Source organism: Epinephelus lanceolatus, chromosome 23, assembly GCF_041903045.1.
Source record: "Epinephelus lanceolatus isolate andai-2023 chromosome 23, ASM4190304v1, whole genome shotgun sequence".
Taxonomy (NCBI): domain Eukaryota; kingdom Metazoa; phylum Chordata; class Actinopteri; order Perciformes; family Serranidae; genus Epinephelus; species Epinephelus lanceolatus.
In genome coordinates, this window is record NC_135756.1 from 8,364,139 (window position 1) to 8,436,227 (window position 72,089).

The 72,089-nt window shown below is 41.0% G+C and overlaps 1 protein-coding gene across 2 annotated transcripts; it reads right to left on the reverse strand.

Moving 5' to 3' along the window:
* Positions 1-374: 374 nt before the first annotated feature.
* Positions 375-26,138, reverse strand: syt10 (synaptotagmin X). 2 transcript variants are annotated; one of them, XM_078165297.1, is made up of 7 exons: positions 25,648-26,138; positions 24,575-24,968; positions 19,855-20,416; positions 13,558-13,678; positions 13,042-13,213; positions 9,313-9,442; positions 375-5,502 (listed from the first exon to the last, which is right to left on the reverse strand). In XM_078165297.1, exons 1-7 carry the CDS (start codon positions 25,847-25,849, stop codon positions 5,431-5,433), a joined length of 1,653 nt encoding a protein of 550 aa, XP_078021423.1. In that variant the 5' UTR covers positions 25,850-26,138; the 3' UTR covers positions 375-5,430. The 2 variants fall into 2 exon arrangements, with proteins under 2 accessions (XP_078021423.1, XP_078021424.1); XM_078165298.1 differs by having other exon boundaries at positions 25,663-26,137.
* Between the last annotated feature and the right edge of the window lie 45,951 nt (positions 26,139-72,089).

Here is a 72,089-nt window from a genome sequence, read left to right on the forward strand (position 1 = left end):
GTTACCTTTGTTAAATGTTGCTGTTGTCCCTGGCTTCATATGAGTAGAGGAAAAGTCTGCTAGCTGCTAGGCTAATTTATACAATGTAAAATGCCATAGGCTTGTGCTAATTATGTTAGCATGTTGTATTTGTGGGGAAAATGTGTCCAGATAAAGACAAGTGTTTGTCTGTGAATGCTGCGAGTTATAGTGAAGCTGATTTGTGTACTTGTGTTTGTGTTTTGGGTGTGTTTTGAATCAACTAAACCTTACAGCACTTCACAGAAAACCCAACGCCGACTTGTGGTTTGGAGGTGTAACTGCAGAGTGACACAGAGCCAAAACAAATTAATGAAAATGTTGATTCTCCAACACAAAGCCAGACATGCTGTGACTCTTCATTTTTTATTTATTTTGTTAAAATACATATGAAACATACAATAAATCATATTCCAAATGTTTACTTTAAAGTTTTACAAAAGTTATCACAAACTGTACACATCATGACAGCAGTTGCAGTTGTTCTTGCTCAATATAGATTCAACCAAATATGCAAACAATTACAGCTCAAAGCTCTAAACTCCTAAACATAGAATAGCTCGATAAGGTAGAGTCGGCTTCACTGGGTTTCCAGTTTGACTAATTGTTCACAACTATTACAGAACGTGTATAAATTTCACTCAATTACAGGTCTGAGCTTTTCAAATTATCACCAAACAATAGAAATACATTGTGATGTCTCTATCTCCATAAGTTCACGACAGCTTCTTAAATTTCACTTTTTAATATAATCAAACAGTGCCATTGACAAGTATATATACAAATGTAAACACAAAGTTTGAAATTTGAAATACTAATAATATTCATTTCTTACATTTTCCCTCAATAGGTTTGTTCATAAAGTGGTGCGAGGCATGCTACAAGTAAAAATATTTCTTTTTAATATAAGTAAGGGCAGTGCAGGGGGGAAAAAGCATCATTATATGCATGTGCAAGTAAGATAACAGTACATAGCCTTCTTCTATTTCCTATGTTTGTTTCTTATTAGTTTCTTATTACTCACATATGAGGAGAAGCTGAGTCAATGTTCTGTGTTAGTTGCACTGAACTTAATTTTATATGGCTTAATGTAAAAAAATAAACATGTTTGATGAATTATAATTCCCTGAACTGGTATCTGGTGAGGAAAAGATGTTGGCTTTCTTTTGTCTTCCTAGTTTTTAAATTGAGATGACTGTTTGTGTTACTCTCATTGGCTGCGTCTGAAATTCTATTTTAACATGCCATTTAGTACACTAAACCAGTATGCGAGATCTTTTTTAGTAAGCATTAGCATTAGCAATTCAAATTAAGTGTAATTATAACATTTAACATTTCTGGGCACAATATATTTTTAGAATAGTTTTTTAAATCGTAGGTAGAGCTGAGGTTCGCACGAGTTACCGTGGTTGGACGTCACCAACTAGTCAGGAGGCTCTCGGGAAGTGACACAGTAATTACCATAGTTATAGAAACATCGGTGCCTCATTGGCCACTGGATCTTGTAAACATTGTCACCATATTGGAAATGTCAAGACGTGCTTGTAAACACATGCAAGTAAACAAGGGGGTTGTGGTTTTTCTTGCATCTGTTGACGGTGTTGCCCTCGCTAATATAATGGTGATGGTTGACATATCACCGTAATGGGCTGACACAATCAATGTGGCGTCTACGCATAAGCATCCGACAAGATACATACTACTGTTTGTTCACGCAAAAGTATGTTGAATGATAGTAAGAACATTGTGTGTGTAGTGCATAGTATGCGATTCTGGGCACAGCGTACATTCTTAGTGTTGCTTGGCCAATTGATCATTCGCTAAGCTCCACCCTCCGTTGTTACCATTGCTATGCCTGTCAAGCGTTCAGTTCTCACATGGCACATCATGCAGTTTACAGTGAATAGTGGAAATACCTGGTAATTTTCAAAACAATGGTTCCTTTATTTCAGTCCGAGGTTGACAAAAGCAGCCTCTTATTTATGGCTGCTGACCTTTAATTTTGACAGCTATGATGACAACTGTCACTTGCAGGTTTTATCAGCTAGCTAACTAATTAGGCTCACATTAGCTTCATGAGTTGGTTGAAAATGATGTCTCTCTTTGTGACACTGACTTGTTTCAACCTGAGAACCTGATACGTGATATGCTAAAAGATTGTGGGGGGTCTCTGTTCCCAGGATCCTGTGTTCTTAATATAAACTAGCATTGTTAGAGATTGGTAAGGGCTGATGGATGAATGGATGAATGAATGATGGGAGATGGAGGTGTGCATTGCAGTTTAAATAATAAAAATCCTTTCTGCCATTTTGGGGATATCACTGTCTAAAGCAATAAAGGCAAAATCTGTCTTACCAGGAAATTTGAGGGCATAGGCTTCAAGGTGTATAACATCAGTAGGCTATAAGGTGTAGGTGGGTGATTTTGACATTTCACAGAGAGAAACATACACCGCTGATGACATAAAACCTTCTGAAAGGTCTTGTTAATGTGTCATATTGAGAAGATACCGACTTGGGGAGCATAATAAAACACTGAGACATGGATATGCTCCCAACTGAAGCTAAAGAAGCATGTCCCAGGCAAAATGTCACCGTCCTCACCAGCTGACGGTCCATGTGAAAGACAATGTTCTTGTATGTCAGTGCAGTCAGTTAGTCCTAGTATTATTAGTACAATAAGGAAAATGTAAGATCAGACGGTTTCATTCTAACATCACCCTGATTAGATCATATACCTGCACTTGGATTAGCAAGACAGAGTGTAGATTCATGCTTCATTGTTTGGAATTTCAAACTTCCATCTTTAACTTTGTAAGACAAAATGCTCTTAGGATGAGGTCTAAGCAGTGTGTTTGCTGAACGTTACACTATCTCAAGCAACAAATTTAAAACTCCCCAGATCCATTACAATAGGAAAGAGCTCAGGCTCTGACATAGTAGCATCCAGGACCTCAGCTTTCACACATACCCCTTTTCCACCAACGTGGAACAGGTACTGCACCTAATTTTGAACTCTTCACAGCGTTTTAATCAAAAATTAAAGCTGCATGCAGCAATGAACAGGCCCTCGCACCTTTCTGCAACTTGGGGTTGCTGGCAAGATGCAGGCTAATGCCACTGTTCATTTCTGTTGGCGAGATGGTATATCCTTCATAGAGTGTGGCCGTTGGAATGACCTATTTCACATTTTGTACCACTTTCTGTTACTGCTATGTGGTGCTGGAGAATACACCATGTAAATTTCGAAAAGTCAACCTTTGAGCAGCTTTTGATGTCAAAGGTCTTGAGATGGCACAGACAAAATATGAAGTCAATCGGATCTAATCTGTAGGGGGAGTTCGTTAAAGTACGACCCTTGAAAATAGCCAAAATTGCACAAAAATTACACATATAATTCAAAATGGCTGACTTCCTGTTGGGTTTAGGATATGGCTCCAACAGACTTTTTTTTGGTACATCCTGGGGTGTTACGTGTGCCTACCAAGTTTCGCACATGTCGGTGAAACCAGCTTCGGGGGGTGCTTTGTAGACGTTTAATTGGAGGCGCTACTGAGCCATTTTGTGACACCTGTTCACCAGACCCATATCAGATGTAAATTTTCACCAGTTCTGATGTGTGCGCAAAGTTTGACAAGTTTTCGAGCACCTTAAGGCCCTCAAAAATGTGATTTTTTACGGAGAAAAATAATAATTCCTTCAGTGTCAAGAGGACCTTAGCGACTGGTGCTTGGGCCCTAATAAATTGGTTTGGACCTGAAAAGCTGGTTACCAGCTGGAGCCAAAAAATAGGTTTTTCCTAACCTGAAGTGTGAACTGTGACGACATCATGAGTGTGTCATAGTCTACAGGTTAGAAAAAGAAGATGGAGGAGGAAACAATAAGTAAGAGGTAATTTGGGGAAAAAAAGAGCGTGAAGTGATCTCATGAATACTTGGTCCATGCCTTTTTTTTGGATAAAACAAATACCTGTAATAACAAAACAAAAGCTTGTAGGTCATCAATGCAATCTGCCATATTGCTCTTTATTTAGTTGTGTACTGTGCAGCACCCTGCAGTGATGACACATCCATGATAGCAATGGTTCAGATCAAAACTGGTGGAAATACAGGCTGGTTTGCTTGATCGTACCACGGTTCCAAGAGTCCTGAATAGAACCAGTTCAAGAACCAGAGCTAATTTGGTGGAAAGGGGGTAACAGTGCTTCACTGTCGGTGTGCTAATTGTGTCTTTTATCATCTGTGACCTCATAAAATAGCTCCTGGCTCTGTATGTAAGGCTGGGTTACTGTGGGTATAGGCTAGATAGCCGGACATATTAACCTTAAGTTTGCTTTTTAGAGCAGATAAACACACTGTTAAATCCATTCCTTACATTTCAGTCTTGTACTTTTCTTTGTTTTGAGGAGGGTAAAAAAAGAAGAAACCAAAGCTTGACAAGCCTGCTGTGCCTAGTTACAGTTGCTGAGCTATGATTGGACACTATTCTCTGAATCACTGGCACATACATTCCCATGAGGGACATTTGCAGTGTCAACAACAGTTTAATTAATATTTATTAAAGTTATAGGAGTAATAAGAGGTTGAGTCTGACTAATATGTTTATGCTGCTATTTCAATTTGCAATTATGTGCTGAAATCAATCTGATTTGTATAAAAATAAATAGGACAAATAAAGCAAACACTTTGATTTGACTGTTGTTGATACATTTTGCTACATGTATCTGCTACACTTTCTCTTAAATCTCAGAGTGTTGCTGACTTTTCTAATGTCTGCAGGTAACAATGATTGGTTAATGGCTGCTTTAGACACATCTGCAACAGCTGTGACTGATGAACTTTAAGAGAGAGATCTACCCAGCCCTTGTAGATGCTCAATTACCTGCGTTCTTCAGCTAAACCTGGATCAAAACTGTACTGACTGTATTTTATCAAGCAAATGTTTTCATGGCAATGAGCAGTGTAGCCCTTTCACTTTGTGCCATTTCAAAGTAAAATGCTAACTCACTACAGAGCTCTAGGGTTTTTGCTCAAATTTTGAAAACACTGCGAGTGAATCAGCGAGGACTTCTTGCAGTGAGGCCTACCATTCATGTGGTCTGTGGTAAGTGTTTGGCACATAAAGCCTTTCTGAGACTGAAAGCGGATGTATGAAAAACAAACTCTTGAACTGAGTGACAGTTAGTGCTGTGCATAGCCAGCTCTGTAGAGCACTTGAAGGACCCGAGTTCAAATGAATCAATAAGAACAGTTTCGATTCAACCTTGCTTTTTTATAAACATGTAAGAGACGCATCAGAGTAAATTTTCATACAACATGCTCACAAGAGACTCATAGGCAACACAACTTCTCAGTATCTCTGCAAAATCTTCTGCTTCGTTACAGAGGTGGTGTTATCACTCTATCTGCGATCATCAGGGCGTCTGCGGAGGTTTGGGGGAAGGACACGAACCCTGACTCTCAAAGCTTGCTGCTCTTCCAGGCCACTGCAAGGTAAAATATCACAAAACGCAACACATTACAGAGGCTTTGTCATCAATTTGCGGTAACTAAGCAGGTTATTTCTCTATTCCTCAGGACGTACTGTGATCATAGGCAAATAACAGTTGTATTGACCCAGCTGGGTCAGGTCACATTAAGCCGCAGAGCCAGATGATTGCTTTTAAGAGAGGACGTTTGTGTCAGCCAGGGGAACTATCACAGTGATTTGCTGTATATTTCCTTAACTTTTTTGGACAAAGTGTGGCATGCATTCAACCTTGTCGCCAAAATAAAATGTTGGCATTGAATGCCAATGCAGCAATGTCTAGCTCGAACCATCCAGTTTTGGTGTCATGGTTGCGGCTGATAAAACTGCATGGTCTAACTGAAAACCTGAATTTGGTGCCATTATTATGGTTGGAAATGCCCTCATGTCTCAGTAAAAAACATCTGGTTTTGGCACCAGTATCACAGCAGGAATTGCTCCAATGTCTCGCTAAAAAATGAGCAGTTTTGGTGCCACATTCGCAGCCGGAAGCACCTGATGTCTTGCTAAATAACACCCAGTTTTGGTGCCACAATCGCAGCTGGAAATGCCCCAATGTCTTGCTAAAAACATCTGGATTTAGTGCCACAACGACTGCTGGATATGCTGCAATATTTCTGTAAATAACAGCCGGTTGTGGTGCCACAATTGTGGCCAAAAATGACGCTAAAAAATGACTGTTTTAAGTGCCACAATGGCAGCTGGAAATCTTCTGATATTTTGATTACAAAAAACAATTTTGGTTCTACAATCATGGCAGTGACATTTAACTAAAAAATGCCGCTTTTGGCACCACAATCACAGCTGAAGCAGATGTCTCACTAAAAAACACCTGGTATTGTTGTTTGTTGGATTCAGTGGTTTGCAGCATGGCAGCTGTCTTGCCTAGGGGTCATGTCATTCAGTGTAGAGCTTTGATCAGGCCCAAAAAATCCAGCCTGACCCCACCCGAGCCCGTGCATATTCTGTCCGAGCCCAGCCCGGCCCGTACCTTTAACTGTAATTATGAGCACAAGCCAGGTTTAAACCCAATTGAACCCATTGAAATGTTGATACGCTATGTATGAAATGTACAAATGTTACACGTATTGGTGGTTTGCAAAATTGTACAATGCCAACATTTTCTTCTGGCGACTGGCCTGATGCATTTCCACACCATCCACATCGGTTTTAAACACCACACTTTAAGTATTGACAGTTTCTTCTTTTGTGTGCATCTGTGCATTTGTTGATGATTTAACTTAATGTACAGTTACCTTAGGATGTTTGTCAATGTACTCTGTCCTCATACTGAGGTATGCAACGACTTTGACTTCAACATTTTGTTGAATCATGGTGATGAAACAATTTCTAAGGTATAAAAGAGCTTACCTCTGTAACAGGTAGGAGTTGTATGTCTGCGAGTTGGCTGTAAAAAGTTTGCTCCCTCTTAGAGCACAGTGGCTGTGAGGCAATTACAGTGGATTTGCATCGATCCACAAGTGGGATTATCACCTATCAAAACAGTGTTAGACACCAGTTAAACTGCTCTTACAACAAAATCCCCTTCTCTGTTTGCACACTTTGTACGTCTCGAACACTTAAACTTTCGCCCAATCGTAACCAAGCACACAGCTTCCATTTTAAACCTCACACAATATTCAGATGGTGAGCAAGCGTTAAAGCCTCCTGCTCTTCTGCTGCTCTGGGTAACTGCCCTGTCCAGCAGTAGCCGTCCTACTTGCTGTACCTGGTGTTTTGTAGGATTGTTTACAATGCACATTACTGTTGTTGACTGTGTTCCCATCTTCTAACACAAAACTGTAAGTGTTTATTACAGAACAATGTTTTGATGAGCTACGGAGGATGTAGTTTTTGCATATGATCACAGTTTTATTTATACTAAAGCTTATATAGTAGATTTACCACTGAAAACGGGTAATCACCTGAGTTTTCCTATTCGTCAGATGGAGAGTGGATGTAGCAAAAGAGGAAGAAACATTGATAACATGTAAAATATGAAATTACAATAAAGTGGGGGGACACAGTTAGCCTTCAAGCATCTGTTAAACTGTTGTATAGTGATTACACATTTTATTAGCTAGCACACTAAACACCAAAAACATCATCAACTGGGTTTTGTTTGCAGTTTGCAAAACTGGCAACTTCACTGCGAGCACATGACTTCTGAGGGTGCCTTCACACCTGCCCTGTTTGGTTTGGTTCAACTGAACTCAAGTTAATTTGTCCCCTCAGTGCGGTTCGTTTGGGCAGGTGTGAACACAGCAATCACACTCAGGTGCGCACCAAAACAACCGGACTGAGACCACTTCTTCTAGAACAAACTCTGGTGCGGTTCGTTTGTGGTGAGAACATGTTCCGACCTGGAACTGCAGTCTCGTGACACATTGTTTGGGTTAAACATGAGCATGTTACAGTCCTGGAGGATTATTTATGTGCACCTCCTCCTGTACTGCCTTAATATGCACATTCAGCACATCCAATGCATCAAAACATTGTTTTCTAGTTGGAGCCGCGCCTCGTTTTCAAACTGTATGGTTTGACTAAAATGAACAATGACAGCAATATAGTCCACGATGAGCAGCGCTAAAATCAACCTACGTAGTTGTCCCTCCATTGTGACATTAGAAAGTGTCACATTTATCTTGCAAGTGTACTCTTCTTCAACGTTTGCTTTACTTCCTGGATTTTTCCCACATGGAAATTCTGACCAATCAAGAGCAGCTTTCTCACACAAGGCATTTGATCTGGTCCGCCTGTAAATGCTGTCGTGAGAACACGAACCAACTCTAGGCAATTACACAACTTTGTAACAAAATAGAGAGAAAGACAGCTCTAGGTCTGAAAGCACCCTGAGATGCTGGTTTTAGGTACTTAGTCCTGCTGCAGTGTTCCAGAAACAGCTACATCGTTCTCATACAACCACTGTGTAGCTCTTGTTTTTTCTACATGAGTTAAATAAACACATGAAACATGTCGGTGAGGCACTATCGGAGTTCTTGGGAGACTAAATAATGTTGAGCTTCTCATCTGACTCTTGGCAGGACAGTTACATTTCCCCAAATCTCAAACAATCCCTTTAAGCTCATTGCTTAGGTTTGTTTTTGTGATTTTCACAGAAAAAACAACCAAAAATAACACTCAACAAAAATAGAAATGCAATACATATTTGTTATGTATTGTATATTTTTATTTTCGTGTAGGAGGTGTAGACTGAATTAAAATATGTTTGTCCCCATGAACGAAATATTTGTTCTTCCTGCTGTTATTGAAGGTGAACTGTCCAGAATATGCTTTCATCAACAGTTAGTCAAGACAACAGCTACTGATGATGTTGCAGGTCTGTCAAGGTATCTCAAAATTGAGAAATATATATTTTTTTAAAAAAAGTAAATAAATGTAACTGTGAAAGAATTTTGGCACAGCAAATTGCATTTTTACTATTTGCTTTTCACCTCAACTGTCGCGTCATTCGTGTTTTTTCATTAGATTTTGAAGTATTTTCTATTATTCAAAAAAATACTGCTACATTGACAGATTTTGTCCTTTAAATAAAGAAACCAAAGAAAAAAAAAAGTAATTTCCATAAATTAAACGAAGGAAGAAGCTCAACTCGACAGAGCTTGTACCACCTTCAAAAAAACCTGACAATCTGATGTGTTGTTTCCAGCATCTGTTCTGGTCAATGTCACATTCAGGAGCTTCTAGAAAGCTCTGTAAATATGAGTTCTTTGAGAATGGGCAGGGGGGATAAAATTAGTGTCTGTACCTCTCCCAGAGCGTGCCAGTGTGTGATGGGCTTCCGTGGGTAAGCCAACATTTCGTTCCAGTGATCTCGTCCAAGACCCTCGGCATCTGGCCCGGTGCGACACACGCCAATCACTTCATTGTGTCCAACCCTGTTAATAGTAAAAAACACATTAAGGCACATTTGGATGCACAATGTTAAGCTTCTGTTAGTTGTGGAACAGACACTAAACTCATGACTAATCTGAAAAATAACAGTTTTTTAATTGAATCAGTGGATCAAAAGAAGCTGGAAGTTCATCAAGGTCAGGTCTGAACCAAGAAATACATCTTCCAAAAGCAGTCTGATTAGTTTAATTGAGTCGTGTCTGTGTTTTAGAGCTTTAGTTGATCAAATTGACATGTTTTCTTCTCATCTGTGAACTGTGTTGACTTGTAGTTAGTAGTGGTTGTGGAAAAAGACAGCAATTCCTGGATGCATGGCAATTCTCCCTTGAAAGAGTATGTCTTGATGCAGATAATCAGAAATTTAAAACCCAACTCTGGACATTATGGTGCCCTCTAACATTTATGTAAGATTGAGCTCTACGGTCCTTACGAATGAACCAATAGAGTGGTGCAGGGATCACCTCGCCCTGGTTCCCTCAACAAAAAGCCAATGGGATAGCGTATTGGATTATACACACAATAATCTTTTACAATTTTTGAAGCGTAAATGCAGTCGCGACGAGTAAAAAGCCAACGTTAGGGTATAAACAAACTACACCACAGTTGGTAGCCAAGTTTGGTGACAACCTCTGCAGTCTCATTTAGCTACTTGTTAGCAACCCCCTTATTTACAGACATATAAAAGCCTAACGATTCATGAGTGGGGTATCTTACTATATAATGACGAAAACTCTGGGCTCTAGTTTCGCAGACTGGGCGAGGCGGGGGCGCAGCGCACCTGCGCTTCGCCAACTGGGTGTGGCCAGGCGGATTTTGCAAGTTTGGTACACCGTGCGTGCTGGCGCAGCTACTCCCTCCGTCCCTCCTACCTGCGCAAGTCGGAAAGAGGGAAGAGAGGAGGCGTGGAGTGGGTTTTACACACATCACACCAATCAAATGAGCCCCTCTCCTCGCCCTTAAATGCGCCGCGCGAAGGCGTAATGTGAGTTTACTCAATTCACCATGGCAGAAGAGAGCAGCAGCGTCAGACGGCCAAACTTCTCCCTGGAGGAAACTGATGTTTTGGTCCGGGAGGTCCAAGCTCGCAGTGTCCGAATATATGGAACTGCGAGCAGACCTCCACGGGCTGATGATGCAAAGGTAGCCTGGGAGGAGGTCACCACAACTGTAAATCAATGTTGCGTTTCTCTCGTGCGCGCGCTCTCTCTTTCTCTCTCTCACAGTCTCACTCTGTTTCTTTTCTTTTGACTTTTCTAAGATGACAGATGCTGAATATATACTCCCTATCTGATGCTGTGGCTGTTTGTGGTTGGCTGAGAGGGATGTGAACTCATTGGTTTGCAGCTGTGTTAATCAAATCAGGTTGGGTTTCCATTACGCATGCCAAATGTGCCAAACGGTGCCAATCCCCTTTGATCTGACATCAGATGTGACGGGACAGTCGATACAGAGATACATTTATGTGCTGATTGCAGATAGTTACATTGAATAGTGGTTTTTTGGGTATTTATTACATTATTAATGTGCCTGATATTCTGGAAACCTGCCTGTGAGGTTTTGGTGACGTGTGCGCACTGTCCGCCGGTCAGCCAAACTTTGGCTTACACCGGCTGCGCTCCCACTGCGCTGACAGTAGACCTGGTTTCAGCTGGTGAAGCACACCTTCGGCGAAGCCTTTTGGCGCGAAACTGTCACTGCGCCAAGCTGGATCTGTCAACACCTCCCACCAAACTACCAAACTAAGCGCGCCTCGGGTTGCGCTGCTTGAAACTAGCTCTGCGCGGGGTTCGCCACCCTGCACCACCCTGCTCCGTGCCGGGAAACTAGAGCCCTCTGTCTGTGTGTGTGTGTGTCTGGTCCACATTTTTCTCCTCACTGACTTGGTCAATCCATGTGAAATTTGGCACAGTGGTAGAGGGTCATGGGAGGATACGAATGAAGCAATATTACATCAATTGGCCAAAGGGGGGCGCTATAGCAACCGATTGAAATTGCAAACTTTGAATGGGCATATCTCATGCCCTGTATGTTGTAGAGACATGAAACTTTGCAGAGATGCCTCTCCTCATGAGGAACAAATTTGCCTCAAGAACCCATAACTTCCAGCTATATAGATTTTCCGCCACTTTGAATTTTTTGAAAAACACTTAAAATCGATCTCTTCCTAGGAAGTTTGAGCGATCTGCATGAAACTGGGTGAACATAATCTAGGGACCAATATCTAAAGTTCCCTCTTGGCAAAAGTTGGAAAACTTACTAAAACTGAGCTTCTATAAGGCAATGAATATTGCGGAGGGCGTGGCTCATCACATAAAGGTGTATAACATCTCAAGGGTTTCACCCATCACCACGCAACTTTGTAGGCATATGACCACACATAATCTGAGGGGACTCCTCCATTATTGACCCCATCAAACAAATGGGGGCGCTAGAGAGCTAACTTCTTATCTAGGCCTAACTGCCATATTGATTTTTACTAAACTTGGTAGATATGTAGAACAGAGAAATTTAACTCTAATTGGCAACTGGGTGGCGCTATAACAACAGAAAAATGAACAAAGGCCGGATTCCAACCCCCACCGCTGCAACAAGTGCTAGCCGCACCTTTCCCATGTGAACTACCAGTGTGCCCCACTTTTAAGTCAATACAACATATAAACACTTTAACTATCTGCCTTTCAACGTGCTACCTCAACTACTAATGAACAGTTTTAGCCCACTAACTATCCCACTATTGACAATGGTACTACTGTACTTTCAATACAGCAATCGTACTATCAAATTCACAAAAACTCTGTCTGAATACATTGCTTTTCTTAATGGGTTCACTTGACTATTTAATCTGCAACTTCCTATGACCTGTATCCCAAACACACACCATGTAAAACTGTACGTGGGCAACTGTGCACTCAATGGGTATGGACTAGTTTACTGACATATTTTATGTTGGAGAACGAATGTGGAAGTCTCCTCAGCTGTATTTCAGGCATCTAACCAAAATTCCATTAAGAAAATCCTTGGACCTTGAGACGAGGGAACCAGGAGTGCTAAAATGCTAACTCAATCCCAATTTTTAGGACTCTTGCACCATTCTATTGGATGGTAAAAGGAAACGTACATTAAACATGTGCGTCACTGCATCATGTTTACATTCCTTACAGCTGAACCGACTGGATTGTGAAATGTAAAAAAAAATAAAACATGTTTGTTGTATTTACATCCTTTTGGTGAGGAAGTGAGTGTGAGCAACTGCAGACGGATACAATCCATTCATCATCCCCTGGTTTAAAAGCTAGCGTATGCAAGCATTTCAGCTTCTATGAAGTCTCCTCTATTTGTTGCTACGATTGCACTGATTAAAGATAATGGAAGTAAATTTGTTTATTGTAACTATGGATCATGTTTTAAAAATAACAAGTAGTCACACAGAAAAAAAGTCAGACGCATGAGGATACATTAATAATTGTTTTATATTTGCCTCATATCCCTTTGAACAACTACAGACGCCCAGAGATTGCCACCCCTTGAACTTATCACATTAGCATGTATTGCACATACAGGATCTAATGACTGCTTGACTCACCGATCATAATCCATCACCATGATGGACAGACTGACTTGTTCCACGTTCTCTGGAGGAATGTCGAAGATGATGGCCTCGTTGTACACTGGATTGAGCGTGCTTTTCTTAGTGGTTGTTTTTCGCTTCTTTAACCTCCGTCCATCACATATGAGGTAAACCTTCACATAAGGGTCTGGGAGACATGTTTACTGTCATATGATGATAATATCAACAAAACTAACGATGCACATGTGAAGAGAAATGATGCAGAATGTTCTCTGCAGCTGCCTGGTAACATTCAGGTGTTCAGGAGCTCTACAAAATCATGTAATTTTTCACAGTTAAAAGTACAGCTAAGACACGTATTCTGACAGACTGTAATAAGACAGATTCAATAATTTGTTCCCACTGTCCTCCCTATATCTCCTCCTCATTTCCATTCTAAGTGGACACCTGCTGTCTCGTTTCGTCTAAGTTTGATTTATGGCTCAGTGTGTGCTTCTGATGTGAGCCACATCTTATTTGCTGTCAGGTTACCTGAGGAGCCTGTGATGTCCATGGCTTTGAGGTTTCTGCATTTGATGACTGTTAGGGTCATTCTCCCCGCTGTGGGGAGGTAGCACAGCGAGTACATGATCTCTCCCAGGTCAACACTCTCCTAGAGGGCAGAAAAAGGAGAAGGCATGCATTTTAAAGGCTTTGACCACATTCTCTGAATCAAAATGTCAAAGCAAAGGAGTAAACAGCTCAGTAAACAAAGGTGGTTGTAGTTTGTCAGCTGGTACCTAACATTAGCAGCATAGCATGGCAGTGTTGTGATTTTTTTCTCTCTAGTTTCTTAATAGCTCTAAGGAATTATTTGCTTTTTAGGCTTTAGTGATGGCAGTGTCAGCTGGTCCAATGCTTTTGTCCAAACAGAAATATCCATGAAATTTTGTATGGACGTTCATGGATGAATCCTACTATGTTTGATAACCTCCTGAACTTTCCTCTAGTGCCACAATCCAATTTAGTAAGTAGTACAATTTTGAATTTTAATGAAATATCTCGACAAATATTTGATGGATTGCCATTAAGATTTGGTTCTGATATCCATAGCCTCCTCAGGGTGAATGCTAATCTCTTGCAAAATCCACAGTGCTCAGCTGTACTTTGTGTTTAATACTAATTAGCGAATTTTAGCATGCTTAAATGCTAGACTAACATCAACATGCTAACATTTGCTGTGTCTCAAATTGCGTACTTCTGCACTTCTGTACTCTGTACACTTAATATTTTAAGTGCATAAGTGCATTCACACTAAGAAGTATGGAAAAATGCAGTGCACTATGAGTACTCGGATGGTGCACTCAAAACAGTCAAAGACCTGGAACTATGGACACTTCTCGCCCTCAATGGTCACCATCTTGGCTATGTAGCAGAAGGGGAGGGACCACTTTTCAAACTGGAAATAGCGGCCGAGGACTGTGCGACGGTGAACATGACTGCATTGTACAAATACATGTGTTTTTTGCACGAAGCACCAACATACTGTTGTCGGGTATAAGCCAGCAGTATGTTTGTTGGGTAATTTAGCAGTCTGTAATGATTTGGTACCACAAACGATAACGCGAATGCTAATGCTAGTTTGCTAACTAGCTAATTTGCGGTTGTCATTTCCGGTGAGTGCACAATGGCCGTGTTTGGTTTGAGACAACACTACCCTGTCGAAATTTACGCGCTACGCCAATGAGTACATAGTGCACATAGTATACTACATGGAAGTGTACTAAAGAAAGTATGTGATTTGAGACACACCAATTGTCATTGTTAACTTGTAGGGTTGAGCTGAATACTCTGATAAAACAAGTATCCAGTATAAATAATATACTTTTTACAATCACAAGTGCCATCCTGGTAAAATGTGTCAATATCCATACATATAATGAAGGAAAATTCTCATTTGAGTAGCTTCCAGTTTAAAACCCACCCACTTTACATACAGATACAGATAATGGTGTGCTTATCCTACTAGCATCAGGCTACCAGGAAGCGTGCCAGGCTTTGAAGTGGCAAAATAGTGGTACCACAATTTCCGGGGTCCGTTGCATGATGCCACAGGCCCAAAAAGACTTTTCCCCATAGACTTACATTGGGAAAGAGATATCTATAAATTAGTGCCTAATTTTTTTTTGAGCATCACAACTCTTCTGGGAACAATTCATTGCACTATCAAGGTTTAATCCATTCAGTCTGAAAACATTTGAAAAAAAACGGTAAGGGCTGCAAGATTTAATTATTTTGACCACATTTAAGCTAGCGGATCACTAAACCGGAAGTTGGCTGGTCAGCTACACTCAGCAGTGCTCGGTGGCCAAAAGTCTCTAGTGCGCATGCTCTATGGGCCCAGTAATGCAGAAGCAGCACTGGTCATCCGGGTAATTTTATACCATGGAAATAGAGCAATGTGCCACTGAGCAACTTCCATAGGAATTAGTGGAGCCCTGTCGCTAATGCTGTATCCAGGTCTCTTAATACATCTGTATCATGTTAGCATGCTAATGTCAGTATAGTATTTCAACGTCTCAGAGCTACTAGTATGACTGTAGACTCTTGGTCTTGTTACATGTTTGAGTCAGCTTCACTTGTGTTAGGCTTTCTTTGCTAGCTAGCAAAGTAAATATTAGCATTACCATGTGTCTGCTGACACTAGAAAGTACTTGCTATTGTCCCAATCAGACTCAAATGATGAGTGAGCAAATGTAACTATAACTTTTTATTCTAGTGATGTAGAAAACTTCTGTACCGACCGACCAAGGCCAATGAAGAAAGTGTGTTCAACAGAGTGTGTTTAACAAAATTAAACATGACATATCTTAGTGTTGGATCAGCATTGGGGTTTAGTTTGTGAATTGAGCTCTTGAGAAACTAAACGCCTCTAAAAAAATATAAAAGTAGCTGTAATGGCTATTTTCCTTTTTAGCAATTGAGCAAAGTTTTATCTGAGACGACTTCAAATGTCAATCAAATGTATCACTGAATAGGAAGATTTTATTCCTGTAAAATCAGTGCAGCAGTGGAGTTATCTGCCCACAAACCTTTGGAAAAGCTACATATGCCTTAAAGCTCTCTTTCTCTCTCTCTCTCACACACACACACACACCCACCCACACACACACACACACACACACATAAGCTACACACTTTAAGATGATACATCCAGCACCTCAATCCCACCTTTGTAGAAGTTCTCAAAGTAGCTAAAGCTGCCCTCAGGTGTATCGACACAGGAGGAAGCTTTCAGGTTAATCTATGGTCTGCAGTTTGAGGAGGTAAATTTAATCCTCATACTAGACTAAACAAGCGAGGCAAAGGAATGGCACGAATTATACTCTGTTGATTAATTTAAGTACTCTAGAAAACAAAACTTACTTAAATGCAACAGCACTGAGAATGAATATATCCTTATTTTGCTCTTTAGGCTATCTGGAAGACTAACCAAAAAAGTTAAACTTTCCTATCCATGCTAATGCTGTTTACATTCTCGTTACTGTAGATTAGCATTTATCACATAAAATAGCAGCTGTCTATTGTCGTTCTTGAATGCAGCAAACACCCAGAAAGCCTACTGCGCCACCATGGGGCCTTGACATTTTATATCTTAATTCCAAAAGAAAATGTTTAGTATTCTTCAGTCTCAATTCTGATTTGTGTCTATGTTTAGATCAGCATTATCTAGATGCAGATTACATTGCATCATATGCACCACATTTTGCAGTAATTCAGCAGAAAAGTAACGGAGATGTTCAAAAATGCCCTTTAGCGTTACGTTATAAAATCCTTGAAAAAGTCCTTGGTGTGGATCTGCATTAATAACTAATTACTTTGGTGAATGACCTCACTCTACACAAGTGGCAACTGGTGGGTTGCTGTCCAAAAGTGGGTTGTGGGTCCATTCTGAATGGACCGCAAGTGACTCGCAAACTTGTCAAGTTTGTTAGAGTGAACTTCCGACGCAGAGCTTTCATTTTTAAGTGCTGTTTCCTGTTGTAGAGTGAGTGACAAAGGGACAAATACTTGACAGAGATGGCAAACTAGCTCAACGACATGGCCAAACGCAAGTGTGATGCTGAATGTATTAAACTGTGTGGACCTTGAACATATGACTAAGAGGAAATCTGGACCCTGTGGCTGGACCAGGTGGGAACCACTGCTCTACACCAAATACTAAATTTTCAGTTTTAGAGATATCCTGCTAACTTATTACAAACTGGAATGAAAACATTTGGCCCATTTCCACTGAAGAAGTTCCTGGTATTATTTAGGGGGCAGGAACTTTACAGGAACATCCTCTCGCTCGGCCCTCTCAACCGCCGTGTCTCCACTGTGCGGCAGAGTAGGAAGAAGGTTCCTGTAAAATTACCGGCTCTGGATGTGACACAATTGTTGCGCGACCATTTTGACTGGGGCGACGCGGCAAAGAAACAAACAAAGAAGAACAACAACAAAGAAGAAGAAGAAGAAGAAGGAGCAGAAGTACGAAGCAGAAGTAAGAAGAAGAAAGCAGACATAAGAAAGATGATTATCAGCATGGAAGGAGCTGAGGTGGTTGCTGGGTTTCTGGCGTGTCTCTTCGTTTACGTGGCGGTGGAAGCTATGCATGAGAGCTGCTGAGTTTTAAAAATGCCGGCTATTTTGTCGCTTTCCATTGACGTCACATCCCACCTTGAGTATATCCAATCAGCACCAATTAAACCCCAAGCGCCAGCCAGGAGTTTAGCCCCTGTAAAAGTTCCGGAACTGTCCTTCGGTGGTGGTTCCTGCGGTGGAGACATGCACCAACAGCCCCGGCCCCGTAAAATTACCCGGAAGTTCCTGCGGTGGAAATGGGCCTATTATCACCTTAGTGGAATTAACAATTGGGCCCAGACTATTTGCTTGTGGGCCCATGTTAGAATGTAAAGCACCCCATACTGTGGCTTTGCCTTCAATAATTACCTCTTTTTTTAATACTTAAAGGCAGAGGTGGGACCAAGTTGTTGTTTTGCAAGTCACAAGTAAGTCTCAAGTCTTTTTCTCAAGTCCCAAGTCAAGTCCCAAGTCTTACATTTTTAGTTTTGATTCCTAAACAAGTTATATCCTCCTGAGACCTGAACTTTTGTTTGGTATACATGAGTATAAAAAACTCAACATTGTCAGTGATAATAAAGTCCCAATGTCTGCAAACAAGATGACATTAAAATCCCAACGTCCTCAAACAAGTATTTCCTAGTCTTCTCTTGTTACTGTTTCTAAAATTGGTCAAATTTGTTGCCATATCAAACTACAAACATTATTAATCATAAATAAACAAATTCCAACCATTAAATGTGATCAGGTCTTGGACCTTGTTCACTTTTGTGTCAGGATCAGCTGCAGATTGACTTGGTAGAGATGGCTGCCATCTTGTTTTTACATGGATTAGTGTATTGTGCTCTTACTACCACTGGATGGCACAAAAAAGAACAGAAAATGGAATGAAGTAGAAGGTCAAGTAAACCCAAAATGCGATGCCCTCATATGAGGACACAGGATCTCAGGAGGATAACGCGCCCTCCAAATGTCATTTCATTTTTAACCACAGAGTATTATACTAGATTTACAAAATCATAAATGAATGAATGCCTAGAATTTGCATTTATTTGGTAAAACAGGTTTGTTCGTAGCTGTTGCGTCTTCATCTGCAATTTTTGACCCGAAAGTTTAGCATACTGCAATTTGTTTTTTGCTTACCATGACATAGGTTTGGTATGCAAACGAAATTATCTTTGGTATACTTCTGTCAAACTCATACTTAGTTACGTAACATTAGTTCTTTATAGTTGATTTGTAGACTTTTTAATAACATACTGTTTAATCTTAAGGCTCAGGGGAAGGTATCAAGTGTTTTCAAGTCAAAGGGCACAATTCGAAGTGAAGTCAAAGGTCATTGGTGCTAAAGTCAAAGCTCATTTGTGAGTCTATTTTGATTTGACACATCTTAAGTCAACAAATTTCTGAGTGGTGTCCTAGCCATGTGACTCAAGTCCAAATCTCTGCTTGAAGGTAATTACAAATGAATTGAGGTGAGCACTAGTGACACAATCAAAGAAGACTTTGACAATTCTAAGTGCCTTCAAGAAACGGCCTAATATAAAAAACACTTTTTTTGTTGAAATCCAATAAATAAACGCTATTAAACTTAATTGAAAAAACAGAGGATCATCTCTAGTAAGTCTGTATGCAAAGCTGATCATATAGTTCATGTGTTGCTGTTAATATAGCCCACAGGCATGAAAACAATGGCTCAGTGTTTACCACAATGACACCATTCATAAATAAAGCAGAGGCTCTTGAGTAAACTGTGATACGTGTTCATGTAGGAGTGAACTGCACTCTGGGCTACATTACCAGACCTTTTTTTAGAAGGAGTTCATATGAGGACATACGTTACATCCTATAAATTCCTTAAAGCTTGAGACCTTATTGCTGTAGTTCATAAGTCTTGTGATTGGATAATTTCATTCTATGTTGCTATATTTATATCTGTGAAATACCCAACAGTTTCTGGAAAATGTGTGTGGGTGTTTGGCTGATGAAATGTATTTCCCAAAGCATTTGAATTATGCAATGTGCTCCACCTGCCTCTCTTGTGGAACAGTGTGGATGAATCTGAGCTCTTAGAAGTGGTTCAGTGTAATCCTTAACATTTTGACCTTTCTAAAAACATTGTAAGTTCACATTCACTTGGTGAAGTTCGGTCTAACCCTTCTCACATAGCAACAATGTACACATTTGTGAGGACTTCGCAGTGTGTTAGTGTGAACGCCAACTCACTGTAGTCGCTGCGTGAATATCCTTCCACACCACAGCCTCCCTGGAAAGATCAGAGAGTTCAAAGAGGTTGTCCACCACCACCTCGCCAATCATATCATGGCTGGTGAAGCGGTCAAAGTCGTAGACGCTGAAGTGAAGCTTGCGGTTGCAAATCTCATCATACACCACGGGGAAACAGAAGGTCTCGTCAAACATGGGGTTCAGATTCTTGCGGTGGACGCGTGTCTGGTACTTCTTCTTCCTCTCTGGTAGCAGGTAGATCTTCACGTATGGGTCAGAGGTGCCCGTGAAGTCTTTGGCAGGCAGGTCCAAGGCCTTGAGGATTCTCACCACCAAAGCTTGCTCCTCGTAGTCGTAACGCAGTGAGAAGCTAAGCTTTCCGCAAGTCTCCACAGGCTCTTTGGCCTCATCCTCTGAGTCCACAGATTTCTGCTTGTAGAGTTCAGGCTTTATTCTTCCAATGCTCACTGTAGAAGACTGGCGGAGAGGCACTGTATCCATGCTGAAGTCAACGCTGGTGACATTCATCTGACGAGGCAGGTGGCGCCGGAATGAATTGTGCCTGTTGAAAAGGGGAAAGGGCATCTGGTAAATGTCTTGAAGTGCCAGCGTTATGCATGAGTGGCTTGTTATGATGGGTGCTAATGGTTTGTCAGGAGAGAACTGCATCTGAAGAGCATCATGCATAATAATGCGGTGCTCATGGAACATGCATTGACATGTCACTGCCTGATAGAATAGCTCCAAAAATGTTCTTTAGTTGGTCTTTAGTCTTCAGGAAAGAAGCACATTAATCTAGCTGAGAATCGTAAAACTGAAGAACCATCTGATATACTGCGGTCCCAAGGCAGCACTAACTGGTAATGACTCTTTGAGGTATATCCTTCAATATGCTTGATGCACGTTGACAAGGAATAGCTTCAAATGCTCACAATGATCTGGCCAGTGAGGTCAACCAGTGATACTCATACTATATTGTCCTTTTGATGCCTTAAATCAAGACCCTACAACCTTGATTTTGTAGGTAACTTAGGACACTGTTTCATAAGTACATACACAAAGGATTCAGTACACTTGATCTTTCTTACTAAGCACAGCTTGTTTTACCTTAAAAGTACTGGAATACCAGGCAATAAAATCACAAATGTCCACACTGAAGGATTTCCTTTGTTTTCGTCACCACTAACCATGGTTTGGGAAAATAAAAATAAGAAAAACATCTCCAGCATTCAGATTTAATCTCCTGTACAAATTACCTGAGTGCTGCAAATTTCTGTGAAATTGAAGGATCTTCTGAAAAAACAACAGCAGTGTTTGATTCGCCAATCTTGTCACCTAGCAACTGGCCCTCCTCCTTTCTGACAATAAGACAATCATAATGACATGACAGCCATGGCACAAATGATATGGCACAGGAAACACAGCTGAAAATTGAATAATGTTCTACAGCCAAGTATTGTAAACAACATAAAAGGGTGCTACACAATGAACGCTAACTGGACGGAGAATAGTTGTAACTATGGGCCCTCAGAGGTTAATCCTCTTCAAAGTCAGGGTAAAGTCAAATCAGAGATTTCTTCCTAGACACATTATACATGTTAGAAAATACTTGCTGAAAACATGAAAATACTGTGAACTACATGGTACTGTATTGTGGAGTTAGATTGTTTTTATCATTTTGTTCAGGCTGTTCTCATGAACTCTTCGCATGCATACCTACAAAATAATGCACCACAATTTGTCTATAACCCAGGTAACCATGAGCCAGTAATTTGTGTATCACCCGCATAATTGGGAAGGCTGTGACCATGTGACCAATGCGCTGATGGGAGTAAAGACGGAGGAAGTATAAAGATTGAAACGCTGTAAACGCTGTATAAGTAAGCAGGTTAGGGTGGTGAATGGGTCAAATAACATAGGACTTTCCCCCAGGAGACTAGTCTTTGTGTCCTGTGTGAAACCCATGAATGTTGCGTAATTTTAAGGTACGTCGCCACCATGTATCTTTTCCTACACCTGACCTATATAACTTGCCTAAACCTAACTTAAGTAAATTTACTTGCCTAAGCCTAACCTTTGCAACTATTCTTTCATTAACAGTACCTACGTAAAATTACTTTTCTAAGCCTGACCCACATAACTTTACTTGTCTAAACCTAACCTATAACTTTACTTGACTAAACCTAACTAGTGTAACTTGTCTAAACCTAACTCATGTCACCGTACTTGCCGAAACCCGACCTACATACCTTTACTTACCTAAACCTAAACTACGTAACATTACTTTTCTAAACCTAACCTATGTAATTATATGTTCCTAAACCTGACCTACGTAACTTTACTTGTCTAAACCTAACTCATGTCACCCTACTTGCTGAAACCCGACCTACATACCTTTACTTACCTAAACTACGTAACTTTACTTTTCTAAACCTAACCTATGTAATTATACTTTCCTAAATCTGACCTACGTAGCTTTACTTGCCCAAACCTGATGTACGTTACTTTACTTGCCTAAACTTAACCTAGGTAACTTTACTTGCCTAAACCTAACTTGGGTAACTTGCCTAAACCTAACTATGTCACCCTACTTGCCTTAATCTGACATACGTAACTTTATTTGTCTCAACCTAACCTAAATAACATTACTTGGCTGAACGTAACCTACGTAACTTTACTTGCCTAAACCTGACCTACATAACTTTACTTGCCTTAACTTAACCTACGTAACTTTACTTGCCTAAACCTGACCTACATAACTTTACTTGCCTTAACTTAACCTACATAACTTTACTTGCCTTAACTTATCCTACATAACTGTACTCTCCTAAACCTGACCTACATAACTTTACTTGCCTAAACCTGACCTACATAACTTTACTTACCTTAACTTAACCTATGTAACTTTACTTGCCTTAACTTAACCTACATAACTTTACTTGCCTTAACGTATCCTACATAACTGTACTCTCCTAAACCTGACCTACATAACTTTACTTGCCTAAACCTGACCTACATAACTTTACTTGCCTAAACCTGACCTACATAACTTTACTTACCTTAACTTAACCTATGTAACTTTACTTGCCTAAACCTGACCTACATAACTTTACTTGCCTTAACTTAACCTACGTAACTTTACTTGCCTAAACCTGACCTACATAACTTTACTTGCCTTGACTTAATCTATGTAACTTTACTTGCCTAAACCTGACCTACATAACTTTACTTGCCTTGACTTAATCTACGTAACTTTACTTGCCTAAACCTGACCTACATAACTTTACTTGCCTAAACCTGACCTACATAACTTTACTTGCCTTAACTTAACCTACGTAGCTTTACTTGCCTAAACCTGACCTACATAACTTTACTTGCCTTAACTTAACCTACATAACTTTACTTGCCTTAACTTAACCTACGTAACTGTACTCTCCTAAACCTGACCTACATAACTTTACTTGCCTAAACCTGACCTACATAACTTTACTTGCATAAACCTGACCTACATAACTTTACTTGCCTTAACTTAATCTACGTAACTTTACTTGCCTAAACCTGACCTACATAACTTTACTTGCCTAAATTTAATCCACATAACTTTACTAACCTAATCCTAACCTACATAACGTAATTTACGTAACTTTACATGCTTTAACCTACATAACTTTGCCTAAACGTAACCTACGTAACTTGCTTAAACCTAACTTATGTCACTTTAAATGCCTTAACCTAACCAGTGTAACTTTACTTGCCTAAACCTGACCTACGTGACTTTATGATAAGTGCATAACGTCAGTCCTGGGGCACTAATTCAATACATTGCTTTGCTGCAACAGTGCTTTAAGACATTAGTCTTAAACTGAGATTGGCCCTAAAACAGTATTTGGGCATGAGCTAAGAGCATATAGTAGGTGTTTTTGTCATTTGAAATGGAAATAATCAGTGACAGTCAGTAATCACCGTCACAAGAGTAGCTGGAAGGATTAAGACAGTAGGCGTTGTAATCTTTAACCTGGCCTTTCTGTATCTCTGGTGGGTGTATAATTTATGAAGACCTTGGTCTTAATATAATCTAATTAACGGGCCTAATGACAAACTGAAGCAATTGTCAATAATGGCTTCCTCTGAGAAAGTGAGCGCAGCTGCCTGGTGTGTCTCAACCAAAAACCAGCCTTCCACCATGACAGCTCCCACCCCACAGCAGTGCTAATTATGGACGTTCTAGTTTAAACACAGTGCCGGAAAACAAAGAGAAGCAAGAGCTGGTTGTTTGATTACTGTGGTTGCTTCCCACTGTTTCCACATCAGCTTGACTCTCACACGTAAAAGAGATTATAGGGTTCATACTGAAGCGAGAAGATACACCACGGGTCTGGCTGACGAGCCTACAGGAGGTGATTTTTTTTTGGTCAGAAAGTGCAAGAGACACACAATTCAACATGTGCTACAGCAGATCAAGGTCACTGGACATCCCCTGCTGCTCCATGACACGTGCAAAACCACCTCAAGGACACTGTCACAAACTGTCAGGACAGTTTTTGCATGGGCTTTTTTGTGTGTATTACTGAAGCATGGATGGGGACACAAACCAAAAGTAGCTACCATTATACTGTATTGTAAGCACCGAAAACGTGCATGAATAGCTTGTCATTATTATGTCCTCGATGCAGGAGCAGGCAGGGAGGGGTTGTGACTGCAGTGGGTTCATGTAAGGTACCTGGAGGAGGAGGTTGGCTCGGTGGTCTGCCTCTGGATCTTAGCCTGCTGGCTGAGCTTCTCCCTCAGGGCTGTTTGCACCTCGGCAGGGATGTCCGGAGATGTCTGGCTGATCTTCATGGCTGCCTCCAGGAGCTTGACAGTGCTCCGTCCATTCGCCTTCACTTCCAGCGGGTACTTCTTCTCCACCTCCGCTGCTTTGCACTCGGTGACCGGCGAGGAGCTGGGCGGAGGCACCTCAGGGAAACCCACGTGGAGGCCATTTTCGACATGGGTCGACAGAGCCTTGCTCCTCCAAATGGGCCAGCACAGCTTCCAAAAGACAAAGAGAGAGACTACCAACAGGGCGAGGCCACAGAAACCCACGACCACAGCAAGGAGACTAATAGAGATGTCTACATGTAACCATGGAGGGACCCATAGCGGAGGACAGAGACACATATGAAGGAAAGGAGAGGCAAGCGAGGGACAAAATATGACAGACAAACATGCAAGGGAGAAAGAGAAAAAAGGAGAGAAAGCCAGCTGTAAGAAAGAGGGGGCAGCATATGCACCTGTTTGATAAAGCAGGACAATATAAAGTCAAAGAAAACCTCACAGCATCAAGAGAATCATATAATCAGTGACCAAAACTCCCATCTGCTCCTGACATTTCCTGTTCTTATTGATATTTTAATGCAAAGTTTGCACTATCATAAGCAAGGAAGCTGAATACAGCGAATACATGCAGCTTTTCAAAACGTGTTAATCAGACTGAGAGTGATTGCAAAGTGAAAGATTGGAAGAAAGACGCAGGAAGACAGATATCAGATGGGCAGCTCAGTCTGTTTTCCACCTGTTGCTGCTCCATCAGTCTGGACTGAGCTGCAGCAAGATGCCTAACAGGTAGAAACACTTTGGCACACTTCACCGCGGTAAAATAATACAACTCAGCGGTGCGTAATAAAGTTTCAACAAGTGAGAGCTGATGTCTCCTTTTTTCCAAACGCTGCAAACACTCATTCTCTATAAAGGGGACAAACCAATTAATTGAGGAAATTGGGGTAAATAAATTAATGACTTTATTGCATTTACCTGCGTGTCCTTTACCTGGTATGTTGCTCTCCAGGGGAAATATATCCGAGCATTTCTCCCGGTCTACGTGTCCCGTGAGACAAAGTTCCGTCACGATCTGGAGAGCCCTTTGGCACAAGGTGATACTGTCCTCCGTCCGGACACTCATGTCTCTCCTGTTAAGCCATTGCACGCCGGAGGAGCCGGGAGGGCGGTGGTTCATTTGGGCACCTTTGTTTATGCGCCGCAGAGTGCAGCCCGTCCGCGAGAGACAGCAGGGAGGCGCGCTGCGTCCTGATCCATATCCAGCGCGCAATGAGGAGCGACTGGCCACACGCGCTCCCTGACAGGCGGTGGGGTGCTGGAGTCCAACCCTGGCTGCGTCCAATAGCGATGCGCATCAGTTTACTTTTGAGTCCTGTTGGTTGGTGGCAGTAACGGGATTACTTTTTCCTATTAACGACTACAGAGTTCCCCGTGGCGACCTGTGTGTGTGTCCCCGCCTTTCATCCAACACATGCTGCTTTATGGACTCCAGTCCTCCCAACCCCCAGCAGGTCTTTGTCCCCTGTGACCCTTGAGAGTGTGTAGAGAATATTTATGGATGCCTAGGTTATATTTTGCAAACCTATAAAGGCATTATAATGCAGTATTTTTGTCATTACCTCCAGTAAATCAGAGTTTCATCAATCATCAGACCATTATTGATCCGATTTCAGAGTCACATGATTACAGCAATAGTATTTATGATGTGCAGGATTGCAGGTGTCATAAAAAAAGTCATTTGCAGTTTGTTTATGGCTTAATAGTTATACATGGTCATATATATGTGTGGGTGTGTGTGTATATATGTGGCACATATACTTTATATAACGCAGCTTTACATTATATATATGTTATATTTTCATATATTTGTATGTTTATTTATTTTTCATGCTTACATTGCTGTATTTATATTATGTTTAGTATATGTACATACCAATACACTATAACTATCTGACTCTTGACAAGTCGCTATAAATAAGGATTTATTTTTGCACAGAAGCTTTTGCACATTTAATTTAAAAACTGATGTTCAACATATGGCCCCTGGGCCAAATCTGGCCCTCCATAGGCTGCTAGGTGGTTCTACAACCATTGCTTATTTCACGATGAAAATAAACAGCCGAAGTCTTAAAATACCAACACTTTGTCAGTGATGTCAATGCCAGACAAAGACGCACAGAAGCAACTTGTGTGGTAGTATGATGAGCACCGGGCGCGCCTGTTTGGTTCGGTTCAGTTGAACTCAAGTTTGTTTGTCCCCTAAGTGCGGTTCGTTTGTGCAGGTGTGAACACAGCAATCACACTCAGGTGTGCACCAAAACAACCGGACTGAGACCTTCTTGAAGAGGTGGTCTCGGTTCAGTTACAAACGAACTCTGGTGCGGTTGCACATCCAATGCATCAAAACATTGTTTTCTAGTTGGAGCCGTGCCTCGTTTTCAAACTGTATGGTTTGACTAAAATGAACAATGACAGCAATATAGTCCACGATGAGCAGCGCTAAAATCAACCTGCGTAGTTGTCCCTCCATTGTGACATTAGAAAGTGTCACATTTATCTTGCAAGCGTACTCTTCTTCAACGTTTGCTTTACTTCCTGGATTTTTCCCACATGGAAATTCTGACCAATCAAGAGCAGCTTTCTCACACAAGGCATTTGATCTGGTCCACTTGTAAATGCTGCCATGAGAATACGAACCAACACTAGACAATTAAACAACTTATAACTGTTGGTCAAACAAACTGCGGACTTTCACCCGAGGGCCTGCTGTTTCTTTCTGGTACTGTTTGAGTGAAACCATGATGTTTTTTTCTAAACCTAACCACTGGCTTGTGTTGTCTAACTCTAAGGGAATAAACTGAAAGACAAGTTTTTTAACTACATTGTAAGTTTATTTTGAAAAAGGTTGTATTCTTTGTATTCTCTTGCATTTAACAAGAAGAAACTGTACATTTCTTGTGAAAACAGAAGTGTATTTTGAAAAGTCACAATGCATGTAACAAGGGTAAATTGACACGTCGTCCCTGCAAGTCCAAAACAGATGCAGGAGGGTACTTAGTGCACCATATTTGGACGTGTAGGTCCACTGACAGAGCAGCAGTATTTGATGAGATGGGATAAGAACGTGATGAAATAATTTAATTCATAATGGGAATTATATTTTGTACTTCGATGTAAATAAAGTTCCAGAGTGCATAGAAAAACATCAAAATTGAGCTTGTCTATTATTTTTTTTAAATGAGGCCAGGGCAGGATCACCCTGTGTACAACTTACCTGTGCGCAGCTGCTGCATGGAACTTTAGTTGTTTATTCATTATATCTGATGCATATTACTATTGTTTATTTATTAATTGGCCCCTGACCTCCTGTCATATTGCAAAACTTGCCCCCAGGCAAGGCAAGTGTCCCTGGCTGTAGCTGTAACATGTTTCCCAGTTTCTCCACTTTATTCAGCTCAAACATTAAATGTAAATTCCCTTAAAAAAAATAGGCCAAACAGGTTGCAAAGATTTAATTATATATCAGAGACAGCTTTAATGTGTCTGAATGATTAGACTAATGATTCAGTCTGAAAGTGGCATTTAATCATAATTTATCCCTCTAAAATCAATGAAATTAATGTTTTTACAGCAATTATTAACATTTGACACACTTCAGGCTCACAGCTTGCTGTAATTCAAAGAACTTTTCATCTCTCACAGTTTCATATCTTATGATTTTATTTTTGTTGCTGTTGTTTGTTTTCTTTTTCTTGCATCATATAGCCAGAGACATATGTATGATTCATACTCAACCACTCGCTGTCTTTACTGATAACGCCAATATCACTTTAAAGTCTTTCCTTATAAAGGAACAAATAACGTCAAATACTTAATGTTGACTAATTATTAAAGGCTAATTCTCTATAATAAATTAAAAAGAGTAGCAGTAAAATGTCTAATTGGCCTCCCCAAAGAACAATATCACCAAGACACCAACAGAGGAGAATCCTAAATACTTTGATGTGCATGTTTCCGTGGAAAACTTCAATTAAATTGACTTTATGCTCAACCACAGAAAATTAAAGCATTTAAAACAGACACTGCTTGAAACACAAATGACATAAATTTACATAAAAGCAAGGAAGACACAAATTTAGGTTCAAGGATCTTTGGTCACCGTCATGACAAAGACGACATTGTAGGAGCACAGTCCTTATCCACCCCACTTTTACCGGGCGCTTCTATTATTTACTTCACAATCCGTGCCAATGGGGGGCACAAAAACCGTAGCCAAGGGAAACTGGAAATCGCTGTGGCAAAAGAGAGAACAACAACAGCTGAATGAAAGAGTGAAAAATACAGCCACGGTTAAAACACGAGCTGTCCTGAAGGAAGGATGTCAAAGGAAATGAACCAGAGCAGGAAAGAAACCCCCCCCACAATCTAACCAGAGCCATGCATTTGTGTGCCTTGTTATTGTATTTCCACAAATGCTTCCTATTCCTTTCAATGAGTTGTTGATGTTTTTGTATTTGCAATTTTTAAGCTAATGTGAAAGCAAATATCTGTTGGATAGGAAAAAAATGGAAATTCAGTGAGTCCGTGCAGCATCTCCATGCATATAAAGTGATATACATATGTATGTTCAACATTTTAAATTAATATCAAAGCATATTTGGGTTAGGAGCGTTCACCTCCTGCAAACTCATTATACATAACCAATCTCCATCTCCATCTTTTGAAGCGCTGCCTCTTACAATACATTTATGAATTCCTGGATATTACATACCACAAATAGATACTACAGTGTCTATTTCTGAACCAGGCGTAAAGACATTTATGGCCTCCAGTCCAGAGGATGAGTTTAAATGACAGTGGCGAACCCCTGACTTTTCCTCTACCACCACCGTGAGGTTGACATTTGTGAAACACAGTGAAGTATCTCAGCAACTTTTGGATGAAGGAAAAAGAGATGACAAGGTGCTCTGTGGCAGCACAGTGGTTCAGTGGTTAGCATTGTTGCCTCACAGCAAGAGAGTACGAACTCAGGGTTGGGGGCTGCTGGGAGCAATGAATTATTTTCCCCTCTGGTGGGTGTGGGACTTAAATGCGTTCTGTCTACCAGTACCCTTAAGGTGATACCAATACCAAAAGACTACTTCAGTTGAAATAATCCCTCTACATTTTATGGATTTATTTTTGTCAGACGCCGCAGGTATGTAGTACAGTCATATTTCCAAATGTTGCCTGATTTTCCAGTGTAGCTGCGGCAGTAGTGAGTCAGTCACACGTCACATTAAATCAAAGAACAGTTGTGGTGATTGGCTGTGAGTAAAACCATACAAAAAGTTTTTTTACATCATTTTTTCTACATCTGGGTACAAAAAAAGGATCAAATGCAGGTTTCATATGACTCGAGAAGTTTCGATGCTTCTTGGTAGCATAGGCCGTAAAAAATAATAGACGTAGCTACTGTGACGTCACCCATTGCTTCGTGGACCGCCATTTTGAAGCCTTGAGTTCGGCATTTTGGCTATCGCCATGTTGGTTTTTTGGAGCCAGAAATGACCAAATTTGGACGAGAGGTTGAAGCTGTGAAGGAGTGAGCTATACATGACTTCAACAGGACTACAACAGGTCGCGCGCCGGTGACGTCATAGGTGATAGAAACATGGGATCAGTTGAGTCCTCCCCCTTCGGATGAAATGGTCAGTCAGGCTACATGCTACGGAGAGAGTTTAAGAGGTCCTGATCGCCTTCGATACGACGACAAAGTGAAAATGATAGGAGGTGTGTGCCCTTTTCAGCTGCCAGCCTCTGTGTGGACGAATGACTGTGTCAATTTATTCATTCAATTCATGTCCTGTCTTGGCTTTGAATATCTCATGTTATTGTTGAGATCAACTGACTTTAGCTAGCTAGCTAACGTTAGCCAACTAACCTGTGATGAAGTGCCTGCCACAGACGTAGGTGTATTGACTGGCTGGATCCTACAGCTTTCCGTCTTTACCCTGCCATTTGATGGCTGTGAGCCACAGATTTCTTCTTTCCACATTCTTCACTCTATCCAGAAGCAAAGAAAATCGCAATTCTGTTTTTTTTAATTGTTTGCTGTGCAGTGAACAACGCAGCAACTTTTTGGCATTATGAACTCCTAGCTGTGACTAGCATCTCTCCCGGTCGAGTTCAAAACTTTCACCTAAAAGGGGGCGTGGCAGTTGTGACGGCAGTGAGTGAAGTGTCCTATTACATGAAGTCATGTATGGATCGGACAGAGAAGCCCAAAACACTTTCAGCAGGCAGCCTGTCACTCAAGCAGCCCCGCCCTTAAATATGCCTAACTTTAAGCCTTAATATAATGTAACAGGTGAAGTATCAAAAAAATTCATGAACCACAATGGCGACAGCCAAATTGCCAATCTTGAGGCTTCAAAACACTGGTCCACACACCAATTGGTGATGTCACGGTGGCTATGCCCATTGTTTGATACTGTCTATGATCAAATTCACCCCCATGTGGTTGTCACGAATGTTGAAACTAAATTTAGAGACCAAAATTTTTTTTTTTTTTTTTACCCGGCTGTAAACATGTTTATTTGTGCTGTGAAGTTGGAAATTTAACATGGGGGTCTATGTGGATTGACTCTGTTTTGGAGCCAGCCCCAAGTGGCCATTCGATGAACTGTAGTTTTTGGCGCTTCTGCGTAGGCTTCATTTTTCAGCCTCGGAGGCGGCCACTTGGTAGTTGGTTAATTCGTTTAACACCTTAATTGCATCAAGTGCTACCCAGCCTTTTTTTTTTTTTTTAACCCATCTCATAGTTTTTTAAAAATATTTCACCTTGTCTCAGACAAAAATTCACAACTTCAAATGATTAAAAAATATGTTAAAAGCTTTTAAAATATAAAACTGACAACACATACAGATAACACTGGTGTAAAAATGTACTGTAATGATAATGAAATAATAATTTTTACAAAACCTAATAAAAGACAAAGCAAATAAAACAAGATAAAAGCAATAAAAACAGAATTAACAAAACAGAGTAAAACACACAATTATAAAGCAGTTAAGATCAGACGTGATTTAAAAGATGAGAGTTTGCAGCCCTGATCACCTCTGGGCTCTGTCACCTCTGTGAATGAATTGAGACCTTGGAACAACAAGAAAAGATACATCTGAGGATCTCGGGTTCTCAGGGTGTAACGAGGATCATAAGGCAATAAAAGATGTGTTATATAACCTGGAGCAAGGCCTCTCAGGGCTTTGTGAGTAATCAATGAAATCTTAAGATCAATGTTAAAAGCAGCAGGTAACCAGTGTAGAGAAGCCAGGATTAGTGTGATGTGGTCATGTTTTCTAGTCCGAGTCAAGATCCTGAGACATGTCTGTGTTTTATGAGCTGGAGCTTTGATCATTTTTGTTTTAGAATATATTTTTCTGTGAAAACGTTGGCCCTTTAAAGATGTCAGATTTCTCTAAAAACATAATTTAATCAGAATTAAAAGGAGCTATCTTTATCAGAAGGAGTCATGTACTGGTAACCTTTCTACTTTTTGATAAATTAATTTAATAATACTGCTATCTGGTGTGTCTCTACCATGACTTCTCAACTCTGTAGCCCTTCTAAATCAAAACTAAATAAAAATTGTGTTTGTGATTGTGATTTTAATTAGCATTAAAATGGCTCCTCACCAGGACTGCTGTGAAATGAATAAATATATATATTTTATATTTTATATATATTTTAATTAGTTTTTTTTTCTGTAATTCTCTTGTTTTGGTTTATAAAATGAAAAATAAAAAAATGATAAAAATTAAAAAAAATAAATAGAAAAATAAAAATGAATTATTTAATTAAAGATAAATAAATTAATAAATAAAGTGTGTGTGTGTGTGTGTGTGTGTGTGGGGGGGGGGGTGTCTTAAATTAAAGATTATTTTTTTAGGCTTCTTGCAGGCTCGATTCTGGCCTGCATGTCATCTCCCCTCTCCGCCTTTCACACTTAATACACTGTCCTGTTCGTTAAAGGCGAAAGCCCAAACCAATAATCTTAAAAAAGAAATAATAAGGATAAGTTTACCCCCCTCCCCCCCCCTTTTATTTATTTGTTTTAATTAATTAATTAATTAATTAATTGATTTTATTTTATTTTATTGTTTTTAAACATTTTTATTATTTTTTTTATTTCTCATTTTACTTTGCTCGGTCTTCATGTTCAGCTGGTTGTGGATTTTGTTCACATATGTTCATATTGCTTTTATTAACCAATAAAAAGAGAATTATTAGTTAATTAGTTAAATTTAATTTTGATTAAAATGAAATCATTTCTGATTATAGATTAATTTGTGCCCACTCTTTCATAGGAGCGATGTATTACCTTTTTTTCTACCATTGTACCCACATCATGAAGCTACAACCAGAGAGCTTTTTGGCAGACCTCCAGAACCAGGAATTAACCAACAGAAGGACAAAATAATCAGCTGCCGTATTGAATCAGAGTTGACTAAGCAGGCTCAATTCAACATCATGTGACTGATACGAAACACATGTGCATACAGCCAGCAGGTTTGGCTGTGTGGACTATAATGTAATCATGTAATAGGACGGTGCTCTTTAGGACACAGAGGGACAATTAAAACATCTGATTAGAAGGCACCTGTGGCATTTTGAAGCCGTGGATAACGTACCTGACTCCATGCCAAACGTTGCATCGACCTTTGGTGAGGCGCTTTTGTGCATTCAGCACACTTACTTCCATCAGTGTTTTATTTCCCATGGCAGCTTATTCCCAGCCTTAGGTCCTCTGACATGAGGGACGTGAATCCATAAGGGGTTGTCTCCTAGACAACACTACATATTGTCAGTAATCTGTCTGGGAGATTGGCTTTGTGTCTGAGTTGATGTCCTCCGTTTATGTTCAGAGTATTGTAGAGAGAAATAAATAGCATTTGTGCCTGCTGGGACTTTTGAGTACCAGTTGGAAAATCAGCTCCACTTTAAAATGGATTTAATGGCAGCTATAGGTTCATAATTGGAACGCTGAAAGGAGGGAGGGGCTGGATGATGGAAGGTTAGTGTGTGATTATGTTAATGCTAACTTACAAACACAAAAGTAATGACTGCCCACTCTTTCTGTTGCCTTGTTGAGATTGAGAAACACAAAGAAAGAAACAGAAAATGTAGAACACCAACTGTGCCTCATAGCAGTGTGAATTTGCAATTATCCCCTCAGGGCACATTTACATTATAATTGTGACTGCGCTGCATTGTGGTCAACACAAGTTTGGTCAAGATGAAATATGGAAAATATTACAGCTTGTTCTCAATTTGGGTCCTACGAGCCACAGGAACAACAAGTTGTCATAAGGACACAACTGATTGAGACTTACCATATAACTAATATGTAAGTGTTTCTGGATCAGCCACGTCTTTGGTTAATGTCTTTATGAGTTAAGGTCAGTGTTTCTCAAATGGTGTGATGCCAATCCAGGTGTGCCGTGGGATTTTGTGATAATCACCAATTATTATGGCAATATTCAACTGGGCCTGTACAAAAGTTATGAATGAATTTTTAATTGACTGTATCAGTATGTTGTGCACACCAATTTCCTAATAAAACGGCAACTCTAGCTATAAAATTAAATATAAGGAGATGTATGTGGCACATCAAAAGCCCTGATTGGCAGTCAGTGTGGGGGATGATAACATTTAAAAGGAGAAAGCCATGAATTGCATGATGGATTGCTGTATTTTACGGTGCAAATTACAACAAAGCACCAGTGAAAGCTTCTTTTTTTCTTATTTTTATTGTCTTATGTCATGATAAGAGTGATAACACACATGTTGAAGCTAATGTGCACAGATATAAACAGGTGTGCCTTGAGATTTTGGCTTACCCTTTGGTGTGCCATGGGCACAAAAAGTTTAATCAACCACTGGTTTAGGTGACAGAAACTACTTAATGAAGTTTAGGGAAATGGTGTTATTATTGTTAAATGAAGTAAAAGCTTGACTGATAGGTGAAGGACATTTAAAATGAAATAACTGATAAATAATTTTGTCTATAAAGTGAAAGAATAGTGAGAAATCTCAACCTAGTTTCCAAAAACCACATTTCCGCTGTGGTTAACATTTGGTTAGGTTTAAGGCCCAGACAAACCAAACCGACTTTGAAGAACCAGCGGTAACAAAAGTCGACCATTACATTGCAACACGTTGCCTGTGTCTCGGCCAAAAAGTTGCACATGAACACACCGCAGAGACTACAGCTGATGGCCAACAAGCACATACGATTTGTGCCTAGATGGTGGTATTCTGTTTTTGTCATTCAAAAAAGGAAACTGGAAGACTGTCTTGTTTATTAAATAACGATGATGTGAAGGTGATGAAGGAGACTCCGCCAAAATTGTTGTTTATTAAATAGCGATGATGTGAAGGTGATGAAGGAGACTCCACTGACACCGTCTTGCTTGTATACAGAAAGGTTTATTACAAGAAGTACAGCATCAAATCAAGCACCTAGGATTGCCTGAGAGAGGGTTCGAAGCCAATATGAACTGTTTTGAATAACCAACTACCCTGCTTATATAGGTTGGTTGTTTTTGTGAAATGTGAGACAAAGTGAAACAGATGACAGAGAGACACCCTAGTTGGACTTCACCAATCCTTGACCTGGGCCATAAATACCCTCTTGACCCTGACCATATATACCTTCTTGACCCTGGGCCCCTAACTGGTCATCTGACCCAGGACGTCACATACCATGAAGAACTTCAGATACTACAACTGTCTTGACACCACTTAGCCAATTAGCACATTAACAACACAATCCAATGTTGAAAGAACAGAGCATATTTACCACACATCAGTGATCAATAACACAAACAATCATGAAATATTTCTGTTAAAGAGCTCAATGTCTAAAGAAAAATAATCTGACCTTATGTAACAAGTTTGTTTTTGGTCTTTAGTTCTTTTGTTTACTTTCCTCACTTCTGTTTCTCTTCTTGTGTGCTGAACTGAGCTTCCATTCAGAGCGATTATTTTCACCAATGGGCTCTGCTGTCGTTAATTCAACATACTGAATCAGCGTTAAAAAAAAAAAACTGACAGGGGCCGACTTGGGGTAATGGTTCTGGACAACTCTACCGACTAGCGTGGTGTGTCAGGGCTTTTAGACACAAAAACAACTTGGTAATAGTTAGTCAAATATCATGGCTTGGCTTAAAAAGCCTGGTTATTGGGGCACAGTCCCCGCTGGAGAAGCAACTATATCTCAGAAACAAACAAAAAAATTTGTTGCATTACCCCAGCAGGAAACACAGTGATGTCTCAGTAAAAATCAACCGCTTTTTGTGGCTCTATCCCTTCTGGAAAAACAACAACAGGTTGCTACAAAACACCCACGTTTGGAGCCTAAAAAGCAGCTGGAAATACAGCAATGACTCACTCAATTATAACTGTTTCTTTCTGTCTTGAACAGTGGTCTGCAGCTTGGTAGGCATCTCACCTAGGTCATACTTCATCCACCAACCTTTCCATCTCCAAATGACAAGGTCAGTTCATATATAACGTAACTGTAGAAACGCTGATGTGTGTGAAACTTGCAAATGAAATGTTTTTGTGGTTTGCATAAATGTACAATGTAAACTTTTTATTGCTTATTAAATGTCTTGATATTAGGTACCATGTACAAAATATATGAATCTTAACACTTGTAGAATTTAAATTGCTTCTTGATATTCATAAAAGAAATTACAACCACTCCAGGTTGGCAACTCACCGAGAGTTATTTTTGGCAAATAACACTGTTTCCACACAGTGTTGATACACATCAGTAAATAACCGGCTCAACAATGAGATCAGGAAAGGGCAGTGGTGTAATATACAGGATACCAAATGTAAATTTGCATTTAATGTAAGATTGTTAAGGTCTGAGAGTAGTGCATTCAACAGAAAATATTTCACACAGTGATGACAGTAGAGACGTATGAATTATGTGAGTACTGAGAACTGTTGAAGTAAAGGCTGTGTGTTGGGTTGTACAAGGACAGAGACTGAGAATGTCAAATGTCATGGTAAATGTCAGGGGGGCCAGATACCATCATGGCAGTGTGAAAGTGTTCATATCTCTAACTGAGGGTACACAATGTTCAGTTTTATCTACTTACTAAGAAGGGCAGGCGACATGGACAAAACTTTAAATCATGGTACTGTATGTGTAATTTTATATCAGGGTAACGTTATATATTAGGATACAGTATAAGAAATGGTTTAAAATAATCAAACTGTGTCCCGCTGCCGCATTTTCTTCACTGATTCTTGGTCAAACATCTCTAAAGGCTCTGACGGGTGCGGAAAACCAACACATTCTCACTCCGACCTCGTCACATATCGACGTTTGGTCATGGACTTTCCACGTCCAGATACAATGTGAAAGGTACCCTGGGTGTGTTGGTTATTGAAGTTCTGAACGGCTCCCGGCGGGCATATTTCTGCCTTGATGGTGCGCCGCGACCGGCTCTGGGTCAGCTGGGAAAGGCTTGAGGCGAAGCAGGCTCACGGCTTATGTGTTTGTCACGTTCTTTTTCATTTTAACCCACACCATGATCTTTTCCTGACCCTAACCAAGTGGTTTTTGTGCCTAAACCTAACCAGACCTTAACCACAGGGCATCATGATGATTTCGGAACAACGGGACTTCGGAACAATGGGTTTAATATGGTCGGAACAATGGGATGTCGAACCAATGGGCTGTCGGACCAATGGGCAGACCCCGTCAAGTTCTGCCTGTTACATGCATTGTCTTCTTTCAAGATACACTTCTGTTTTCACAGTAAAATTAACATTTATATACAGTCTCTTTCAAAATAAACTATGTCGCACTATGTCGGTACACCCCAAATGGAAGTTTTTTCTCGCTCAAGTTGAAAATATTGAACTTTTGAGGTGAATTCGCATGACGCTGTGCCGCAAAAGCCAATCAATGTTGAGTTTCTCCCGACGTCACTGGCGTGTGTCAACAACGTCCAGTTGTTGACACAACAATAAACTGCTACTCACCGGAGACAGATGGACAGACGCTCCGCAGCTGAAATGGAGCGCCTGTAGTTGGTGTCCTGCTGGGAGATCCTGGTGCCAACCCTCGCCAACAGGTCCTCAAACTGGGCCCCAGTCAGCCTGAAGTACCACTGAAAGCAGCTATCATCCAGACGGAGTTCCTGGAGGAGGTGGTGAAACTCGCCGAGCTGGATGCGCTTCTGCAGGATAGGATGAACCCAAAAACGACGGCGTTTGGCCCTCTGACACATCTGGGACTTCCAGAGCAGGTACAAGGCAGCGATGGTGGTTATCTCAGCCATGGTCGTCAGTGGCTACCCGGAGCTATATGATACTACGTGTCTACTCTACAGAGACCACGACAAAAAGGAGCAGGCTTGGGTGAAAGTCGCCGAGGAGACTGGTCTACTTGGTAAGTTCTGTAAATATGTGTCTTTAATTAGTTTGCAGAATGGTTGTACTATGAACGTTAGCACTAGCTTAGCTCCAGTTAGCACAGCTGGCTTCCCCGCTACTCGCGTGAATGACGCAATAACGCAAATTAACAAAATGGTCCAGCGTCCAAACTCGTGCGTTACGCGCGGCGCGTTACTTGCGTTATGAGCAAGTAATTCGCTTCACTCGTGCCCGGTGTGAACGCTACATTAGGAATAAAGAACAGGGTTCGGCTTAAGAATCTTACACGACTCGGATGAAAGTCAGTGTTTGTTGGACCCATCCACAACTCCCATCCACCCTACTCAGACTTGTGCCACCTTAACTTTTGTCCTTTCTTCATTTCTCCTTGACGCCGCTGAGTGCTTTGTCACGGCAATCAGCTGTGTATCACGCCAGTGTGAAAGGACCGCTTTATTGTTGGTTTCTGACGCCACAAGTCACTGCCCAAGAGCCAGATTTCGACATCTTCAGAGTGAGACCAGGCTCAAAAATTACAGAAAATCGAACCTGTTCCGAAAATTTTAATGACGGACAAAAGTTTCGGACTCAGTGTGCAAATGTATGCAGTGTGAGGTGGTGCCACTATTCCGGATGAAAAAAATAAACCTTGAATGTGCAAGGGCCTTAAGTCAAACTTCTTTGGTGTCATACACCACTGAGCAACTTTTATAGGAATGAAGAAGGGCCCACATCCAACACTGTATCCTGTTCTCTTTATACATCCTGCCTCATATAGCTCCCACGGTAGAAACGTGATCGCCAAACCTCTACGAGTGCACACATTTCTACTGTTGCATGGTTTACACAGTCATATTGCCCAACCCTACTTACGCAAGAAGGTAAACAGCTGACACAGTGGAGTGTCTCTTCTAGTTAAATCAAGCGGAGCAGATAAAAGAAGAATATTGTTTGGATTGAATCACCAGCAGGGTTTTTTTTGGCATAAACAAACTAACTAACATCAAATTAAAAAGCAAGCTGTTCATCTCCACTGTTATGATGTTGTGGTGATATTTCAGTGAAAGCGGGCAGCCGAGGAGCCTTGTGGCGACAGACATGCTTTAAGAACATGGTCTGGTACGTTGGCTGACATTAAGGGAGCCTGCGAGTGAGAAATGATTTAATCATTAACATTCATGAGCGGGAACATGGGTGGCTTCCAGCATGCTGCGCTGCTGCCTAAAACAAAACAGCCAGCACACAACACTGAAATTGCAGCCGTAATTGATTATTTTGGAGACAGTGAGAATACATCAGAAATCTGAATGCATCAGCACAACTTGGCGAAGAGAGCCAGTCCTCAGTGAATGTCAAGCACACTGATTGTGGAGAAGAGAAGCACAAAGAAACACTTACACGGTGTTTGTCTCTAAAGAGCTCAGCATGTCTGTAGGCTCTCTTGGCTGCTTTTTACTTCTACCAGTTGACTGAGTGCAGCGTGATGATTGCTCTTGTTTGTTGTCAGTATTTCTTGACTTGCCTGGCTGTGTCAAGCACAAAGGCACAATGTGTGAGGCTGGATCAATTTGTTACTTGTAACAGTTTAATGACACCCTGGCTTGCCCCCGTAGCACGCTCCCTAAAAAGGCTGTTTGTGTTAATTATTCTCACAACACTTGACACCGCTGAAGCTGGGATTTGTTGGCTGCGAGTGCCATTTGGCAGATTTAAAAGTCTCAGCGACACGACAAGGGATTATTTTCTTATGTTTACACTCACCTGAGAGTGGTACATCCACACTCATTATACGTTTTGAAATGAGATGACAGTGATCTGTTTAAATACTAAAAACTGAGAGAGGGAAGTGCTCAGTCTCAAACAGTAGTTGAAGTAAGAAAATGAAATAACTTTTATGCAATAAGAGCATGCAATTAACTCAGTGTCATGCTGTGAACATGATAACACACAGTATGGCATCACCTAGATACGCCAATCACCTGCTCCCTTCTGTAACTTTGTCTGTAATGATATGACAATACAGAGTAACCTTCGGCGGATGTTTTTTCTGGTGGCAGTAAACAGTTAATTTCAGGTGGTAGCCCGTTCCATGAGGTTGTAAATGTAATAGTACCACCCGAAATCATGTTAAAAAGTAATTCATTATATCACTTCGTTACTGCTTAAATGTAATATATAACTGTAACGAGCACACCCAACACTGCTCTCCCACTATACCAAAGGAACCTTGGTGTCAGAATGCACTGTTGCCACTGCTCCAGGTAGTCATCTGGTAATAGCTTTCTGTTAGGCTACTGATTGGCCAATATCATCATCTTCTTCTTTTTCTTCTTCTTAACTTTTAAGGTGGAACGTTTACTTGGAATGACATGAATCAATTAACACACCTTTTTTTTTCCTCTTACATTTTCGTCTTTTATTATTTCCTTTTAAAGCAATGACTAACCAAATGATAATTACAAGCATTGTGTACATCTGATATAACAAAAATTACATAAAAATATTATGAAGGAGAGATATTCAAAACATGGACGTAAAAAAAACAAAAGCAGGTAAACCAGGAACAAAAAAAGAAAATAAATTAAAATAAATAAATAAAAAAGAATAAATAAATGAATTAAAAAAATACATATGCATATACACACATATATAAGTAATAATAAAGATAAGAAAATAAAAGCTCAAAAAACACATATGGACAATATGCATAATGCAGAAATCTACATTAGCTGAGATTTAACAAAGCCATAAAGGAGACAATGGGCTCTAGTGTCGCAGACCAGGCGAGGCAGAGGCGCAGCGCACCTGCGCTTCGCCAACTGGGTGTGGCCAGGCGGATTTTGCAAGTTTGGCACACCGTGCACGCTGGCGCAGCTACTCCTCTTTCCCACCTCCGTCCCTCCTACCTGCGCAAGTCGGAAAGAAGGAGGAGAGAAGGCGTGGAGTGGGTTTTACACACATCACACCAATCAAATGAGCCCCTCTCCTCGCCCTTAAATGCGCCGCGCGAAGGTGTAATGAGAGTTTACTCAATTCACCACAGCAGAAGAGAGCAGCAGCGTCAGACGGCCAAACTTCTCCCAGGAGGAAACTGATGTTTTGGTCCGGGAGGTCCAAGCTTGCAGTGTCCGAATATACGGAACTGCGAGCAGACCTCCACGGGCTGATGATGCAAAGGTAGCTGGGAGGAGGTCACCACAATTGTAAATCAATGTTGCGTTTCTCTCGTGCGCGTGCGCTCTCTCTTTCTCTCTCGCAGTCTCACTCTGTTTCTTTTCTTTTGACTTTTCTAAGATGACAGATGCTGAATATATACTCCCTATCTGATGCTGTGGCTGTTTGTGGTTGGCTGAGAGGGATGTGAACTCATTAGTTTGCAGCTGTGTTAATCAAATCAGGTTCGGTTTCCATTACGCATGCCAAACGTGCCAAACGGTGCCAATCCCCTTTGATCTGACATCAGATGTGACGGGACAGTTGATATAGAGATACATTTATGTGCTGATTGCAGATAGTTGCATTGAATAGTGGTTTATTGCATCGTTAATGTGTCTGACATTCTGGAAACCTGCCTGTGAGGTTTTGGTGACGTGTGCGCACTGTCCGCCGGTCAGCCAAACTTCGGCTTACACCTTCTGCGCTCCCCCTGCGCTGACAGTAGACCTGGTTTCAGCTGGCGTGCTTTTAGCACACCTTCGGCGAAGCCTTTTGGCACGAAACTGTCACTGTGCCAAGCTGGATCTGTCAACACCTCCCCCTGCGCCGCCACACCCATCTCAGCGCACCTCGGTCTGCCAAACTACCAAACTGAGCGCGCCTCGGGTTGTGCTGCTTGAAACTAACTCTGCGCGGGGTTCGCCACCCTGCGCTGCGCCGGGAAACTAGAGCCCAATGTTTTACATTAACAACCCCCCACCCCAGCCCCCCCCCTTAACCTGAACCAGTACCACCTGTCTGAACCACTGGGCTGTAACTAAATGTATTGGCTCTGAGAAAGAGTCTAGCTAGATGCTAATCTGTATTAGTTTCCCTGGCCAGGAACGGTTCCCAGATTTCTAAGAAAGTGTCCAAATTATTATTTATCTTGTAAATGAGACGCTCATAACAGGCTGTTTCTGCCAGAGTGTTAAACCATTCTTGGTAAGTTGGGGGTTCACTGTCCTTCCAATGTCTCAATATTACCCTTTTAGCAGTGGTAATGGCAACTTTTAGCCACTTCAAATGTTAAACCCTAACATCTTTGATATCTTTAGTGATATTCAGTAGACACAAGCTTGGATTAATGGTTATCAAAGTTCCCAGGTTGTTGCTGATTTTTCAATTAACACACCTTAAATTTCACTGTGACAACTTTGACCATTACTTTAGTTTTCATATGACAGACGCTTTTAGTAATGAGCGGATCTTCAAGCGTTTATATATATTAATTTTGACCGGGATGGCAAATATCCCAATCCTCACTTGGAGAAGAAAAAAGTGTCGTGGAGTGTTGTTCCTGTGGGCTCCAGCAACACTAAACCCCTGAGCTTGCCTGAGAAGGACTAAATGCACAAACCTGCTCTATTTAAATATCCCATGGAGAGAGACTCTCACTGCCTGTTGTTCTCAAAAAAATGTCGGCGTGCAGCCTCATTCTGTGGACGATAGACAAGGTGCAGACCGACAAAGGAGGAAATACAGTGAGTGCTGGACGGAGCAGTAAGTGACAACAACCCCGGCCACATTTAAGAGTTCTGTTTGTGGTGGAAACACTAGGGTCTAGGTACCATGTCTGAAGGGTTACTGTTGGTTCCAAAGGTACCATACTGAAAGAGTTTGATGGAAACTGGACTAAAAAGTACCATATACAGGTGAACCACCCAGTAGTATCTAAAATTGGATCTACATTGAGGAACTCCAACATTAAAATGCTCTGCCATGTGTTCAATAGTAACAAAAGCTGATAAATATAAGATTCTATAATAATTAAACGCAGGTAAAGGAGCTTTTCTGCATAATGACATCTGGAGAAAGTAAATGATCTGAGTACATCTTCCACTGCTGATAATGGCCCCATTGTATTAAAACAGAGGCTGTATAATGGAAAGTGTTTGTTTATGCTTTCACAGCAAAGTTTAACTGTAAATAAATTGACACGCAATTTCACCAATTAAGCTGGAAGAGGGAATGAAATGCATCTGATAGCCTCCTGTTAAAGAAAAAGTCTGATTTGTGGTTAACCTGTTAAAGACGTTTCTCCTTCCCCTCATGGACCTGGTCTGATTTAATCACGGATTACCTAATGGCTCTTTGGTTTAATTAGGCCATTTAAAGGTTAACTGCCAGGTCTGTGCCCACATCCACAACAGTCAGACATCTTTCACCACCGTGCTCCCAGTCCTATCAGCTCCACCTATGGTGCCTGTTTTCCCCTGTATATTTTTATATAAATAATGAGTTGTCCAACATACATTCACTCCATGATGTCTTGCACATTAATGCTTACAGACGTGTTTGTCACAGCAGGTTTCTGTAGAGGGGCTCATATTTGTTCTTTCACTTCGTGCCATATCTAACACAGGTTCAATTAAATTATTTTAATGAGAAATCGTTGGAGTTAAACTCCTTTTTCTTTTTTGTTTGATCATTTATTAATCACAAGATATTTTAAGCCTGCAACTACGCAGCTTTACATCTATGACATAGGGGAAAGCAGAATATTATACTCCATGTGATATTCAATACTTTTCTTTGATGTCTTTTATCATTTTTATCTTTTTCTCGTATGGACCATGTGTCTGAAGTAAGTCAAAGATTTAGTGACATGTCTTGAAAAACATTGGATATCCGTAAGAATGTTTTTTTTTTTTTTTTGCCTTTGTGATATGTTGGTCCACCATTTTGGGCCATGGGGATGTCAGTGGTTAACTGTTGATCTGTTTACTCCCCATAATATTTTTGACTGGTTATGCATGTCTCTCTATAGGTTAATACTCTTGAGTTGAGTAGTAGTACTACCAATATGCTACCACAGCTAGGGCTGCCCCTGACTAATAATTTTCGTAGTCGACCAATAGTCATTATTTAGGGCCATTAGTCGACTAGTCGTCCGCATGTTTACGATATTAATTTAAATATTAAACTATATATTTTGGGCGGGGCAACACAATGGTTTGAGTTGAAGGCGTGAGAAAGAATAGTATCAGTAACATTGTTAACACTGTGCTACATTACAGAGAAATACAAAACCGTACTAATGAACCTTCATTAATATAGGCCTATATTTTATCTACAAGTGCACGTCACACACTGAGCGAGCTGCCTGTTAATGACGCTGTGGGCTAATGGGCATGTAGCTACTTCCATGTTTCAGATGATACGGGAGGGGCAGAGCAGTATTAGCCCTGTGATTCCGATTTGATGGATTCTTCCTTGGCCCATGCTACACCACTTCACCAAATATCATAAAAATCAGGCCAGTAGTTTTTCTCTAGTCCTGCTGACAAACAGACAAACAAACCAAGCCAAAAACACAACCTCCTTGGAGGAGGTACTAATTACCTCTTTAAAGATAATTTCTCTTCTTAACCAACTTTATTGATGGACATTGTCCCTCCCAAATAAACAAATATATATATAAAATTTAATTGGCTGTAAATTTTGTTCAAAATTCACAGTGTTCTGTTCTATAATAAAGCCCAGAATGAATTCATTTGGTGTCAGTCTTTCCTCCTCTTAATCTCTATCTCACACTGGAGTGGGCGCGCACATACACACACTCTCACCACATACGCACTCGGGGTAAGCGGTGGCTGATCATGCTGAGAGCGCCTCACTGGGATGTTCGGAACAATTACCTCTGCTTCACTGCCACTCAGGACCCCTCAGGTGAAGTCATTATCTTAACCAGAGGTTGCTCACTATAGTCACAATTAATTCACATTAACAGTGGAGCTCAGGCCACTGGGGCCATCTGGATCCATGGCTTCAATTATACTCATTACTGAACAAGGCAAGGTCCTCAGAATAGTGCCTTTTTTAATATCTGCTGCACGGAAGCTGTAAAGCAAAAAGACTCTCTTGGGAGGTCTGACAAAAGAAAAGGTAGTAGTTGGTGAAGTTTTAATGGTAGGCATTTGAGGTAATCTACTAATTTCAAAGGACTCATTTGTGTAATTTGCTTCTTCAAAACCTCTTAAAACTGTGAGGGGGGTCTCGCTGTCGCAGATTTGTTTCAGTGTTTTCTAAGTACTCGCAGCCCAAAGCCTGTAAATACAATTTTCAGATGAGCAGCTCTGTGAAGACGTTTTCTCTTACAAGAACATATATCTTGCATCCCTGTGGTTCTGACCTCAACCACTGACTTTATTTGACAGTATGGTAATTCATTACCTCATGTTTAATTATTAAATAGCTGCGCAGGAGACATGGTACTGATGGACTCTCTTTGTTTCTTCCATCTTGTTCCTTTTACTGTTATCTTATTCTCCCAGCATGAAGAGGAAACAGTGAATCTTTGGAAGGCTGTGGCATTCGAACAGGTGCTCTAATTTTTAAAGAAAAAAGTACCACCTTTCCTCTTTCATTAACTCTCTCAAACATATAGAACTAAAAAGTATGTGGAGTATGTGTAGTGAATTTGGAGATCATTGATATGCATTAGCTTTGCATACTTCGCTTTATGTTGTCTGGTGGGATGAAGTTGGACATTGTTGATTACTATCTGAAGGAGAAACATTTATATTGTTTAAGAAGTATATATTTTAATCATTTTTATTATCTCCACCAGGTCAAAGCCTGGAGGGGTCATGCATTTGGTTGTGTGTGTGTGTGTGTGTGTGTGGGAGTGTCTGTCTGCAGCTAATGCCTCAAACTACTGGTCCAATCAGCCTTATATTTTGTGCATGCTCAAGGACCTCTTGTGGTTGCAATGATTCCCAGTTGTTGGAAAGCCAGTTTTATTGACTGTTTTATACCGTCACTGACTGCTGACTCCTCACTCCTCTTAACCAGCCGGTAGGGGGTGCAAGGTTTTTCAAATTGTCTCAGCTGAAAATAACAAACAACAATTGTCAACCCTACAATGTCATTGCAATATCAGTATTGAGGTATTTGATCAAAAGTATTGAGATATTTGATTTTGTCCATATCCCCCAGCCCTATACTGCCTACCTACAAGTACTCATGATCAATAGGATATAATAAACATTTTCATCAGCACTGAATATGGCAGTGTAATATTGTACTATGTTAGCTTGGGGTTTATGTTCCCAGGGTTCTACATTCCCATGTTCTGCATGACATTGGGAACATAGGATATTGGGAAAAGGACCTTGGACCAATAGGACATTGGGAACACAGGACCTTGGGAATGTAGTGCTCTGGGAACAAATGACCCTGCAATCAAAGGTCCTTGGGACCATAGAACCCTGGGAGCATAGATATTCTCCTGGGAAGATAGGACCTTGGAAACATACAAACCTGGGAACGTAAGACCTTGTAAACATAGGAACCTGGGAACATAGGACCTTGGGAATATAGGATCCTTGAAACATAGGAACCTGGGAACATAAGACCTTGTAAACATAGGAACATAGGAACCTGGGAACACATGACCCTGGAAACATAGGAACCTGGGAACATAGGACCCTGGAAACATAGGATATTAGGAACATATGACCCTGGGAAGATAGGACCTTGGAAACATATAAACCTGGGAACATAAGACCTTGTAAACATAGTAACCTGGGAACACGTGACCCTGGGAAGATAGGACCCTGGAAACATAGGGACCTGAGAACATAGGACCTTGGGAATATAGAATCCTCGAAACATAGGAATCCGGGAACATAACACCTTGTAAACATAGGGACCTTGGGAATATAGGATCCTCGAAACATAGGAACCTGGGAACATAAGACCTTGTAAACATAGGAACCTGGGAACACATGACCCTGGGAAGATAGGACCCTGGAAACATAGGAACCTGGGAACATAGGACCCTGGGAATATAGGATCCTCGAAACATAGGAATCCGGGAACATAAGACCTTGTAAACATAGGAACCTGGGAACACGTGACCCTGGGAAGATAGGACCCTGGAAACATAGGAACCTGGGAACATAGGACCTTGGGAACACAGGACCCTGGAAACATAGGATATTAGGAACATATGACCCTGGGAAGATAGGACCCTGGAAACATACAAACCTGGGAACATAAGACCTTGTAAACATAGGAACCTGGGAACACGTGACCCTGGGAAGATAGGACCCTGGAAACATAGGAACCTGGGAACATAGGACCCTGGAAACATAGGATATTAGGGACATATGACCCTGGGAAGATAGGACCCTGGAAACATACAAACCTGGGAACATAAGACCTTGTAAACATAGGAACCTGGGAACATAGGACCTTGGGAGTATAGGGTCCTCGAAACATCAGAACCTGGGAACATAGGACCCTGGAAACATAGGACCATGGGAACATAGGATATTAGGAACATATGACCCTGGGAAGATAGGACCCTGGAAACATATAAACCTGGGAACATAAGACCTTGTAAACATAGGAACCTGGGAACATGTGACCCTGGGATGATAGGACCCTTGAAACATAGGGATCTGGGAACATAGGACCTTGGCAATATCATAATGCACAGCAGACCACAGGGCAGGACCTTTTTTTCTTGAAATATTACAACTTTTCTCTCAGCTTCTCAGAGCACACACATGTGGGATATGGTTTGAATGTGCAGGATGTTTTGAACTTGAGCCTGTAACACACTCAAAATTGCTAATATCGTGCTTCTTGTTTGGCACCAGAGGCCAAATTACACTTTTTGATCGGGTGCTGTTTGTGATACTTCTATTGCTGTTTTGCTCCTTGGGCAACAAGTGATACTAATATTCCTACTGTCCAGTTTAATCAGATCTGCTATTTGGCAATCAGTGACATGGTTTTTCGTGATATAACACAGAATAACAATCAACATTAATATTCAGGGTTGAAATTTAGCCTATAGTTTCACTGATGTGGGGCAGTAAGGGACCTGGATTATAGATAGAGGGGTCGCTGGCCCAAAAAAGGTTATTATTTTTCAGTTTATTTATTTTTTATTGTTTTTTTTTTTTTTAGAACAACCAAGAAACATGGAGTATATACACTCTGAACCCACAGCATCCAAACCCACCCCGTCCCGCCCCAAGACTGGTCTGCACGGACAAACAAATAAACACCGCTAAATACACTTAATACACATGAATATACAAAATATACAGAGTCAAGATAGACTGATGATAATTATCGGGTACTGAAAGTGAATTAACAGCAACAGAGTGGACCTGAACAAGTGAAGAAAAAAAGGGGGCAATATTACATCCCATACTTTTATAAGCACACATAGGCATTAAATCACATTTCTTGAAGTATAGATATTATTATAATAGTCCAGGAATGGTTGCCATACTTAATAGAATTCATTGACTGATCCTTGAGTGGTATGTCTGAGCTTTTCCAACTTCAAATGAGCCATGACATCATTGACCCAGCGTCCAAACAGAGGGGGCAGGTTAGACATCCAGTTGTACAGAAGGAGTCGTCTGACTAGCAATGATGAACTAGCCAAAGCACAGGTCTTGGCTCGGGAGGGACCCAGATCTCTTCAGGCCAAACCAAATATTGCTGACTGCGGCTCTGGGTCTATGGTCTTATCACACTTGTTTGAAAAATCTTGTCCTCAAAATTATCCCAATACATGGGCATGCCCAAAATGAGTGGAAAAGAGTTGCTGGGTCTGGATTACACGGTTGACAGGTTGGATCAAACTCAGGAAGCAGCTGGGCAAGACTGTTCCTTGACAGGTGATTTTCAGTGCTTTCTGATTTTACTGTACCAACACTCTACATTGCGAGTCTGACCTCAGGATACTGTAATCTTGATAACCAATGTGCCTTCTCCAGTCATATCTCTTTAATTAAAGTCACTGCAGCAGGGATGGTATCAGCGAGGTTCATCTGAAGTTAGCGATGATTATTCAAGTGTTTTCCACTTAAGCTGACTGTCAAAACAAAGAGCGTTGTGTTCACTGAGTTTTCAGAGGAAAAAGAACATGAGGACTTTATGCACTTTTTCTTTCATCACCTTATTTACCATTGAAAGTGAACAAATTAAAAGTCTGGCAGATGAGAGAGAACACATCACGGTCATTTAATAAAAGCATACATGCTCTTTCTTCCCACACCCAGACAGGAGTGTGTGTGCCTTGCATCTAATATATTCTCTTTCAGATTAACTAATCAATAACTGTGTGGTCTTGCTTTCACTCCTACCAGGAGATGGGACTGAAATCTGTTGCTGTATAATTCATGGCATTTGATTTTTTTCCCCCCCGTCTTCACATAGGTGATTTAATTTTCTAATCACCTCCTGCTTCTCTTTCACCCTCGTCTCTTTCCAAATATGACTCCTGAGAAAACAAGAGCCGCGTCTGAATACTGTGTTACATGAATTATTGATTTATAGTGCATAGTAAAAGGTGCAAAAGCAGATTTTGCAATTATCTCCCTCTGTTGTTGTTTTCTTCTTCGTTAAAGTGAACACATCATACTTTTTTGTTTTATGGATCTGATCATTTCCACTCTTCCGTCCGGAGATTACTCAAGTGCAGACATCTACAATTCACCGGTGTTGGTCTTTGATTGAGCTGTTGTCATGGTTACCTGGATGTTCAACAGATACCAGGATTGACCGGAGAGAGACTCTCCCCCACTTCTTGCTGAGCTATAATTAAACACAATTTAGAACAAACCATGGCGTTAATCTCTCGTGGTTGGTGGGTGGCACAGTTGTGGGTATTGCAGGGATGTGGAGAGTGCGCGTCAGGCAGCTCGACAAACTCCAAGTGTGATCCTCTGGAGAATAAACCGATGGCACGCTAAGATGAGTGGCGTGATAACCTCACATCCGCAAACACATGGGCATTAATTGTCCCCCTCCCTGTTCTTTTTAAAGAGAGTTAAATCATCTAAATGCTGTAAATAAAATTCGATCAGCTTGGTTAGACATTGATGCTCTGAGCCCTAACGAGAAGAAGCATGATGACACAACACCATGACTTTTTTCTAGTTATGATGTAATTACAGACATTTCTGCAGATAAACATCTTGATGAGATAATCCCCAAAAGAGCGAAAGAGAAAAGAGACAACAATAACTCGTTCATGTGTTCGCATGAGAGGAGAGCAGACGAGACAGGAACACATAATCCCCGATAAAGTCACAAGGCCTCCACGACTTTATTAGAATCCTGAAGTGCATTTGACAGAAGCCAACAGACACCCAAACAAACAGGGCTGGAGAGCTACTTGCACTTTACTGTCTATCTACACTGACAACCCCCGACCAACACCGGATGACCTATTCTTAAACCTTCGCCCACACACAAAATACATCCATGAATGAAGCTTCCTTTGACTGACTCTTCTTCTTCAGCATCAAAGTTTTTTTTATTTTCTCAAGGTTAATAAAGGAGGTATTGAGGCGCAATGTCGGCTGGGTGGTTATTAATAAAGGGCAAGGCTAAGATGCACTATGGCGGTTACATAAGAGTGAATATGTGCTGGGTTATGTAACACCTGTTGTGCAAAGTGCAGCACTTGCTATGATGGACACACGTGATGTGAAAATCATCATTTCACTCAGAAAGAACCACCACAGGTCCTTTAACAGCTGTGGTTGGTTGATTGAAGCTTTATTTTCTGTTTCCTCATATGTAGAGAGTCAGGAGTGTGGCAAAGGAATGATTACAGGCTTTTTCAGTTTTTAATTAATTAGTAAACTGAACAACTTTTAAAGTGGCATAAATTGGTTGGTTAAATTTGCATTTAAAAGGTTGGTTCAGTATTTTTCAACCTGGACTCTTTTCCCCATGTTTCTTTGTGGCTAATGGAAACAACAAATTATGAAACTGGTCCAGTATGGAGCCAAACTGCTGCAATGTAACTACTTCTCACCGTCAATTTACGTCCTTTAAAAGTGCTTATTTTTGCCACTGATAGGCTCAGATTGTGTGTCTGACAACATTACGAACAGGGTTCCCTACAGAGATAGACCGTTTTGTTAAAGAGTAAGATCCTTTTTGTTTAACTAGAAACAGCCCCGAAATTGCTATCACCAGTTCCACCAGACTCCATTTAAATAAACAGTCATTTTAACGTGTATAGAGCAGCATATTTTCATATCTAACAGGGTGAATTAAAGGTGTCTTTCAACCAAACCAGAGTTAGTGATTGTTTGGACAGTGGAAAAAGGAACCAAGATGGCTTTTGGGAGTTTTATTTGGTTCCTGTCAACTTTGACTGAAGTGTGTTTTACGATGACAAAATTACAGTTTACATAAATGGACTTAAACAAACTCTGTAGAGATCCTTTCGATAACGTTGTCAGAAACTTGAAAAAAGAATCTGAAGCTGTCAGTGGCAAAAACAAGCACTTTTTGTGGATGTAAATTGATGGCATGAATATGCCCAGCATATTTACACTGCAGCATGTTTTGCTGCTGCTGCCACTAATCTGGTTTCCCTTTGTAGTCCGTTTGTAGTCCAAGTAGTATTGCTGAATCACATTAGAGCAACAGGTAAACAGTCTGTGTGGAGAGGAAACGAAATAGACCCTTTTACTGTTAGTAAACAGTTTTGTTGTGGACGGGGCTAAACTGGAGGCAAAATAATTCTCAGCAGACATTAGCTAGTGCTAGCTAGTAAGTTCTGTTATCTTGTTTTAGACAATGGAGGAAGATAATGTGAGTGAAGTCAGAAATACTCATTCTGAGTGCCAGAGTGCACTCTAGACCATTTGTAAACTCAGAGTGCTGTCTGAAAGTACCATTCAGTTATCCAGAGCGCTGCACTCTGGGAATGGCAGAGCGCAGTGTGTCTGGATAGATGGAGCAGCAGAGCGCTGAGCGGAGTGACTGTGTGATTAACCTAACTGTTTGTCAGTTCATGTAGAAATATAACGCTGTTTCTTCAACCAACAACTCTCACATTTAAGTGTGGACAACACTTGAATGGTTTCCTCCAGTTTGTTTTGCTATTGAAGCTAACATTAGCTAATGTGCTAAAAAATTAGCATTAAGGAGAACTCCAATATTCCTCTTAATACCTCCCCAGTTTCTGATGAGGTGGACATGATAACCCTTAATACACATAACGTTATTCACCCCTACAACAGGAAATTCTTTTTCCCTAAGTTGATATGAAGTGTGCGCTGCACATGTGAGCATTTTTGATGATGGCCTCCGTCCAGTCCTTTGGTCTTATCACATTTAACCAGAGTTGTCATTGTTTTTGTTGACAGGCAGTGGCGGCTGGTTTTGAGCCATTACTCCTTCTATTCTGGCTCCCAATAACACAACAAGACAAACACATTATAAGACTCCTATGTAGCCTACAGCCCTGTGGGGGAGAGACAGGTTTTGCCTCCACCTAATAAAATGGCATCATTGTGACTTCGGCCCTGAAAGGGTCTATATCGGAACCCATCTGCTATCGCCTGACGATTTAGGCTTATATTAACTTATATTAACATCTTTTTATGGAGATCAATAAACAGTGACACGTGACGTCATTGAAGAGAGAGTCTTGAGTATTGTCCCCAAAGGCTTATCATTGTCAGACCATAGCCGATGGACGTTAAGGTACCTGACGTCGATAGTAATTGTTGTATTTGCATCTTAACTTCAAAGAAATTTTTGACTGGCTTTAAATTCTGACAACTTTTTGTTCAAAATATAACTGTAAATTTAAGATATTGAGAAGCCAAACATCTCTCGTGGATTACAGTGGCTGCATGGTAAAAGAACAATGTTAAGAGAAGCACCAAAAGAAATTCAACCTGAAATAATGAAAGTTGATTTCTGAAAAACTCTGTTTTCCAGACTCCATTCATTGTTACATCACTTGTTGATTCTTCCTTGCCTCAAACACACAGCAGGTCTTGAAACAACGTGACAAAAGGTGCACTTGGTGAAAGTAACACCCTGTCTTGCCTGTGGCTCGGGCCTCCTGCAGGCAGCAGATGATCCTATCTGGCTGTCTGCACCCTCTGTATGGGGGAGCCGCAGAGATAGCGTGCCTATAGGGAGAAGCAGCTCATCAGCACATCACCTGGGACAAAAGGGCAAGGAAAGGATAACGCTGTTGTGTAATCACAGCTAACAGAGACACGCTTCACTCTCGGTCTATCTCCTTTTTATCAGACTGGATTATCAGACTTGGGGTAATAGTTTTGGGGAATGGACGAGGCAGGGTTGTGAAAACTAACGATCTGGGTTGTCTGGTTCTTTTTCATTTCACTTTCAGGCTTTGGGAGGTTTGAGAGGTGGAGAGACAGAAATAGCAAGGGCAGAAACGAACAGTACCGATGCTGTGCTAGAAACAAGTTCTTCCTGGATGATTTATTTTTATTTCCTTGTTAAAATGGTGCAGATGAGTTAGCTGCCCAAATGTGTTGCTGTTTTAAAGATATTCAAATAGATTCCTCCTCAAGGACCAACTCTAACAACACACCTATTCATATGTTTTGGCAGATGCTGCTGCTCTCACAGGTGTTAGGTTTGAAAAACTGTACTCGAGCAAAACTGTGTCTTCTTCTTTAATTAGTTTGATCAACAAATCCATTTCAGCTACGTTCAGACTGCAGGTAAATCAGCTTTGTTTCTCAAATTAGATCTTTAAGACACACTGTCTGCATTGATATTTGCTGGTGATCAGATCGGATTTGTGTGTCCAGACATTACCACACTGTCTGCTTGGGTCTCTTTGGTACCAACTTGTACATCAGTAACTATGGCTTTCACACATAGAAGCATTAGAAACAGATGTCCAACATTTCGCCCTCCAATCACAGCTCTGTCACGTATGATTGTTTGGAGGTGCCTGTAAAGTGCCAACAGACAATCTATCTCTCAGTGGACTGTTGTTCTCCATGTTGTCCTCCATAGCGCTCTGCTACTAGCATAGACTTTATAAAAATAATGGCCATAGCCACCATCACTTCATCCATTGGCTTGAGTTCGGCATTTTGGCTGTCGCCATCTTTGTTTTTGGAGCCAGACATGCCCATCTTTGGAGGAAAAGGTGGAGCAAGAGATGAGCAAGGGGTGGATCTGACTCATAGGCTGTGGTGAAGCCCTGCAGACAGCTTCTAACAGTCAGCCGCCAGGCCCTTAATTATGCGTAGCTTTTAGCCTTAATAACATTTAAACGGTTAATGCAGGATTTATACTTCTGCGTCAAATCGACACTGTACCTACGGTGTAGGCTCTGCGTTGATGTAGACCCTTCGCCATACCCTGCGCTGTGACTTGACGTGCAACTCTCCAGAAATGTAACTACATGTTGTGGCGACGCAGACCTCCTGTCTATTTCTGTAAGCTGAAACCATTTCCCTCAGTGGAAACAAAGCTTTTATTTACTTTAATTTCACAGATAAGAAACAATAAATTGTGAAAACAATAAATCCTCCACAAATATTCCATTTTAAGTCTTGTGTGTGATTTATCCTGGCTTCATATGAGCAGAGGAAATCTCCGCTAGCTGCTAGGCTAATTTATACAATGTAAAATGCCATAGGCTTGTGCTAATAACGTTAGCATGTTGTATTTGTTTGGAAGACGTGTTCAGTATAAGACAGTTGTTTTGTCAGTGAACCTTGTGAGTTGTAACGGAGCTGAATTTTGTGCCGTTACCTTTGTTAAATGTTGGTGTTGTCCCTGGCTTCATATGAGTAGAGAAAAAAGTCTGCTAGTTGCTAGGCTAATTCATACAATGTAAAATGCCATAGGCTTGTGCTAATAACGTTAGCATGTTGTATTTGTGGGTAAAATGTGTCCAGATAAAGACAAGTGTTTGTCTGTGAATGCTGCGAGTTATAGTGAAGCTGATTTGTGTACTTGTGTTTGAAATAGTCTCTATTAAGCCATGTTTAATGTGTGTTTAATATGTGTTTAATGTGTGTTTTGAATCAACTATACACTACAGCACTTAACAGAAACCTCCGCAGCCAACTAGCGTTTTGGAGGTGTAACTGCAGAGTGACACAGACACAACAATGCCCAAGTACAAATGCCCACAACGGCGTGCATAGGCTATGGTGTAGGGTCTGCTGCACAAGTATAATCCCCCTCATACAGTTGTCATGAATGAGGAAATTAGCCATAGGGACAAAAACTTTTTTGTACCAGGCTGTTAACATGTTTATTTCTGCTGTAAAGTTAAGCATTTTAACATGAGGGTCTCTGGGAATTGACTCAGCTCTATTCCATCAGAGGAATTGCAGTTTTTCACATAAGTTCATTTGGTTTAAATGGTTTTAAGGTTGTTTGCTTGAGAAATTTAGTATTAACATTAGCATGGTTACAGTTAACCATAGCTTTAATTGCACTGTGCTAACCAACCTATCAGCTAGCGTTATGGTTATCTCAACCCTCTCGTCCAAATATGATCACTTTTGGCTCCAAAGCTCCAAAATGCCAAACTGGAAGTTATTTAAAACATGAGTTCACAAACCAATGAGTGACGTCGCAGTGGCTACATACATAATTTTAGACAGTCTATGGTTCTGCCATTGTGTCAAGTAATTTTCTGTCTTAAAATATGGGCAATGAAGAGTAAATCATAAGGTCCACAGTTTATCTGTTATATGATTTCTTACTTTTAAAAAGGTACCAAAGAAAGATATATAAAGATTAAAGTCATCGCTCCATTGTTGTTGTGAAATGATGGACTGTGAAATTTAAGTTTAGCCTTCAAGTGTGTTTCCCCTGTGAGAGATCCATTATGTTTTTGAGAGCAGCTCTACCTGATCATTAATGAGAGCAGTTTGTCCCCGACCCTACACATGAAGAGAAAATCCATCTAAAAATACCCACTTTATTAATTTTCTCTCACCCAAATGTACCCAGGTCACATTTAGAGTCGCACTGTAAATTCTGACAAACACAAGAGAAGGCCCTTGGCAGATCTATGCTTGTTTGCTAACGAGTTAATGGCAGCCACAGCTCCTTTGAGCCTCCTGTGGAGAGGAAGAGCACTTAAGAGATTTTCTGTTTCAGTAGTAACACATGTGGGTGAGGAGAGGCTTCACACACTGAGGGTTCCCATGTTCCCCTGAATCCCAGGAGACTTTCACTTACTGCTCTCTTGAAACTGAATAAACCACTAGAAACACTGCACACTGTGGTGGATGAACTGTACTTGAATACAATTTTGAGGTACTTGTACTTTACTTGAGCAATGCTTCCAGCTGCCTGTCAGCTCTGCTAAATTTGTGCTATATTTAGGCTCTTATGTCTATTTTGAAAGTGTAAGGGTCTGTAAGGGTTCAAGTTAATTTGCCCCCTAAGTGCGGTTCGTTTGTGTAGGTGTGAACACAGCAATCACACTCAGGTGTGCACCAAAACAACCGGACTGAGACCTCACATTTATCTTGCAAGTGTACTCTTCAACGTTTGCTTTACTTCCTGGATTTTTCCCACATGGAAATTCTGACCAATCAAGAGCAGCTTTCTCACACAAGGCATTTGATCTGGTCGTCTTGTAAATGCTGCCGTGAGAACACGAACCAACTCTAGGCAATTATGCAAGTTTTTAACAAAATGAATCCGATTCAGACCAAAGCAAGACAGCTCTAGGTCTGAAAGCATCCTTAGTGATGCATTTTGTGGTTGGCTTGGACCGTGGTGGTGTGTGCCTGCCGGTTACTCATTGGAATGAGGAATCACCCCACCAGTATGTGAACTCTCCTCCTGCCAACTTCTAACTAGCAAGCTGCTAGCTAGTCAAGTCGATGGGCCCTATTTAGATGGTCTAAAGCGGATGGCGCGTAATCCATGTCTCAAGTGTCATTGCTATTTAGATGCAGGCGCAGTTGTCATTTTCACGCCCTGCGCCCTCGTCCTCTAACCAGCAAATGAACTTGCGCTCCTCTGGGTGTGTTGGTCTAAAAATGAGGAGTGGTCAGGCGCAGTCATGGCGCGTTGCTAGTTAGATGACGTAAAAAGCAAATGCGCCAGTGACCAACAAAAACCTGGTCTAAAGTCAACGGCGCAGTATTTCACTGTTAAACAAGTTAGTAATATGCGTCTCTAGGCGGGTGCACAATGCGCATGCACTCTGCTCAGACACACACGGAGCAGCCACACATATGCAAAAGATAACAAATAAAAATATGATTACAATGTGAAAGGTTATTATTGTGCACATTACAATATTTATCAGAAACACGTCTTAATGGTCAGTCATTAATCAGAATGATCTAATCGCAGTAATAATGATCATCATAATCCGGGAGGTCCAGCAGTGTCCGAATATATGGAACTGCGAGCAGACCTCCACGGGCTGATGATGCATAGCCTGTAAAATGAACTTGTCTTTCCCAATTGAATTGTGATCATTTTGGCATGTAAATCACAAAATCAAAGATGTGAAAACGTTTGATAAACTTTATTATGACATAAACACAACAATAACCAGCTTCTGTGAACTAAAAACGTAAACTTATAGCCCTACAAGTACAAATGTATATTTAAAAAAAAAGCTTTTAGAATGTAAAACTGAAGATCATCTTGTCAGGAGGAGGAGGAGGAGGATGCACAGCCCGCCGCACAGCCGGGAGCACCCGGGGGAAGCTCCGCAGCCCGCGCGCAGCCAGACCAGATGGCCCGGGTGCAGCCACGGGACCAGCCCTTCCTGCACCTTCAGGTGGGGGGTTCAGGATGCTGGAGAGGGAGCTGGGCTCTCTAACCTCCCGGGTTAAAATAAATTGAATAATTTACAATTTGTTGACAGCGTTTCTCCCGTGCACGCGCGCTCTCTCTTTCTCTCTCGCAGTCTCACTCTGTTTCTTTTCTTTTGACTTTTCTAAGATGACAGATGCTGAATATATACTTCCTACCTGATGCTGTGGCTGTTTGTGGTTGGCTGAGAGGGATGTGAACTCATTAGTTTGCAGCTGTGTTAATCAAATCAGGTTGGGTTTCCATTACGCGTGCCAAATGTGCCAAACGGTGCCAATCCCCTTTGATCTGTCATCAGATGTGACGGGACAGTCGATGTAGAGATATATTTATCGTCTCCTCAGCTGTAGTCTCGCCACCAGACAATCAGAGATCTCCGCCTTCTTCTAGTCTGGGGACACTCCTTTCTAAAGTGTGTTTAACACACCGGCGAAAACGGCCGGCAACAAAGCAACGCCTCTTGCATTTTTGAAAAGGACACGCCTTCTCGGAAATGTGCGCTCCTCCTTTTTTCGTCCGCAAGGAAACAAACACACAGAGAGCTTGAAAATGGATGCAGAGAGATTAAACTTCGTTTTATCAAACGTGTGCTCATCTGTGAAGAAAATATTTTTTCCAGCGGATGTCTTAGTTACAACATTATTGAGCTAACTGGAGTAGTTTCATGTCGTATCCGACAACGGGAGGCTTTTAACAGATGACGTCCTGATGTTAGCTTCGCTGCTAGTGTTAGCTGTCCCTGTCAGCTGACGCTTTCTAGACATCGTGATTTCCCAAAACTGAATAAATACCACACATAGCAACACAAAACTGCTTTGCTAGGTCAATCATGTTTTAACTAAGATATCCGCTGGAAAAGATATTTTTTTCACGGACCATTTAATGAGTTATTACCTATTACAGACACCGCTAACGGCTAACAGGGCTAACAGCTAACGGTTAGCCCAGCTAAACGTGCACACAAATAGTAATGTTTGTTCAATCATTGTGTTTATAGACTTTACAAACATCGGATTAGTCTAAACGGTGATACAGTGATGTGAAAAATGTGATACATAGGCTATATATAGCTAAATAGCTAAAAGCTCTGCTGGTTTTCTACCCGGACTATAGAGGCAATCGCCTTGTTGTTTACAAGGCGATTGCCTCTATAGTCCGGCCGGACGGATGAGTCATGGCCTTGTAAAAGATTATGTTTGTTTGTTTTAGTTGGTGAGAATGTGTTGCCGCAAACGGGACAAACATCCACTAACTTTCACGGCGTTTTCTGCGAGCACGGGAAGAAACAGACACCAACTGAACTTGCATCCTGCTAACCATTGTACAGGCATTGGAAAATAAAATGGACGACCTCCGTGCTGCATCAGTTTCCAACGGGATATCAGGAACTGTAATATCCTTTGATTCACTAGCCCAGCACCTGCTATCGGTGCTCACCTTTTTTCTCTGATAACTTAAGATCAAGACTTTCAGGAGCTTTTTACTGGGACCCTAATTAGGTTTCTATCTCCCCAAAAGAAACACACCAGGTGATCTGAACCTGTGAAAATGCTGGATAAAGTGGTTTCACAGTACAAATGAGTTTTTACGATGCTGCTCATTGCAGGTGGGCTTCAAACTACGGTGGCTGATGCGAAATTAGAAAACGCAAAAAGGCAAATGGCCCTATTTAGAGCCAGTGTTTCGGTTGTCCGTTCTGGGCAACTGTAGAAACATGATGATCTCCATAAACGAGGACCCACTTCCAAAGTAGATACAAACAGCTCATTCTAAGGTAATGGAAGCACAAGGATTTTTATTTTCAGGTGATTTTACACTAGAGCAATTATACCTATTATATTATAGTCCTCTTCTGACAATATGTCCCCCTAAATCCTACAGATTGGATATTTAAATAAAATATCTGAGCACTTATTTCACCGCTGGATTATGGTGTGTTTTCTACCTGTAAAGTAAAGAGAGAAACTCGAATTGGGAAGTAAAAGGTTTGTCTTGAATGTAAGCTCAAGTGTTTCTCCTCCACACCATTCTGTCTGTCTTCGTCTGAATCAAACTGTCACTCTGCGACTCTGACTGAATGCTTTCTTTGAATTTGCCTCAATTCAGTTAAGTGCTCCTCGCACCAAACCTCTGAAGCATTTCTATGTGCTGGTATTAACAAAATGAAGGATTCAAAATGGCCTTTCTGATTACTTTTCCACCATCATTGGGGGTAATGCTAGCAGTTTTTACACACTGCTACACACGTGTGTCGTAAAATGGAAGAAATGTCATTTGAAGCCTTGCCTGCATGTGTGAGAAATCATGCCTCCTTGTCAGATAGGTATGCAGAGCTATCAATTAAATATCTCATTAAATTTTTAATACTGCCCGGAGCAGAGATCCACAGAGGATCAAGACATTTACTCTCCTCATTAACCATTCAAAATGACAATGTTTTTGCTTCTGGCCTCCACAGTTGAACCTAGAAATAACCACCAGCATGGAAAAGTTCCCATAATGCACAGCACACACTACAGATTTTACTTTTGCTTCTGGCTTGAAAAGAGTTATCTTTACTCACTCAGACAGACATGAGTCGTGCCATCTGGAGGAGGCAACACAATAGAATTACAACCGTCTCCACTATCAGTTTTCATTTTAAGCATCTTGTTATACTGACCCTGATAAATTTAATTAAATTGTCACGTTACTCTGCATCCACACACCGGTGGATTATTACAAACATGAAGCTGCTGGCTCCTCTGGCTTCTCTCCTGGCTGCTTTCACACTTTCTGATCCAGTCCAGTGTGACTGTGGCTACTGCACTAACAAGGTTTAATACATTTAAGGAAAAAAAAAGCTTGTATATGTGTGCAGACAGTCAGTTGCCAGAAGAACATGTTGGCATTGTACATTTCTACAAACCATGAGTGAGTTACATTAACACGTTTCATACCATATCAGTGTTTCTAAAGTTAGGTCTAACATGAGCTGACTTAGTCATCAGGAGGTGGAGGGGACTAGGGTTTTGGAGTGTTTGGTCCCTAGGCTTGGCCTGCCAAGCTGCAGACTACTGTTTAAGATCGACAAACGCCAAAACTGGTTGTGATTTAGTGAGTCATTGCTGTGTTCCTAGTGGCTGTTAGGCAGCAGGGATAGTACCACAAAAAGCGGTTGGCATTTACTGAAACATTGATGGTTTTCCAGCAAGGATAGTGCCATGAAAAGAGTTGTTTTATACCAAGACACTTCTATGTTTCCAGCTAGGGTAGTGGCAAGAAAAGCCACTAAGCCGTTGTTGACATCCCTGTGTTTCTTGCCAGAGTAGAGCCATAAAAAGGTTATGTTTTTATGAGTCATCACTGCTTTTTCAGCAGGGATAGTGTCACAAAAAGCAGTTGTTTTTACTGAGACATCCCTGCATTTCCTGCCAGGATAGTAACAAGAAAAGTGTTTGTTTTTCAGCAAGACATCCCAGCTTTTCCAGCAGGGATAGTGCCACAAAAAGCAGTTGTTTTTACTGACACATTCCTGCACTTCCTGTCGGGACAGTGGCAAGAAAAGCCACTAAGTGGTTGTTTATATTCCTGTATTTCTTGCCAAGAAAGAGCAATAAAAATGGCATGTTCTTACGAGCCGGCACTGCTTTTTCAGCAGGGATAGTGGCAAGAAAAGTGATTGTATTTTTACAGAGGAATAACTGTGTCTTGCTGTGACAGTGCCACGAAAAGCAGTTGTTTTCTTATCAAGACATCCCTGCATTTTCTGCCAGGATAGTGACACAAAGTGGTTGTTTTTTCGCAAGACATTTTCCAGCAGGGTTAGTGGCAAAAAAACCCACTAAGTTTTTGATGTCATCACTGTGTTTCCTGCCAGGATAGAGCAATGAAATGTGGTTGTTTTTACCAAGACATACCTACGTTTCCTGCCAAGATAATGACAAAAAAGTGGTTGTTTTTTCACAAGACATCACTGCTTTTACAGCAGGGATAGTGCCACGAAAAGGGGTTGTTTGTTACACAGGAATAACTGTGTCTCCTGCTATGATAGTGCTATATAAAGCAATTGTTTTTCCTGCCTTCCTATCCTGCCAGGATAGTGACAAGAAAAGGGGTTGCTTTTTACCAAGATATTCCTGCGTTTTTACGAGCCATCACTGCTTTTCCAGCGTGGATAGTGCCACAAAAAGTGGTTGGTTTTTTAGAGACATCCCTGCGTTTCCAGCCCGGATAGTGGCAAGAAAAGCCACTAAGTGATTGACGACATTGCTGCATTTCCTGTCAGGACAGTGGTCATTTTAACAAGTCATCACTGCTTTTCCAGTGGGGACTGTGGCCTGAAAAGCGATTGTTTTTTATTGTGCCCCCAAAACTGTATTTTAAGGCAAAACATGATCGTTTCCTACCCATAACCAAGTGGTTTTGTGCCTAAACCCTACCACATGTTAACCACAGGACTGTTGAAATGTAAAGCTTTAAGGTATTCACTACATAATCACGTGCAAATGTAATGTATCCGTGGTTTACAGAAATGTACAATGGCATCATTTATTCTGGCGATTGGGTTGATGCATGTTCTAAGAGTATTATCTTGTGAAAAAGCTGTCTTTGCCACATTTGTGTGGGCGTCCTTGTGTTTACTCACTTTCATGTTGACGTCTTTGAGGAGCTTTCCTTGCATTGTCAGTGACTGCTGGTTGTAATTTCGACAGTATGGGTGCAACACGCCCACAGGTTCTTATAGCTGCTGTCAGTTTGAATCAATATGTTTACAAGATTTATCTTCTTCTTATGGCCAAATGATATGTTTTGCACTGTAGCATGTGGTAAATAGTTTTAGTTCTGACAGTTAGCAGAGTACGGCTCAGGAGTTACTGCTGTGTTATTGCTTTGTATTATGCACCCCAGCTGTCTATTGGCTGCGGTTAATCAGGGAAAACCTGCACGTAAGGAAACTTCAGTGTTTTACATTCACTCCTGTTTAAAGTTTCAGGGTTTAATTAGTAAAAACTAGCATGATTTGTACTGCACAGTATGGCAAACATGGACAACACAACATTCACACAATAGGGAATGTGTCATCGGTGTGAACAGCAAGTCGACCATTTTTAGAGAATAAGGGTAAGAGTGCAATTTGTGGGCTGTTTAATGTTAGTGTTAAAAAGAACTGCTGCCAACTGCAAAGATGAGCGAGGACAGCAAGTGTTAAAAGGTTTACTGATAAATATCCAGATTAGTTTATTTGCTGGTCCGTGTTCTGTCATTTTGCCAAAGTGGCCCCTGGGCGAAACAGGGTGAGTATCCCTGATACAGTATATAGTATACAGTCAGACACAAAGGTATGATAATGTTATATGTTTTATTTTGCTAGATAAATGTATTCACGATTAGCCAACGCTTTGTTAGCATTCACCTAGCATAACATTAGCTAGCTTACCTTTAAGATCCTGTACCCACCTGTATGTCAGTTGGACATGGGCCTGCAAAGATTTAAAGTTTTTGGATTGCTGACAGGTAGGGTTGCCACCTTGGATTTGTGAAAAAAAGGGACACTCAACCAAATGTTTGAGGCGGAGGGCTCGGCCATTATTACCAGTTCAGACTGACCAATGAACATGAAATTCGGACATAGGAGACCAGATTTGCCATCATTCCATGTCCTTCTATGTGCCTGTATTTTTTTAATTTATATATCAATGAAAAAAATAAATCTGTGTTACTAAATTCTTACATTTTTACATGTATCTCACCATAGCAAGTTGGAAGTTGACATATTCTGCCATATATGAAGAGGGGAGACTCTCTGGAATCTGGCAATATAAGAACCATGATGCTGGGACATTCTGTCACTTCACAGTTGTCCAAAACATGTGGTTTGTGCCAGGCGGACATGATTGCCAGTATTTTTTCATTATTGCTAGAAATTCCATTGACTCATTCACAAGTCAAAAATGTGTTTTATCTGAAAGAAACATGCAATATTTACATCTAAGATCGTAGAAAAATAGTCAACCAAGTGCAATGATGTCCTCCAAGATAATATTTGCCACTTTGTTTGCAGTAAAAAAAAAATTGGGCATTGGGGGGGACACATGTCCCCTTCAATGTATATGGTGACTACGGCCCTGTCAGCATGCATAATTAGGCCTCAGTTGTCTGGGTGCACAAAGGTGAAGTACGCTGGTCTTGTCATGCAAAGTCTGATGGAGTGTCAACTGGACAATATGGAGATATTTGCATCTTGAAAGCCAGACTACAAATGTGGATAGACAGGGAGAAACACATGCAAGCCTAAGACGTGGTAAGATACGATATTCCTCACTATATGAAGTGACTGATAACAAGATCTGTATAATGGATTGTAAAGAAATTTGTCAGGATTTTATTTGGTAGACACTTGATCTGTATTTATAGCATTATGGGATGACAGCACAATGATGTGTGTGGTATCATTGGAAAGCTCTGCTCCTGCGCTTTCATGTGATGTGCGTGGCATTTCTGTGCGAGCCTGCATTCGTGAGTAATCCATCCAAGAGTAATGTGTGTGCAAAGCTGTATGAAAGCTCTGTTATACATAATTTTAGTGTAACTTTATCATTTTTTTTTCGCTGTGAAAACATTCGGAAAGCTACGATTCCGCTGTTTCACGTGATATGCATGGATTCTCGCTATGACGCACAGTCGCAGAGAAAAACCATAGAGAAGAACAGGTGTGAATTTGGACACACTATGCGTCGTTCAGGCCTATAGGATTAAATATAAGTGGAAAAAATACAAATTAAAACATGATTGCATGTGCAAATATACGAAGTGAACTGTCAGGACTTCCCACAGCTCCTCTTACCTCTTTGTTGTCTCTCTGACACAGATGTTCTTGAGCCTGTTGCACTGATTCTGGATGGATTCCTTGGCCTGCTGCTGCTGCATTTTCCCCAAAAAACGGGACAAATTGTGTCCCGGGAGAGATTTTTATTTTCCCGGGACAGCTGATGAAAAAAGAGAACAATTCTGGGAAAAACGGAACGAGTGGCAACTCTACTGACAGGTGTAGGTGCTAACATCAAACAATCAGGCCCTTAGAAAGTGCACCAGGCTTTGAGGCTAATTTTCGTAGTGACCAAACAATGGAATTTCAACATCTCGATTCATGACGTGATGCCAGTGGGTGCAATTTTTGAGCCTCACGACCCCCGCAAAATCGTGTACTATCGGTCCAATAACATTTAGAAAGTCAAGAGAAGAAGCACAATTAAATCATTTTATTTCCATTCAAGTTAACAATAGAGCTAAACTAGAAGATAGCTGCTCGGTCTTGCGAAAGACTGTCATGTTCTTGCTCAATGGGCCAAATAATGAGGAAGATCTGGATAATTTTACACCCGGAAAATCAAACTTTTTTGGCATCATGCACTAATGAGCAACTATTATAGAAATGAGTGGGGCCCCACCTCGAACGCTGTGTCCAGTTCTCTTTATACATCCATTCAAACACCAGATAGACATCGGCCATGATGGGCGGAAAGCTGTCTGGAAGGACTGACATCATCAACTAACTTTAGTTTTGTAATATTTCCCTCCATTGCCTTTATTGAAAGCCTCACTTCATTCACACATACATTTCTGATACTGACTGACTGACAGACAATAGATGACTGCAATTCCTATTACCGATAAAAACAAATCTCATACACCCCCAACATACTCTTATTATTATGTATTATTATGTAAATGCGAAGTAAAAGTATGCCTCAGTAAAATGCTCATAATGAATATATTTATATATAAGTGCACAGTACAAGAGTACGAAAGAAAGCCAAGCTGAATAAATACATAAATGACATTCCTGAAGTGCCTTGCATAAAATGCACTTTTATACATAACTTAAATAGATAACGATGGCCACATACATGATTATTTCAAAGGTCAAAAACTGGCAAGAGATACTGTAGGTGTTGAATAAAACAAGAGGCCCTGCACTAAACACTCTGCATCCTTGTCTCCTGAAGAAAACATTTATAAGAGGATGAAAGTGGAGGGTGCAGGGTGAAAGTGGTCCGTAACCTCCGCCCCTGCCAACCATCACGGTTGTGTGAGTGGAAGCAGAGGAAGATGCACTGAGCTCAGTCCTGTGCAACACTAATGTCTTGTCACTTCTTACAGCACGCTAAGGCCCCTTTCCCAGTGGTCAAAAAAACGTAGTAACAAATTCCGTCCGTCTCGATCCAAGCAGCGCTCAAACAGCGTTTCCACTGTGAAAAGTTGTGGATGGTACCAATGGAACCGTTCTGTACCGTCCCCATGTTTGGTCCCCCTCTGTTGGGGTACCTAGCACACAGATCTGGTACTAAAAGGTGGAGCTGTGAACACTGCAGTCTGATTGGTCAGTAGAGGACGGTCACTCTGCTCAGGGCTGAGTTGTGGCTGGTTTTGAGGCTCATGTAACCACTGTTCATACCGTGGAGAGTTTTATTAGTAAACTGTAACTATAAAATGAAAGGATGTTTTGCTGCCTCTCACAGCAGCTGGAGTCTGAGAAAAAATAACTTCATTCACTGGGCCGACTGCCGGAGACTTTTAAGGTGGAACGTTAACTTGTAATGTTACTCAATGCATGAGTTGATGACGTGAATCCATCAGCACACCTTAAATTTCACTTTGACCATCACTTTAGTTTTTATTGTCTCTCTTGGATCACATACACTTTTAGTAATGAGTAGATCTTCAAGTGTTTAAAATTATATATTAATTTCGACCAGGTTATGTGAACCGCATATATTCTAATCCTCACTTAGAGGAACAAAAGTGTCATGGAGCGTTGTTCCTCTGGACCACAGCAACACTAAACCCCTGAGCTTGCCTGAGAAGGACTAAATGCACAAACCTGCTATATTTAAATATCCCATGGAGAGAGACTCTCACCGCAGCCTGTTCTATTTTGCTCTGAAAATGTTGGCATGCAGCCTCGTTCTGTGGACGATAGACGAGGTGCAGACTGACAAAGGAGGAAATACAGTGAGTGCTGGACGGAGCAGTGAGTGACAAAAACCTCGCCCACATTTAAGAGGACTGTTTGTGGTGGAAACACTAGGGTCTAGGTACCATGTCTGAAGGGTTACTGTTGGTTCCAAAGGTACCATACTGAAAGTGTTTGGTGGAAACAGGGCTTTACAAACCATTTTTTTCCAGCACCTTTATGATGCTGAATGATACAGACCAAAAGAAGAAGACCAAAAAGGCACACTCATGGCAATGGGGAAGGAGTCTATCCCCCATTTTTAGTGGTGTTCTCACGCTTTTAAAAAACCCACATATACATGCTAATGTTGGTGGGGAAAAAAGTCAGCACGCTTTGAGCGATCTCAATAATCATTAGTCAAACCTTCCACCTGCCACAAACCAGCAGCTAAAGACTTTGAATGTTGAGACACACTCACATTGTGCACTTTGCTGCTTTGTTTTATGAGCCATATCTAAGATGAATTTCCATTTTCTTAAAAACCTCTCCTCACTCATTAAACATGTGGCCTTAGCCGTGTGATGAACCTCGACTGCTCATCTTCCCTGCAGCACAAAATGCCCAATTTCATAAAAGTATAATTACTTCTTTTGACATTAGCGGAGGTGCTCTTTATTTTAGGCAAAGCAGACGCCTCTGCTATAAAACACTGCCTTGTAATGTGAAATAATTTTCAAAAAAAAATCTGTGAGGAAAACTGTTAATGCTCTCCTGTCTGTTGCCAAACGTAGCCATTCCCTGCTCGTGTGTAAAATTAATTACGTCTCACCAGCGCTCTAACCTCACTCCTAAATGCTGTTTAATCTCCCGCTAATGCTGCATCCTCTGCAAAATCAAACATCTTCACAGGCGTACAGTGTGAAGTGACAGGGTGAAAGAGCACAGCCTCAGAGAGCCCCTCCATTTGAGCACAAACATGCCTGATGAGAACACATAGCTTCAGCAGTAATCTGTGTGTTTATGTTCCTAGATTTCCCACCTCCCCCTCCTGTTCCACTCCTGTATGTCTGTGCTTCATTATGCCACATCTCCCTTAACCTTTAAATACAGATGCATTCACTCCCTCCCAGCTAGCTGGGTGGTTCTCCTGCTGCCTTAAAGGTTAATAGATTTCCCGCCCCGCTTGTGCAGTGGAGCGCATCAGGATGGGAGTCATGGCCGCATCACATGTACTGTATGTCACATTTGTCCCATTGAAACATATAGTGAAAAATAGCATGGCATGTGTTTGACAGGACTTCGATTGTCTCAGAATGACCTGTACATTAAGATTTACATAAACATTTTGACAGGATTTACTCAAAAGAATTCACAGCATTTGCTAAATATTATGCAAAATACTGTCTGAGTGATTTAAACCCAAAAGCTGCTGGAGTGTATTTGTCTCTGTGCGCCACGTTTCACAAATGATAAACTTCAAACTGTGTGTTTTGGTTTGTGGGCAGAGTGGTCGCATCACTAGCTAGTAACCATGAAGGGACTCCCACTGTCCCCCCGTACAGGCACGAAAGACCAAGAACACATGACACAGGGAGAAGAAAGAAAAGAGATTGAGCTATCGGAAAGGGCAAGGTGAGCACTGATGGGGCAAATTGATTTCTCCCAGGGAGACAGCAGCGCTGATGAAAGTGCATCATATGTTGTGTTACATAAGCATCTTTGCCACAGCTAAAGGGAATGACAGAAGTAAACAGCGCATAATTGCGAATACAAGCAATCGGTAGTGACAGGGTCGGAGATATGGGGCCACTGGAAACCGGGGGGGGGGTATTCTGTACTGGGAAGTCTCACCAGGAAATTCAGTCGTTCTCTGTGGTATGATTGTCTCACGTCACTGAGGGCTTGTTAGCCGTGAGGTGCAACATGACAACATCAATTTAAGTTTTCCACAATACTGGTTGGCCTTTCAAACAGGTCTAAATTGAAATTGTTTGGTGGTGACAGCTGTGTTCAGGAGTTATTTTGACATGGATTTTCATTTTAGGCTGTCATTTATTTAAAGACTTTTTGTTACCTGATTTTGGGCATGTTTTAGGCAGCATTAATGAATTATCAAATATCCTTGAATATGTGAGATGAGGCTAATGGTGAGCTGGAGGAGAGAAAAACAAAAGTATTTGAAAATGACGTTAATACATGTTTGATTAAACCTGCAGTCAAGATGGACATTATGTCATCGCTGACTGCATTATCCAACAGTACATCCTGACAGGATGAGAAGAACAATCATTGTTATGATAATAATGATCAGCCCAGTCAGCAGAAGACAATGTGGGCATTGTACGTTTGTGTATAACCATGACAACCTTACATTTGTACGTTTCATAATGTATCATATCAATGGTTTTAAGGTGAGGTAGTATATAAGCTGACTGTGGTGGGAGGAGGGGATGTTGGATGGTGTGTCACCGAGGTGAGACGCCTGCCAGGCTGCAGACCACTATTCAAGACCAACACACAACAAAGCTCACAGCTCACCAAAAAACTCCATATATGTGACTGTGTGATAGTTGTGGTATCATAACAGCCTGTCACAGGTTACAGCGTGATGATTAGAGGAGAAATGGCAGAGCATAAAGGTCCAGGTGGAAAAACAACAACAACTCAATCATTTAGGATTTTACTAAAAGAAGGAAATCACCTGTTGATTTATATATATAGATCCCAGGGGACATTTGTTGTATTTGGGAGCTGTTTAAATGTAATTTGAGGTAGATTTTATTTTGTTGAACTATTAATATTATAACAGAATCTAAATCTCACTCTGAGTTACTGTTGTTGTTCACAAACTAAATAAATGAGAGATCATTTTAGTTTTTACTGAATATTTGAAGCAAACTGTAAAACTAGATCACTGATTTTGTTGCAATTTTATTTTCCTAAATTAATGATTCAATTTTTCTTTTTACTAATTTGCCATATTGTCAACAGTATCGTTATTGCTCACCCCTAGTTGAAATGTAAAGTTTCAATATATTAGCTACATAATAACGTACAAATGTGATATATCCGTGGTTTGCAGAAATGTACAGTGCTAACATATATTCTAGCATTTGGGTTGTATTGATGATTATGATTACTTTGGGTAAAGGCCCTGACACACCAAGCTGGCAGTCGGCTGTCAACCAAAGTTGGGCCGTCGGTGAGCATCTGTCGCCCTAGTTTTTGCGGCGTGTCCCGCACCATCGGCGACTTTTCGGCCGATTGAGCATGTTGAATCGGCGGTGGACCTTGTCGGTGAGAGAGATCACTCTGATTGGCTGCTCAGGTTTTATTTCCTCGCCCCTGTAGCGAGTGAATCTGCCTGTAGTGAAACCGAGAACTGCCCATTGGTCCGACATCCCATTGTTCCAACCATATTAAACCCATTGTTCCGAAGTCCCGTTGTTCCGAAATCATCATGATGCCCTGTGGTTAAGGTCTGGTTAGGTTTAGGCACAAAAACCACTTGGTTAGGGTCAGGAAAAGATCATGGTGTGGGTTAAAATGAAAAAGAACGTGGCAAACACATAAGCCGTGAGCCTGCTTCGCCTCAAGCCTTTCCCAGCTGACCCAGAGCCGGTCGTGGCGCATCATCAAGGTAGAAATACGCCCGCTGGGAGCCGTTCAGCACCGCGGACTGTCGGACTAATGGGCTGTCGGACCAATGACATGGACCCGTGAAACCGGGGCTAACCGGTGCTTCCTCCTCAGGCTCCACTTCACTCAGCTGCCCGACAGACCCGCTGCTTCTTCCCACTTTAACCTGAATAACAAACTGCTAATGACTGTTACACAGTGTTTGAGCTAAATCACATTTAGCAGGTATAAAGTTCACCGTCTTGCTAGCATGCTAACGTGCTAAATAGCCCTAAACGTAAAGTACATCTGAGGCTGATGGGAATGTCATTAGTGTTCAATCATAAAATTTTTGAACTGATGATGCCACTAAATGAAAAGTGAAGGTATCACCGCAGTTATTACAATTCATCCTGAGGGATGGGCAAAATTTCATGGCAATCCAGGCAACAGTTCTTGAGATATCTCAGTCTGGACCAAAGTGTTGGACCAGCTGACGAACCACATAATGCTAGCAAGGAAAAGAAAAGACAGAAAACATCCTAATCCTTTATTTAATTTAACTTAATGATCAACATTTTCTTCAACTGCAGCTTTTATGCTTCAAATTCATTCATCATATAACCGTTATACTCAGAAAAAAAGATGGGAACATCTTAATAAAAGTCTTTACAAGAAATTGAGCAAGTGACATATTTTAAACAGTCATAGTGAACAATCTTATCTTAATCAGATTAGATTTTGTTGTTTTGCTCTTGTTTTCATTTTAAAAACATCACCAATACTGTCATTTCTTAAAGGAAATGATGATTGATTAAAGTAAATGGATGCAAGTACAGCAGCATACCATTTATTTGATCCCATTCATATCTAATTAGAAAGTATCTACTCAAAGAAAGGTGTAAAGGTCAGATCACTTCTCCTGTATGGAAAGTAGATTTTCTGTACCATCATTTGTTGAGCTTGTGTTACAGCAGAATGAGCATTGATCCATGTAAGTGCCAACTGCTCTCCTGGGAATAATGCACCATTCATTTTAACTCCGTTATTCATTAGCAGTGGCGTAGTCTTGGCTGTCTCTCTTAATGGCACCGCTGATTACATTCTTAGCGCTGTACTTTCTTAACATCATGTTCATGCTCATGAATCCAGAATAATCCATCTAGCAAAGTCATTTCTGGGTAGTGTCTGGCAGCAGCGCCAAAGTTGTGAGAACTATTCATTTTGTCAGTAGACTTCTTAAATGGTGGTGTCAGTTTTTGATGATTTGTCTGGTTTTATACATGTTCTGTTTTTAAAATAGATAAAATTAAGTTCAGTACAATACTGTATTTTTAAACACTGATCCTCGACCAACATTGTTAGAAGTCACAGTGTGGGACTGTAGGGTAATGTTGGTTGGTTGTTGAACCACTAGAGTAAAATAGCTCGAGAAATATTGTTTGATTTGCCATAAAATTTGGTACAAACATTCACACTGTATCCCCCTCGGGATGAATTGTAATAATGTTGGGGATCCGTTGACTTTTAGTGCCTTCATCAGGTCAAATTTTTAATTTTTCTAATATTTTGGTTTAGGACCATGTACCTACAAAACTAAGGGCATTCCTATCAGATCGGAGTGCTCTGTTCCTGTCCTCA

Bases quoted from the DNA above. Each gene is read 5' to 3' on its own strand.
- syt10 (XM_078165297.1), bottom strand. From the start codon at position 25,849: ATGAACCACCGCCCTCCCGGCTCCTCCGGCGTGCAATGGCTTAACAGG. The intron at 24,969-25,647 runs GTAAATGCAATA...GGTTACATGTAG, and splicing joins ACCAGGTAAAGGACACGCAG to ACATCTCTATTAGTCTCCTT. The intron at 20,417-24,574 runs GTACCTTACATG...CCTTTTCAACAG, and splicing joins GAGCCAACCTCCTCCTCCAG to GCACAATTCATTCCGGCGCC.